Source organism: Balaenoptera physalus (genome assembly GCF_965194825.1).
Source record: "Balaenoptera physalus genome assembly, contig: HAP1_SCAFFOLD_1563, whole genome shotgun sequence".
Lineage (NCBI taxonomy): Eukaryota > Metazoa > Chordata > Mammalia > Artiodactyla > Balaenopteridae > Balaenoptera > Balaenoptera physalus.
Window position 1 is genome coordinate 95,655 of NW_028125233.1, and position 68,610 is coordinate 164,264.

The 68,610-nt window shown below is 45.9% G+C and overlaps 1 long non-coding RNA gene and 1 pseudogene across 2 annotated transcripts; one reads left to right on the forward strand and one right to left on the reverse strand.

The window, feature by feature from the left end:
• Window positions 1–36,633: 36,633 nt before the first annotated feature.
• On the reverse strand, window positions 36,634–60,594 carry LOC309653973 (heterogeneous nuclear ribonucleoprotein A3-like; annotated as a pseudogene). Its single transcript has 4 exons — window positions 60,586–60,594; window positions 57,569–58,222; window positions 44,223–45,412; window positions 36,634–36,643 (listed from the first exon to the last, which is right to left on the reverse strand). The product of its transcript is annotated as a heterogeneous nuclear ribonucleoprotein A3-like (transcript).
• A 3,363-nt stretch (window positions 60,595–63,957) lies between these two features.
• LOC309653972 lies at window positions 63,958–67,274 on the forward strand. The gene is made up of 2 exons (XR_014259690.1): window positions 63,958–64,456; window positions 64,787–67,274. It is a non-coding gene; the product is annotated as an uncharacterized lncRNA (long non-coding RNA).
• Window positions 67,275–68,610: the final 1,336 nt, after the last annotated feature.

The following is a 68,610-nucleotide window of genomic DNA, read 5'->3' on the forward strand; positions in this document are numbered from 1 at the left end:
AGGATACTAGTTAAATAAGATCTATATAGCTCTAAGTATATGATACATAAAATAGAATACTCTGTAGAATATAAGTAACTGTTAGTTAATTATATTAATGAACGTCTGTAAGAAATGTTGCAATGATTTCCCTAATGGAAGAGCCTGGGGGAGGTAAATCTGTCTTCTAGGATTTCCTCCCCAGAGCTCAGAAATTGAGGGGTTGTTTTAGCTCTCCTACGCTCTCTTCACCCAAGCCCGCCCTCCTGTTGGGGATCGGACCTCCCTATTGGCTAGCTCATACCTTTCAACTGCCTGCTTTGTGACATCACTCTCCTACCAAACCTACTACCACTTGGTAGAGGTCTTGGGGTTTCCGTGGAGCCGTTTGGACCAGTAACCAGTGACCTTTGTACTGGACACGTGCGCCGTTCAGCTGCAGCCACTCAGACATCCTCTAGTGTTGTCTCCTCATCCCTTGTACCTGCAGTTGATGTCTCCTCTTCTCTGACCATGTCAGGTAAGAAAAGAAACTTTGGAAAGTTTTGCGTTCGATTTCTTTTGCCCCTAAATTGAGGAGGAGATTCAAAATAGCGTGGAATAATGAGGGAAAGTATTGAACTACAAGTCTGGAGACCTAATTTCAGTTTTGACTTTGACGTTTACTGTCTGTGTGACTTTGGACAAATCACTGACTGCCTCACAAAGCCTGCTGCTTTCCTTATCTGTTACGTTAGGATACCACATTGGGTTGATCACTCTGATCCCCTTCTTTTCCAATATTGAGCCTTAAAGGGTACCCATGTAGAAAATGAAATCAGAGACTTCTCAAAAGAGTGTTTCAACAGAAACATAGAAAAGCCAGGTGACACAGAAAACTAGCGATATATACCAAGATGTTTCATCTCCAATGGTCTCCCTCCACTAGTATTTCGACTAGTTGAAAAGAGAGAATAGGGAGAGAGGATGGAGAGTACTGGGCTATATAGGGAGGCACAGAGTCAAACGTAAGCAAGTTTAGGATTGTTTTCATTAGCACAGGCCAACAGGAACCAAGAGATGGGAAAAAAATATAAGAATGAAGAGGGAAAGCATAGAGGAGCTCTCAAGAAAGAGGCAGTTTGCCATGGAATGTTGATGGGAGCCAAAGATTTTAAATTAAAGCAGAAACAGCACAGAGGGAAATCTGCTCAGAGCAGGGCAAAACAAAGCTGATGGTAGCAAATCCTTACATTAACAGACTAAGAAGGAAAGTAAGGCCAGAACAGGGGATCACCAGGAAGGGCAGCCTATCAGAAAAGTCATACTCCGTTTTCTTTCTTTTATTGCCTCTCTGAATACAGCTGGCACTTGACAGTTTGGAATAGAAACATTTTAGAAGTATGTTTTAGAAATGATGCTTCCTAGAAACCAGAAACCAAAGTGGTTATCTAGGGGGCTGCTTTTCAGTGTTCTATTCTTTCTAATTTTTAAACTAGGTAGACATTTGACCAATTAAACATTTTAAATGATATCTTCTACATTGAATCAGAAGGACTATTTCCTTTGTGTGATATGTAGCTTCTAAGGCAAGGTTGCTTTTCAATTTTTACAGTTATTTCCTTCCTAACACAGAGAGCACATTGATCAACAGCCATCGTTCGCTTGTAGATCTTAGCTACCGGAGAAGAAAAAGAAAAAGTCAAGCCCCCACATCTCTAATTCCCCATTTAGGGAATTCCCTGGCGGTCCAGCGCTTAGGACTCGGTGCTTTCACGGCCAGGGCCACGCGGCGCGGCAAAAGAAAAAAAGAAAACACAAACATCCACGTTTATCTAAAACAATGTTGTGGAGTCCTTTGGATTTTCTTACATTTGAAAATCTTTTTTAATTGGATTCTAGGGATGATGGTTTTTTGAGGTCTTGGGATGTCATCTTCTTGGATGTGGAAGATGATTCTAAGTTCTAGGATAAATACAAAAACCTTCTTGATACTTTTTAAGCTTCCTTTCTGCTTATTATATGAGTTATATTCATGGAAAGATATATTTCTCCTAGGCTTAATACCTGTTACTTGCTGGGTAAAAATATGAATGAGCACAATAATGAAACTCTTTTACACTTACTATTTTGCTGTCTGCTTTGTACCGGTTTTCATTGAAATACTTGTCTATATATGTTGTGGCTACCTATACATTCACATTTGTTGCATTCTGTTGCTTGTTGTGCATTTTTTACTGATTTATCGTCTCTGTCTGTATGCATTGGCTAGGAATTCATTCACCTCTATCACCTCCATCGTGTTTTTTGGTTAATAGTATTCACTAAAATAGAGTGGGCAAAATTCACTTTCATAATATTGCATGTATGGTACAGAATGTCATTTGTTAGTAAATTCATTAGGCTTTGATACTTGCCCACATACCCCAGTTTTCATTAATATCTATGGATTTCTTTTTCGTTACGTAACATGTTTTTCATGATTTTTCTTTGTCTTTCTAGAACTTATTGTATCTTCCTCCATATAAATCATACGCAATAGATCAGCTTATTCATCTATTAATTATTACTGCTATTATTATTGGTGGTGGTGTTATAACCACTTTATAGATGAGTAATCTGAAGTAATCAGATAACTTTTCTCTTTCCAAAAGCACTTAAGAAATCCACTTTCGGGTAATCATTTTGAGGTAGGATGAGAAACCAGGCTTGAAGAGGGCAAACATGACTCTTTCAGTTCACCAGTTGGACTGAGCTATACGTCAACTCTAGGTAATAGCGTGGGAACTGCACAAGCAAAGGGAGACACTGAAGATGACAATGGTAATGGCCGTACTGTTTTCTAATGGACAAAAAAAATGCTTATATTATAAGTTCTATTTCTCCTGCTTTCTGGCACTATCATGCTCAGAGTGGAGTCCTGGCAAGGAAGTCAGGATACTTAGGTTCTGAAACCTGGTAATGACACTAACATAATGAGAGAACCTGAACAAGTCAACCCGACCTCTCTGAGCCTCAGTTTCCTTACTCGTGAAATGAGACTGAAAAAAGAGAAAGTTCTCTAAGGGCCTCCTAGTTCTAAAATGCTTCCAGTCTAGGAAATAGCATAGAAGTCAATACGAGTGCAGGCTGAAGGGAAAGACAGGGCAGGGAGAAGGTTGCTTCCAGCCTAGAGAACAATGTCTGAACCATACCACTTGGCTCTTCTGCCCATCTGTGCCCAAGATGGGAGCACAGGCAGTTAATACAGAAGAGTGGAAAACTGCTCAGTCCTTACAGCCATCATTAACTGTCTGATTTTGGGTTTCTCAGGAAGGGTCGATAGTAGAGGTGTCCTGAGAGCAAGAACCTTAAGATAATGCTGTTCCTCAAACGTAGTGAGAATTTCTCAACCTCCCTGAGTTTTTCATGACCCTCTTGTTCTTACAGAAAATTTCCAAAATCCATCTCTACTTGGAACTCTAAATTCTCTGCAGCATTCTCTTCCTGTGGTGAGCAATGCAACTTCCCTAACACGAAGTGTCTGCAACTTCTCCAGAGTCTCTGCCCCTGCCGTCAATTCGGCATCGGCTACCGGTACCTCTTTCCAGACACTCATGGGTAGTGCCTACCTTTACCAACATTCCAGCACGACTATGTTATCTGGAGTTACTGACCACAGCCAGATCTCCACTTCAGCTCCTTCCTATCCAAGTGTTCTTGAGTGGGACATCACAGGAAGCACTGAAAAGAATTCCTCTTCACTCGGAGACTTTACTCTGGCACTCACTGACCGGCACCCAGCTGCTTCCTCCATGTTTATGGCAGCCCAGTATGATAAAACTTCAGACGCCAATAACATGGTCCCTCTATATCCATCACTTTCTGCCAGGCTTGCTCAGGGAGCACCATCTCAGATTCCAAATCAGGGGCATAGCCGCCTGTCACTTCCCTACCAGGAAGGAAGCCAGGTATATTACTATAACCAAGGCACACTGGGGTCTTCACTGTATGGAGAACTTGGCTCCTGCCCGCAATCCTATGGCTCCGCGTCATACACAGGAAGTAGGGCCTCTGCGCAACCAGAAATGGGAATGGGACTGAAGGAGATTCAGCCCACAAATATCCGACCACCAGCTTCCACCTCTGCAATCTGCCACCCTGTGTCTGCTCAACGCATCACAGAAACAAGTTTTCAAGGTGAGTATACAAACGGCAGAGAAAGCTGAAGAATGAGGTCGGCATTCACAAATGGGGTCAAATCGACAGCTGGGAAGGGGTGTAGAGACAGGTAGAATTTAGATCCTGAGCCTTTAGTAACCACTACCTTCGCTCAGTGCCCTCTGTTTTTAGACTCTATGTAAGAACACCTAGGGCTTCCCTGGTGGCGCCGTGGTTAAGAATCCACCTGCCAATGCAATGCGGGGGACACGGGTTCGAGCCCTGGTCTGGGAAGATCCCACATGCCGTGGAGCAACTAAGCCCATGTGCCACAACGACTGAGCCTGCATTCTAGAGCCCGTGAGCCGCAACTACCGAAGCCCACGCGCCTAGAGCGCATGCTCCGCAACAAGAGAAGCCCGCACAGCGCAACCAAGAGTAGACCCCGCTAGCCGCAACTAGAGAAAGCCCGTGCACAGCAATGAAGACCCTGTGCAGCCAAAAAAATAAATACGTAGAATAAATAAGTTCAAACAATCAATCAATAAATAAACGTAAATTAAAAAAAAACAAAAAAACAAAAAAACAAAAAGAACACCTAATGCAGGTGGGAAGGTGGCAGGGACACTGTAAAGGTCATCTATGCTACATGTACAAGAACCCCGAGAGCACACCAATAGGTACCACATTTTTCACTGCTGTAGCCGAGCATTCCCCCTGTACTACCACACTGTAGCACTCCCTTCCCTCGTCTACTGCTACAGTCTCTTTGGAAGGTGTCTCAGAACTCTTGTTATGAGAGTGCCAGTTGAACTGTCCTCACTTCCGTCATTTATACCAGGATTTAAGACCTTGTGGTCCGAGATCCTGTCCAGAGAGCAAGCAGGCTAAGACTCTGTCTTTGTTTCTGTATTTCATCAGAAAGGGCTCTACCCCCTCTCCTAGTTCATGGTGTGAAGTGTTCTTAGCCTCTCGGGAAAGTGGGGAGAATTGAAAGGACTCTATATGAGAATGCTAGGCTTTGTAAAACATTTCAGTTGTTTAAAAAGAAGACTCATTTTGTATTGGACTTACAACAGTCCTATGAGATACAAAGAGAGCCAAGGATCAGTGACATGAAATGATCACCAGTTAAGCATTACAACAGTCACCGCTTACCTCGTAGCATAGGGCACTGTCCATGATCCTTAAGAAGAGTTAGTAGAAATGCCTTGCCCATCTTGCCCCTGAACCCCTTGAAAGGTACATGACTGCTGTGTTGGTGTTTAGGGGGAGCATCTCATTTACCAGGGACTGACTTCTCCCTTGATCCCTTTGTAGTGATGGAGCCTTCCCTGGTGATGAAAAATTCCCTGGGATTGCAACCTCCAAGCCAGACGTTTTGTGTGACACAAACTCAAGAACTCCCCAAGTCCTGCAGTAGCAGAAACAGTCACATACTTGAGAGTAACCCACCATCTGAACTTGGGGACATTTCAGTGACAGCTCCAGTCCAGAGTGCCAGGCGTCTCCTGGCCCTGCCTCCAGCTCCAAGCCAGGGACAAACAGAGAGTAAGAACGTGGAGGATATCAAAACCAAGCTGTCAAAGCCTCTGGAGGCCTACCAGATCCCAATAGAAAACCAAGATCCTCCACTACTCCCTTTGGGAATCCCTGATATTCCCCAGCCGCTGGCCTGCACCGATCCCCTCAGCCAAGAGGAGCAGCCTGGTTCTGAAAATGCTGATCTGGGAGAGAACAGCCTGAGTCGTCAGGACCTAGGGACACTTGAAAATGGGACTGAACCTAGCAGTGGTCTTGCAGACATTACTACACTGGCGGAGGATATTCACCTTCCCCAGCTCTTTAATTCTTGGAAAGATCTTGATCGATCCCAAGGTCCCAACGTGATCAAAGCTGAAGACACCAGAGCCATTAAGGTGAATCAGGTGCAGGAAAAGCCAAGTGTCGTAAAGGTTCCCTCTGATCAACCCAGGAAGAACAAACAGAAAGCCTCTGAGCCTATCGGTGGTGCTCCCAAGGCCAAAATCCAGCCAAAGGATCCAGAGTGCCTGTTAGGGGGAGAAGCGGTTATATGCACTGCTGCAGTCAGTGACAGGGCTCCTGCGAACACGGCCAAGCACTCTCAAGGCAAACCTCAGAAAGCTGCATCCGGAAAGATCAGCAAAACTGAGAGCCATGGGCAGGAAAAGACCAAAAGGACCAGAGGAAGAAACAAGGCTGAAGAGAACAAGCAGTCAGGGAACAAAGTCAAGGCAGAAGACAAGCCAGCAATCCCCAACACGAAGCGAAAGGAACACCAAACTGAGCTTCGCCAAGAGAGCTTTCAAAAGCCTCGAACCTCCCTTGGCGTGCGCATGCTGGAGTCTGTGAAGGTTCTTCATGCGCTGGGGAAGAAGAATGAGACGAAAACTGGGCTCTCTTCCTGTCGGCTCTTGGGAAATTCAAGCAACCCCAAAGACCCCCAGCCACCCCCAGCGATCCAGCCACGGCGGCATACCCCACGTGAGGGTAAGAGGCCTGAGAAAACGCAAGTCCAAGCCCAGAAACCAGACAGCAGTGCTGAAACAGAGTGTCCATCTCCATCCCAGTGTGAGCGGCCTCCTCCTGGGAAGGTCAAGTTGATACCTCTGCCTTTTTCTGCCTGGGACAAGCCTCAAGCTCGACCCGCTCCTCGGAGGCCACAGTCTCTGGCCTCACATCGGCCTGCTGTGGCTTACCGTGCCCAGCCTGGTTCTACTGACTCAGCTCAACCTGCTGCAGTCAATTCATCCCAGCCAGCTCCTGCCTCTTTGCCAGGTCCCGCCAAACCAGCTCAGCCAACTGTGGCCAACCCAACCCAACCGGCTTGGACCAACCATACCCAGCCTCGTGTCCCTCAGCCTGCTGCTCCTAGGCCTGCACCCTACAAAACTTCATCTGGCGCTTCTCTCCAGCGCGAGCCTGTTCCCCCTGCTGTGACTAAGCGCCAGTCCCCACCCAAGCTCCAAACCCAACTTCTACTCCAAGACTTCAGCAAGCAACGAGTTCCATGGAGGGAACCCAACGTGCCTGAGCCAGTCATGTCAAAGCCCATCGAACAAGAGCAGAGGCCAGAGCGAGAGGCCATGAAGAGGCGGGCTCAACAACAACGGGAGAATGCTGCCAGATACACCTCTTCGGGGAAGCTGCAATTTTTCACCCAGAGGGACAAAGAAATGGAAATTGCTGACTACTACGGATACGTCAGGTGACAGCTGCTAGGATTCTTGCTGCCACCTTGGCTACCAGCGGTTCTTCCATACATAGGTAAGATAGGTATAGAACCGAATAAGTAAATGGAATAGAATTAATAGATGAGTAATAAACCTTTCCAATTTTGAGATGCTGCTAACTGGGGCGTGAGAAAGGAAGGACTGAAAGTTGGATGGGAGAATGAAGGAAAGGGGTAAAAACTGAGGAAAGAGGAAGGAACTTGGCCCAGGGCTAGGAAGGCCAAAAGAGACGTATGGATTTAGGAAAGGAAGCAGGAGTGAGGATGAAATGGCAGAAGTAAAAAGCAGGGTCAGGGGTCTGGGTTGAAAGAACACAATTGGAGTAGAGTTGAAGGTGACAGGAGATGAGTCTAGGTTTACTAGGAGAAATAGAAACAAAGTCTCTCGGGGAGGTTGGCCTTAAGTCTCACAACCACCAGATAGGTATTTCAGAAAACAAGAGGTTCACGACACATCTCTGAAAGGTTTGAGTTGCCTTATTCAGGTGTGATTATAGTGGGGGAATAGGCAAATCTACCAGAGAAGTGGCTAGGGCTCAGAGTCCTCCTAGGGGCAGCTGACGACAGGGCCAGAGCCAAGGGAACTGCTGTATCAGGAGGCCCACGAACAAATCAGGGGCATAGCCGCCTGTCACTTCCCTACCAGGAAGGAAGCCAGGTATATTACTATAACCAAGGCACACTGGGGTCTTCACTGTATGGAGAACTTGGCTCCTGCCCGCAATCCTATGGCTCCGCGTCATACACAGGAAGTAGGGCCTCTGCGCAACCAGAAATGGGAATGGGACTGAAGGAGATTCAGCCCGCAAATATCCGACCACCAGCTTCCACCTCTGCAATCTGCCACCCTGTGTCTGCTCAACGCATCACAGAAACAAGTTTTCAAGGTGAGTATACAAACGGCAGAGAAAGTTGAAGAATGAGGTCGGCATTCACAAACGGGGTCAAATCGACAGCTGGGAAGGGGTGTAGAGACAGGTAGAATTTAGATCCTGAGCCTTTAATAACCACTACCTTCTCTCAGTGCTCTCTGTTTTTAGACTCTATATAAGAACAGCTAGGGCTTCCCTGGTGGCGCCTGCCAATGCAGGGGACACGGCTTCCAGCCCCGGTCTGCGAAGATCCCACATGCCGTGCAGCAACTAAGCGCATGTGCCACAACGACTGAGCCTGCATTCCAGAGCCCGTGAGCCGCAACTACCGAAGCCCACGCGCCTACAGCCCATGCTCCGCAACAAGAGAGGCCACCGCGATGAGAAGCCCGCACACCGCAACCAAGAGTAGACCCCGCTAGCCGCAACTAGAGAAAGCCCGTGCACACCAATGAGGACCCAGTGCAGCCAAAAAAATAAATACGTAGAATAAATAAGTTCAATCAATCAATCAATCAATAAACGTAAATTAAAAAAAAAAAACAAACAAAAAAACAGAACACCTAATGCAGGTGGGAAGGTGGGAGGGACACTGTAAAGGTCATCTATGCTACATGTACAAGAACCCCAAGAGCACACCAATAGGTACCACATTTTTCACTGCTGTAGCCGAGCATTCCCCCTGTACTACCACACTGTAGCACTCCCTTCCCTCGTCTACTGCTACAGTCTCTTTGGAAGGTGTTTCAGAACTCTTGTTATGAGAGTGCCAGTTGAACTGTCCTCACTTCCGTCATTTATACCAGGATTTAAGACCTTGTGGTCCGAGATCCTGTCCAGAGAGCAAGCAGGCTAAGACTCTGTCTTTGTTTCTGTATTTCATCAGAAAGGGCTCTACCCCCTCTCCTAGTTCATGGTGTGAAGTGTTCTTAGCCTCTCGGGAAAGTGGGGAGAATTCAAAGGACTCTCTATGAGAATGCTAGGCTTTGTAAAACATTTCAGTTGTTTAAAAAGAAGACTCATTTTGTATTGGACTTACAACAGTCCTATGAGATACAAAGAGAGCCAAGGATCAGTGACATGAAATGATCACCAGTAAGAATTACAACAGTCACCGCTTACCTCGTAGCATAGGGCACTGTCCATGATCCTTAAGAAGAGTTAGTAGAAATGCCTTGCCCATCTTGCCCCTGAACCCCTTGAAAGGTACACGACTGCTGTGTTGGTGTTTAGGGGGAGCATCTCACTTACCCGGGACTGACTTCAACCTTGATTCCTCTGTAGTGATGGAGACTTCCCCGCTGATGAAAAATTCCCTGGGATTGCAACCTCCAAGCCAGACCGCTTTCCTATGGAATGACAGAGAACTTCAGAGAACTTGTCAAGATGAAACACCAGTCAGTCTGCGGGAGAAAGGGAAGAAGAGAACGATGGAAATCGTTTCTGGGAAACTATTTTTACATTATGTTTTGTTTGTTCCTGGTAAATAAACTGAAATCTTCTTAACATTCAAACAAAATCTAAACCACTAAATTCAACAACACAGGAGTATAACTTTTGAAAAAAATTTCTTTGGCTGCGCAGCATGTGGGATCTTAGCTCCCCAACCAGGGATTGAACCCACGCCTGCTGCATTGGAAGCGCAGAGTCTTCACCACTGGACCACCAGGGAAGTCCCAGGAATAGAACTTTTAAAGGAGAAGGTATAAACCCCTGGGTTATATGAACTGGAGATTTTTAGTAAGAAGTCAATAGATCTTTTGTTAGGCACATTTTATGTTAGGCTGTCTCCCTGCACAGGACGCAGGCGCCTTGAAAATGGAAATCATATCCCTCTATAGTACGTACCTCTTCTTTCTGCTTTGCAGTTTGCTGCTCCACTTGTTCAACCCCACCTAGTAATAACCTATACTTCCCTTGTTCCTGTTTTCCCATCTGGAAAACAGACAAAAGGCAACCAAACAACGCAAAGGTCTCAACAAATAAGGGATACCCAAAACCAGAGATGGCCAGAACTTCTGTATCCCTCATGAAACCTAGCCCGGTGTTCAATACTTAGGTATCATTAATACATGCGTGTTGACTGAAACAGTTGAAACGCAATTCTTCCACTTCCCAGTTTAGTTTTAGTCCTCATACAAAACCTGATCATCAAATTCCTTAATGCTAGGAATCACAGTGAAAAATAATTTCTCAACTGACTTCTGTCAGATGAGTGAGAACTAAGGTTAATTCAGTGTATCTGAAGCATAGAAAGTGAGGGCAAACGTGGCACAAGATGGGGCTAGAGAAGCAGAGAGGATTCTAGAGCACGCAGAGTCTTAAAGGCCACCAGTGTGTTTTCTATTCTCAAAACAATGTTTGTGAGCGATGTTTATGAGCAATGTTCCAACTTGCTTTGAAGCTTTCTTGTGTGAAGAATGGATTGGAGGGAAACAAGATATATGGACACTAGTTAGGACCTAATCGCAACAGACAGGCAAGTTCAGTATTAGGATGTTGAGGGAGAGCTGACAGATTCCAAAGAAATTCAGGAGATAAACTGAAGCGGGCTTAATGGGGTATGAGATGGAGGAAAGGAAGGTCTTAGGGAATTAAAGGGTTTACTGCACACATGAGCAGAGTCTCAAAATTAATCATTTGAACGTACAGAGGTGGATCTCCCAAATGACACCGGTTAGGAAGCAACGGTACGCCCTGTAGAATTCCTAGAGACAGCACAAATCAACTGTTTCGATGGAAAATTCGGCGGGACCCTTGATTTCCATGGGAATATAGAGAAAAGAGACACTGATCTGGCTTGCAGGTATTTAGGAAGTTGTTAGCCTGACATCACATACTAGTCTCATGTAAGTAGGCCGTCTGAAGTATGAAGCTTAGGGGAAAAACCTTGAAGAAAACTTAAAAGCTTAAGCCACACCTCTATACTACACCACCTTTCACAGTTTCTTCTCAGATAAGCAGCATCCCCATCAGTGAAGAAACTCACATCTCATAATAGGAACAACAGGCCTAAAAATTAAATGTGTGTCTTTGGAGGTCCCATCTATGCGATATCTTCCTGGTACCAGAAAAGTCCCCAGGAAGATCGATCTTTGCACCCCTGAAAGCTTACCACCAAGGAAAATGACTAGGTCCATAGATTTCCTCCCTCAAACCAGCCTACCTCACACATAAATCACTAGCAACTCAGCCCTTAACTCACATTATCACAGTCACAAGAGTGGTTAGGGAGAAAAGCACTAACCAGGGGAACTAACACAGAGGCAATCCAGGCCAAGCTGGGCTGGTGGCAGATATCTGCTCCTTACGCTCGGGTGCATAATGCGACTCACCACAATGCCTTTTTCACAGACCCTTTTTAAAGTTTCTCCACAAAATCCAACAGCTCAAGTTAGTTCATGACGCTTCAAGGTAAACAATCGTCAAGAGAAAAACATGCAATATGTCTTACAATGTTGGATTCCTTACAAATAGGACAAGGAAATAACCATGTAGACAAAACCAGAGCATTTGAAAACATCTGCGTTCTACAAACATACCAGTGAATGCTATAAATAAGGTAATATGACATAAAACAAAATGAAAACTAGATGTGAGACTGTTCTCTTCAGTGTACAGACTTCATGGCAGTTGCTGCACGATCTAGCTACTTATATCTACAACTCTCTGTTCTGTTAATACAAAATGAGGCCCAAGTGTGTCAACTTGTTTCCCACAGAAACCAAAAAACCTACATGCATCTCTTTTCTCCGGTGCCCTTTCACCTTACCTGCTCCCAGTTCTCCACCAATGTCCTCCTCTTTCTCTAATTATTCTCCTCTTCATTGTGCTTGGCCTTGCACCCAAGCATGCAAGACAGAGAGTCCTAGAGGTCCGAGATTCTAGAGGGGCTGTTTGCAAGGGGGAGGAGATTACGGTAACTGCCACACTGTATATACTTCTGTGCAAAGAAAGAGGGACAGTGTTCAGAATGTCTCTCACATATAAAAAGAGCTGGATGGCAGGATACCTGTGTGGCCCAAGGAACTAGAGCTAGCAAATCATGGGCAAAACAATTGCAACCAAAGGCTGGAAGAGGAAAGGTCTGCAACCAGCTCTGTCTCCTAGCTCTCTGGTATTTGCTGCCAATGGGCAGAGTCTATTTCGTGAAGCATCAAGCACTGAAAAGAAGACTCCTGCTGCTGGAAGTTGACAGGAAGGAACATCCAATGCAAGATCAAGGCTTGTCCTAGAAGCAATGCCCATAATGGAAGAAAAAAAAAAAAAAAAAAGAAAGCGGAAGAGAAATGTTAAGTCGCAAGTCCAACCTGGCCCCCAGCCTAGCCCAGCCCAAGGAAGGTAGGAGTCAAGGAGAAGAAACTAAAAGAGAAGAGCCTTGGACCACAACATTCTCCACAGGGTACACTCAACAAACTTCACCCTGCTCTTTAACCAAGTTACAACTGTAATAGTTCAAACTACATGGCTCTTTCCTTCCTAAGGATACTAGTTAAATAAGATCTATATAGCTCTAAGTATATGATACATAAAATAGAATACTCTGTAGAATATAAGTAACTGTTAGTTAATTATATTAATGAACGTCTGTAAGAAATGTTGCAATGATTTCCCTAATGGAAGAGCCTGGGGGAGGTAAATCTGTCTTCTAGGATTTCCTCCCCAGAGCTCAGAAATTGAGGGGTTGTTTTAGCTCTCCTACGCTCTCTTCACCCAAGCCCGCCCTCCTGTTGGGGATCGGACCTCCCTATTGGCTAGCTCATACCTTTCAACTGCCTGCTTTGTGACATCACTCTCCTACCAAACCTACTACCACTTGGTAGAGGTCTTGGGGTTTCCGTGGAGCCGTTTGGACCAGTAACCAGTGACCTTTGTACTGGACACGTGCGCCGTTCAGCTGCAGCCACTCAGACATCCTCTAGTGTTGTCTCCTCATCCCTTGTACCTGCAGTTGATGTCTCCTCTTCTCTGACCATGTCAGGTAAGAAAAGAAACTTTGGAAAGTTTTGCGTTCGATTTCTTTTGCCCCTAAATTGAGGAGGAGATTCAAAATAGCGTGGAATAATGAGGGAAAGTATTGAACTACAAGTCTGGAGACCTAATTTCAGTTTTGACTTTGACGTTTACTGTCTGTGTGACTTTGGACAAATCACTGACTGCCTCACAAAGCCTGCTGCTTTCCTTATCTGTTACGTTAGGATACCACATTGGGTTGATCACTCTGATCCCCTTCTTTTCCAATATTGAGCCTTAAAGGGTACCCATGTAGAAAATGAAATCAGAGACTTCTCAAAAGAGTGTTTCAACAGAAACATAGAAAAGCCAGGTGACACAGAAAACTAGCGATATGTACCAAGATGTTTCATCTCCAATGGTCTCCCTCCACTAGTATTTCGACTAGTTGAAAAGAGAGAATAGGGAGAGAGGATGGAGAGTACTGGGCTATATAGGGAGGCACAGAGTCAAACGTAAGCAAGTTTAGGATTGTTTTCATTAGCACAGGCCAACAGGAACCAAGAGATGGGAAAAAAATATAAGAATGAAGAGGGAAAGCATAGAGGAGCTCTCAAGAAAGAGGCAGTTTGCCATGGAATGTTGATGGGAGCCAAAGATTTTAAATTAAAGCAGAAACAGCACAGAGGGAAATCTGCTCAGAGCAGGGCAAAACAAAGCTGATGGTAGCAAATCCTTACATTAACAGACTAAGAAGGAAAGTAAGGCCAGAACAGGGGATCACCAGGAAGGGCAGCCTATCAGAAAAGTCATACTCCGTTTTCTTTCTTTTATTGCCTCTCTGAATACAGCTGGCACTTGACAGTTTGGAATAGAAACATTTTAGAAGTATGTTTTAGAAATGATGCTTCCTAGAAACCAGAAACCAAAGTGGTTATCTAGGGGGCTGCTTTTCAGTGTTCTATTCTTTCTAATTTTTAAACTAGGTAGACATTTGACCAATTAAACATTTTAAATGATATCTTCTACATTGAATCAGAAGGACTATTTCCTTTGTGTGATATGTAGCTTCTAAGGCAAGGTTGCTTTTCAATTTTTACAGTTATTTCCTTCCTAACACAGAGAGCACATTGATCAACAGCCATCGTTCGCTTGTAGATCTTAGCTACCGGAGAAGAAAAAGAAAAAGTCAAGCCCCCACATCTCTAATTCCCCATTTAGGGAATTCCCTGGCGGTCCAGCGCTTAGGACTCGGTGCTTTCACGGCCAGGGCCACGCGGCGCGGCAAAAGAAAAAAAGAAAACACAAACATCCACGTTTATCTAAAACAATGTTGTGGAGTCCTTTGGATTTTCTTACATTTGAAAATCTTTTTTAATTGGATTCTAGGGATGATGGTTTTTTGAGGTCTTGGGATGTCATCTTCTTGGATGTGGAAGATGATTCTAAGTTCTAGGATAAATACAAAAACCTTCTTGATACTTTTTAAGCTTCCTTTCTGCTTATTATATGAGTTATATTCATGGAAAGATATATTTCTCCTAGGCTTAATACCTGTTACTTGCTGGGTAAAAATATGAATGAGCACAATAATGAAACTCTTTTACACTTACTATTTTGCTGTCTGCTTTGTACCGGTTTTCATTGAAATACTTGTCTATATATGTTGTGGCTACCTATACATTCACATTTGTTGCATTCTGTTGCTTGTTGTGCATTTTTTACTGATTTATCGTCTCTGTCTGTATGCATTGGCTAGGAATTCATTCACCTCTATCACCTCCATCGTGTTTTTTGGTTAATAGTATTCACTAAAATAGAGTGGGCAAAATTCACTTTCATAATATTGCATGTATGGTACAGAATGTCATTTGTTAGTAAATTCATTAGGCTTTGATACTTGCCCACATACCCCAGTTTTCATTAATATCTATGGATTTCTTTTTCGTTACGTAACATGTTTTTCATGATTTTTCTTTGTCTTTCTAGAACTTATTGTATCTTCCTCCATATAAATCATACGCAATAGATCAGCTTATTCATCTATTAATTATTACTGCTATTATTATTGGTGGTGGTGTTATAACCACTTTATAGATGAGTAATCTGAAGTAATCAGATAACTTTTCTCTTTCCAAAAGCACTTAAGAAATCCACTTTCGGGTAATCATTTTGAGGTAGGATGAGAAACCAGGCTTGAAGAGGGCAAACATGACTCTTTCAGTTCACCAGTTGGACTGAGCTATACGTCAACTCTAGGTAATAGCGTGGGAACTGCACAAGCAAAGGGAGACACTGAAGATGACAATGGTAATGGCCGTACTGTTTTCTAATGGACAAAAAAAATGCTTATATTATAAGTTCTATTTCTCCTGCTTTCTGGCAGTATCATGCTCAGAGTGGAGTCCTGGCAAGGAAGTCAGGATACTTAGGTTCTGAAACCTGGTAATGACACTAACATAATGAGAGAACCTGAACAAGTCAACCCGACCTCTCTGAGCCTCAGTTTCCTTACTCGTGAAATGAGACTGAAAAAAGAGAAAGTTCTCTAAGGGCCTCCTAGTTCTAAAATGCTTCCAGTCTAGGAAATAGCATAGAAGTCAATACGAGTGCAGGCTGAAGGGAAAGACAGGGCAGGGAGAAGGTTGCTTCCAGCCTAGAGAACAATGTCTGAACCATACCACTTGGCTCTTCTGCCCATCTGTGCCCAAGATGGGAGCACAGGCAGTTAATACAGAAGAGTGGAAAACTGCTCAGTCCTTACAGCCATCATTAACTGTCTGATTTTGGGTTTCTCAGGAAGGGTCGATAGTAGAGGTGTCCTGAGAGCAAGAACCTTAAGATAATGCTGTTCCTCAAACGTAGTGAGAATTTCTCAACCTCCCTGAGTTTTTCATGACCCTCTTGTTCTTACAGAAAATTTCCAAAATCCATCTCTACTTGGAACTCTAAATTCTCTGCAGCATTCTCTTCCTGTGGTGAGCAATGCAACTTCCCTAACACGAAGTGTCTGCAACTTCTCCAGAGTCTCTGCCCCTGCCGTCAGTTCGGCATCGGCTACCGGTACCTCTTTCCAGACACTCATGGGTAGTGCCTACCTTTACCAACATTCCAGCACGACTATGTTATCTGGAGTTACTGACCACAGCCAGATCTCCACTTCAGCTCCTTCCTATCCAGGTGTTCTTGAGTGGGACATCACAGGAAGCACTGAAAAGAATTCCTCTTCACTCGGAGACTTTACTCTGGCACTCACTGACCGGCACCCAGCTGCTTCCTCCATGTTTATGGCAGCCCAGTATGATAAAACTTCAGACGCCAATAACATGGTCCCTCTATATCCATCACTTTCTGCCAGGCTTGCTCAGGGAGCACCATCTCAGATTCCAAATCAGGGGCATAGCCGCCTGTCACTTCCCTACCAGGAAGGAAGCCAGGTATATTACTATAACCAAGGCACACTGGGGTCTTCACTGTATGGAGAACTTGGCTCCTGCCCGCAATCCTATGGCTCCGCGTCATACACAGGAAGTAGGGCCTCTGCGCAACCAGAAATGGGAATGGGACTGAAGGAGATTCAGCCCACAAATATCCGACCACCAGCTTCCACCTCTGCAATCTGCCACCCTGTGTCTGCTCAACGCATCACAGAAACAAGTTTTCAAGGTGAGTATACAAACGGCAGAGAAAGCTGAAGAATGAGGTCGGCATTCACAAATGGGGTCAAATCGACAGCTGGGAAGGGGTGTAGAGACAGGTAGAATTTAGATCCTGAGCCTTTAGTAACCACTACCTTCGCTCAGTGCCCTCTGTTTTTAGACTCTATGTAAGAACACCTAGGGCTTCCCTGGTGGCGCCGTGGTTAAGAATCCGCCTGCCAATGCAATGCGGGGGACACGGGTTCGAGCCCTGGTCTGGGAAGATCCCACATGCCGTGGAGCAACTAAGCCCATGTGCCACAACGACTGAGCCTGCATTCTAGAGCCCGTGAGCCGCAACTACCGAAGCCCACGCGCCTAGAGCGCATGCTCCGCAACAAGAGAAGCCCGCACAGCGCAACCAAGAGTAGACCCCGCTAGCCGCAACTAGAGAAAGCCCGTGCACAGCAATGAAGACCCTGTGCAGCCAAAAAAATAAATACGTAGAATAAATAAGTTCAAACAATCAATCAATAAATAAACGTAAATTAAAAAAAAACAAAAAAACAAAAAAACAAAAAGAACACCTAATGCAGGTGGGAAGGTGGCAGGGACACTGTAAAGGTCATCTATGCTACATGTACAAGAACCCCGAGAGCACACCAATAGGTACCACATTTTTCACTGCTGTAGCCGAGCATTCCCCCTGTACTACCACACTGTAGCACTCCCTTCCCTCGTCTACTGCTACAGTCTCTTTGGAAGGTGTCTCAGAACTCTTGTTATGAGAGTGCCAGTTGAAGTGTCCTCACTTCCGTCATTTATACCAGGATTTAAGACCTTGTGGTCCGAGATCCTGTCCAGAGAGCAAGCAGGCTAAGACTCTGTCTTTGTTTCTGTATTTCATCAGAAAGGGCTCTACCCCCTCTCCTAGTTCATGGTGTGAAGTGTTCTTAGCCTCTCGGGAAAGTGGGGAGAATTGAAAGGACTCTATATGAGAATGCTAGGCTTTGTAAAACATTTCAGTTGTTTAAAAAGAAGACTCATTTTGTATTGGACTTACAACAGTCCTATGAGATACAAAGAGAGCCAAGGATCAGTGACATGAAATGATCACCAGTTAAGCATTACAACAGTCACCGCTTACCTCGTAGCATAGGGCACTGTCCATGATCCTTAAGAAGAGTTAGTAGAAATGCCTTGCCCATCTTGCCCCTGAACCCCTTGAAAGGTACATGACTGCTGTGTTGGTGTTTAGGGGGAGCATCTCATTTACCAGGGACTGACTTCTCCCTTGATCCCTTTGTAGTGATGGAGCCTTCCCTGGTGATGAAAAATTCCCTGGGATTGCAACCTCCAAGCCAGACGTTTTGTGTGACACAAACTCAAGAACTCCCCAAGTCCTGCAGTAGCAGAAACAGTCACATACTTGAGAGTAACCCACCATCTGAACTTGGGGACATTTCAGTGACAGCTCCAGTCCAGAGTGCCAGGCGTCTCCTGGCCCTGCCTCCAGCTCCAAGCCAGGGACAAACAGAGAGTAAGAACGTGGAGGATATCAAAACCAAGCTGTCAAAGCCTCTGGAGGCCTACCAGATCCCAATAGAAAACCAAGATCCTCCACTACTCCCTTTGGGAATCCCTGATATTCCCCAGCCGCTGGCCTGCACCGATCCCCTCAGCCAAGAGGAGCAGCCTGGTTCTGAAAATGCTGATCTGGGAGAGAACAGCCTGAGTCGTCAGGACCTAGGGACACTTGAAAATGGGACTGAACCTAGCAGTGGTCTTGCAGACATTACTACACTGGCGGAGGATATTCACCTTCCCCAGCTCTTTAATTCTTGGAAAGATCTTGATCGATCCCAAGGTCCCAACGTGATCAAAGCTGAAGACACCAGAGCCATTAAGGTGAATCAGGTGCAGGAAAAGCCAAGTGTCGTAAAGGTTCCCTCTGATCAACCCAGGAAGAACAAACAGAAAGCCTCTGAGCCTATCGGTGGTGCTCCCAAGGCCAAAATCCAGCCAAAGGATCCAGAGTGCCTGTTAGGGGGAGAAGCGGTTATATGCACTGCTGCAGTCAGTGACAGGGCTCCTGCGAACACGGCCAAGCACTCTCAAGGCAAACCTCAGAAAGCTGCATCCGGAAAGATCAGCAAAACTGAGAGCCATGGGCAGGAAAAGACCAAAAGGACCAGAGGAAGAAACAAGGCTGAAGAGAACAAGCAGTCAGGGAACAAAGTCAAGGCAGAAGACAAGCCAGCAATCCCCAACACGAAGCGAAAGGAACACCAAACTGAGCTTCGCCAAGAGAGCTTTCAAAAGCCTCGAACCTCCCTTGGCGTGCGCATGCTGGAGTCTGTGAAGGTTCTTCATGCGCTGGGGAAGAAGAATGAGACGAAAACTGGGCTCTCTTCCTGTCGGCTCTTGGGAAATTCAAGCAACCCCAAAGACCCCCAGCCACCCCCAGCGATCCAGCCACGGCGGCATACCCCACGTGAGGGTAAGAGGCCTGAGAAAACGCAAGTCCAAGCCCAGAAACCAGACAGCAGTGCTGAAACAGAGTGTCCATCTCCATCCCAGTGTGAGCGGCCTCCTCCTGGGAAGGTCAAGTTGATACCTCTGCCTTTTTCTGCCTGGGACAAGCCTCAAGCTCGACCCGCTCCTCGGAGGCCACAGTCTCTGGCCTCACATCGGCCTGCTGTGGCTTACCGTGCCCAGCCTGGTTCTACTGACTCAGCTCAACCTGCTGCAGTCAATTCATCCCAGCCAGCTCCTGCCTCTTTGCCAGGTCCCGCCAAACCAGCTCAGCCAACTGTGGCCAACCCAACCCAACCGGCTTGGACCAACCATACCCAGCCTCGTGTCCCTCAGCCTGCTGCTCCTAGGCCTGCACCCTACAAAACTTCATCTGGCGCTTCTCTCCAGCGCGAGCCTGTTCCCCCTGCTGTGACTAAGCGCCAGTCCCCACCCAAGCTCCAAACCCAACTTCTACTCCAAGACTTCAGCAAGCAACGAGTTCCATGGAGGGAACCCAACGTGCCTGAGCCAGTCATGTCAAAGCCCATCGAACAAGAGCAGAGGCCAGAGCGAGAGGCCATGAAGAGGCGGGCTCAACAACAACGGGAGAATGCTGCCAGATACACCTCTTCGGGGAAGCTGCAATTTTTCACCCAGAGGGACAAAGAAATGGAAATTGCTGACTACTACGGATACGTCAGGTGACAGCTGCTAGGATTCTTGCTGCCACCTTGGCTACCAGCGGTTCTTCCATACATAGGTAAGATAGGTATAGAACCGAATAAGTAAATGGAATAGAATTAATAGATGAGTAATAAACCTTTCCAATTTTGAGATGCTGCTAACTGGGGCGTGAGAAAGGAAGGACTGAAAGTTGGATGGGAGAATGAAGGAAAGGGGTAAAAACTGAGGAAAGAGGAAGGAACTTGGCCCAGGGCTAGGAAGGCCAAAAGAGACGTATGGATTTAGGAAAGGAAGCAGGAGTGAGGATGAAATGGCAGAAGTAAAAAGCAGGGTCAGGGGTCTGGGTTGAAAGAACACAATTGGAGTAGAGTTGAAGGTGACAGGAGATGAGTCTAGGTTTACTAGGAGAAATAGAAACAAAGTCTCTCGGGGAGGTTGGCCTTAAGTCTCACAACCACCAGATAGGTATTTCAGAAAACAAGAGGTTCACGACACATCTCTGAAAGGTTTGAGTTGCCTTATTCAGGTGTGATTATAGTGGGGGAATAGGCAAATCTACCAGAGAAGTGGCTAGGGCTCAGAGTCCTCCTAGGGGCAGCTGACGACAGGGCCAGAGCCAAGGGAACTGCTGTATCAGGAGGCCCACGAACAAATCAGGGGCATAGCCGCCTGTCACTTCCCTACCAGGAAGGAAGCCAGGTATATTACTATAACCAAGGCACACTGGGGTCTTCACTGTATGGAGAACTTGGCTCCTGCCCGCAATCCTATGGCTCCGCGTCATACACAGGAAGTAGGGCCTCTGCGCAACCAGAAATGGGAATGGGACTGAAGGAGATTCAGCCCGCAAATATCCGACCACCAGCTTCCACCTCTGCAATCTGCCACCCTGTGTCTGCTCAACGCATCACAGAAACAAGTTTTCAAGGTGAGTATACAAACGGCAGAGAAAGTTGAAGAATGAGGTCGGCATTCACAAACGGGGTCAAATCGACAGCTGGGAAGGGGTGTAGAGACAGGTAGAATTTAGATCCTGAGCCTTTAATAACCACTACCTTCTCTCAGTGCTCTCTGTTTTTAGACTCTATATAAGAACAGCTAGGGCTTCCCTGGTGGCGCCTGCCAATGCAGGGGACACGGCTTCGAGCCCCGGTCTGCGAAGATCCCACATGCCGTGCAGCAACTAAGCGCATGTGCCACAACGACTGAGCCTGCATTCCAGAGCCCGTGAGCCGCAACTACCGAAGCCCACGCGCCTACAGCCCATGCTCCGCAACAAGAGAGGCCACCGCGATGAGAAGCCCGCACACCGCAACCAAGAGTAGACCCCGCTAGCCGCAACTAGAGAAAGCCCGTGCACACCAATGAGGACCCAGTGCAGCCAAAAAAATAAATACGTAGAATAAATAAGTTCAATCAATCAATCAATCAATAAACGTAAATTAAAAAAAAAAAACAAACAAAAAAACAGAACACCTAATGCAGGTGGGAAGGTGGGAGGGACACTGTAAAGGTCATCTATGCTACATGTACAAGAACCCCAAGAGCACACCAATAGGTACCACATTTTTCACTGCTGTAGCCGAGCATTCCCCCTGTACTACCACACTGTAGCACTCCCTTCCCTCGTCTACTGCTACAGTCTCTTTGGAAGGTGTTTCAGAACTCTTGTTATGAGAGTGCCAGTTGAACTGTCCTCACTTCCGTCATTTATACCAGGATTTAAGACCTTGTGGTCCGAGATCCTGTCCAGAGAGCAAGCAGGCTAAGACTCTGTCTTTGTTTCTGTATTTCATCAGAAAGGGCTCTACCCCCTCTCCTAGTTCATGGTGTGAAGTGTTCTTAGCCTCTCGGGAAAGTGGGGAGAATTCAAAGGACTCTCTATGAGAATGCTAGGCTTTGTAAAACATTTCAGTTGTTTAAAAAGAAGACTCATTTTGTATTGGACTTACAACAGTCCTATGAGATACAAAGAGAGCCAAGGATCAGTGACATGAAATGATCACCAGTAAGAATTACAACAGTCACCGCTTACCTCGTAGCATAGGGCACTGTCCATGATCCTTAAGAAGAGTTAGTAGAAATGCCTTGCCCATCTTGCCCCTGAACCCCTTGAAAGGTACACGACTGCTGTGTTGGTGTTTAGGGGGAGCATCTCACTTACCCGGGACTGACTTCAACCTTGATTCCTCTGTAGTGATGGAGACTTCCCCGCTGATGAAAAATTCCCTGGGATTGCAACCTCCAAGCCAGACCGCTTTCCTATGGAATGACAGAGAACTTCAGAGAACTTGTCAAGATGAAACACCAGTCAGTCTGCGGGAGAAAGGGAAGAAGAGAACGATGGAAATCGTTTCTGGGAAACTATTTTTACATTATGTTTTGTTTGTTCCTGGTAAATAAACTGAAATCTTCTTAACATTCAAACAAAATCTAAACCACTAAATTCAACAACACAGGAGTATAACTTTTGAAAAAAATTTCTTTGGCTGCGCAGCATGTGGGATCTTAGCTCCCCAACCAGGGATTGAACCCACGCCTGCTGCATTGGAAGCGCAGAGTCTTCACCACTGGACCACCAGGGAAGTCCCAGGAATAGAACTTTTAAAGGAGAAGGTATAAACCCCTGGGTTATATGAACTGGAGATTTTTAGTAAGAAGTCAATAGATCTTTTGTTAGGCACATTTTATGTTAGGCTGTCTCCCTGCACAGGACGCAGGCGCCTTGAAAATGGAAATCACATCCCTCTATAGTACGTACCTCTTCTTTCTGCTTTGCAGTTTGCTGCTCCACTTGTTCAACCCCACCTAGTAATAACCTATACTTCCCTTGTTCCTGTTTTCCCATCTGGAAAACAGACAAAAGGCAACCAAACAACGCAAAGGTCTCAACAAATAAGGGATACCCAAAACCAGAGATGGCCAGAACTTCTGTATCCCTCATGAAACCTAGCCCGGTGTTCAATACTTAGGTATCATTAATACATGCGTGTTGACTGAAACAGTTGAAACGCAATTCTTCCACTTCCCAGTTTAGTTTTAGTCCTCATACAAAACCTGATCATCAAATTCCTTAATGCTAGGAATCACAGTGAAAAATAATTTCTCAACTGACTTCTGTCAGATGAGTGAGAACTAAGGTTAATTCAGTGTATCTGAAGCATAGAAAGTGAGGGCAAACGTGGCACAAGATGGGGCTAGAGAAGCAGAGAGGATTCTAGAGCACGCAGAGTCTTAAAGGCCACCAGTGTGTTTTCTATTCTCAAAACAATGTTTGTGAGCGATGTTTATGAGCAATGTTCCAACTTGCTTTGAAGCTTTCTTGTGTGAAGAATGGATTGGAGGGAAACAAGATATATGGACACTAGTTAGGACCTAATCGCAACAGACAGGCAAGTTCAGTATTAGGATGTTGAGGGAGAGCTGACAGATTCCAAAGAAATTCAGGAGATAAACTGAAGCGGGCTTCATGGGGTATGAGATGGAGGAAAGGAAGGTCTTAGGGAATTAAAGGGTTTACTGCACACATGAGCAGAGTCTCAAAATTAATCATTTGAACGTACAGAGGTGGATCTCCCAAATGACACCGGTTAGGAAGCAACGGTACGCCCTGTAGAATTCCTAGAGACAGCACAAATCAACTGTTTCGATGGAAAATTCGGCGGGACCCTTGATTTCCATGGGAATATAGAGAAAAGAGACACTGATCTGGCTTGCAGGTATTTAGGAAGTTGTTAGCCTGACATCACATACTAGTCTCATGTAAGTAGGCCGTCTGAAGTATGAAGCTTAGGGGAAAAACCTTGAAGAAAACTTAAAAGCTTAAGCCACACCTCTATACTACACCACCTTTCACAGTTTCTTCTCAGATAAGCAGCATCCCCATCAGTGAAGAAACTCACATCCCATAATAGGAACAACAGGCCTAAAAATTAAATGTGTGTCTTTGGAGGTCCCATCTATGCGATATCTTCCTGGTACCAGAAAAGTCCCCAGGAAGATCGATCTTTGCACCCCTGAAAGCTTACCACCAAGGAAAATGACTAGGTCCATAGATTTCCTCCCTCAAACCAGCCTACCTCACACATAAATCACTAGCAACTCAGCCCTTAACTCACATTATCACAGTCACAAGAGTGGTTAGGGAGAAAAGCACTAACCAGGGGAACTAACACAGAGGCAATCCAGGCCAAGCTGGGCTGGTGGCAGATATCTGCTCCTTACGCTCGGGTGCATAATGCGACTCACCACAATGCCTTTTTCACAGACCCTTTTTAAAGTTTCTCCACAAAATCCAACAGCTCAAGTTAGTTCATGACGCTTCAAGGTAAACAATCGTCAAGAGAAAAACATGCAATATGTCTTACAATGTTGGATTCCTTACAAATAGGACAAGGAAATAACCATGTAGACAAAACCAGAGCATTTGAAAACATCTGCGTTCTACAAACATACCAGTGAATGCTATAAATAAGGTAATATGACATAAAACAAAATGAAAACTAGATGTGAGACTGTTCTCTTCAGTGTACAGACTTCATGGCAGTTGCTGCACGATCTAGCTACTTATATCTACAACTCTCTGTTCTGTTAATACAAAATGAGGCCCAAGTGTGTCAACTTGTTTCCCACAGAAACCAAAAAACCTACATGCATCTCTTTTCTCCGGTGCCCTTTCACCTTACCTGCTCCCAGTTCTCCACCAATGTCCTCCTCTTTCTCTAATTATTCTCCTCTTCATTGTGCTTGGCCTTGCACCCAAGCATGCAAGACAGAGAGTCCTAGAGGTCCGAGATTCTAGAGGGGCTGTTTGCAAGGGGGAGGAGATTACGGTAACTGCCACACTGTATATACTTCTGTGCAAAGAAAGAGGGACAGTGTTCAGAATGTCTCTCACATATAAAAAGAGCTGGATGGCAGGATACCTGTGTGGCCCAAGGAACTAGAGCTAGCAAATCATGGGCAAAACAATTGCAACCAAAGGCTGGAAGAGGAAAGGTCTGCAACCAGCTCTGTCTCCTAGCTCTCTGGTATTTGCTGCCAATGGGCAGAGTCTATTTCGTGAAGCATCAAGCACTGAAAAGAAGACTCCTGCTGCTGGAAGTTGACAGGAAGGAACATCCAATGCAAGATCAAGGCTTGTCCTAGAAGCAATGCCCATAATGGAAGAAAAAAAAAAAAAAAAAAGAAAGCGGAAGAGAAATGTTAAGTCGCAAGTCCAACCTGGCCCCCAGCCTAGCCCAGCCCAAGGAAGGTAGGAGTCAAGGAGAAGAAACTAAAAGAGAAGAGCCTTGGACCACAACATTCTCCACAGGGTACACTCAACAAACTTCACCCTGCTCTTTAACCAAGTTACAACTGTAATAGTTCAAACTACATGGCTCTTTCCTTCCTAAGGATACTAGTTAAATAAGATCTATATAGCTCTAAGTATATGATACATAAAATAGAATACTCTGTAGAATATAAGTAACTGTTAGTTAATTATATTAATGAACGTCTGTAAGAAATGTTGCAATGATTTCCCTAATGGAAGAGCCTGGGGGAGGTAAATCTGTCTTCTAGGATTTCCTCCCCAGAGCTCAGAAATTGAGGGGTTGTTTTAGCTCTCCTACGCTCTCTTCACCCAAGCCCGCCCTCCTGTTGGGGATCGGACCTCCCTATTGGCTAGCTCATACCTTTCAACTGCCTGCTTTGTGACATCACTCTCCTACCAAACCTACTACCACTTGGTAGAGGTCTTGGGGTTTCCGTGGAGCCGTTTGGACCAGTAACCAGTGACCTTTGTACTGGACACGTGCGCCGTTCAGCTGCAGCCACTCAGACATCCTCTAGTGTTGTCTCCTCATCCCTTGTACCTGCAGTTGATGTCTCCTCTTCTCTGACCATGTCAGGTAAGAAAAGAAACTTTGGAAAGTTTTGCGTTCGATTTCTTTTGCCCCTAAATTGAGGAGGAGATTCAAAATAGCGTGGAATAATGAGGGAAAGTATTGAACTACAAGTCTGGAGACCTAATTTCAGTTTTGACTTTGACGTTTACTGTCTGTGTGACTTTGGACAAATCACTGACTGCCTCACAAAGCCTGCTGCTTTCCTTATCTGTTACGTTAGGATACCACATTGGGTTGATCACTCTGATCCCCTTCTTTTCCAATATTGAGCCTTAAAGGGTACCCATGTAGAAAATGAAATCAGAGACTTCTCAAAAGAGTGTTTCAACAGAAACATAGAAAAGCCAGGTGACACAGAAAACTAGCGATATGTACCAAGATGTTTCATCTCCAATGGTCTCCCTCCACTAGTATTTCGACTAGTTGAAAAGAGAGAATAGGGAGAGAGGATGGAGAGTACTGGGCTATATAGGGAGGCACAGAGTCAAACGTAAGCAAGTTTAGGATTGTTTTCATTAGCACAGGCCAACAGGAACCAAGAGATGGGAAAAAAATATAAGAATGAAGAGGGAAAGCATAGAGGAGCTCTCAAGAAAGAGGCAGTTTGCCATGGAATGTTGATGGGAGCCAAAGATTTTAAATTAAAGCAGAAACAGCACAGAGGGAAATCTGCTCAGAGCAGGGCAAAACAAAGCTGATGGTAGCAAATCCTTACATTAACAGACTAAGAAGGAAAGTAAGGCCAGAACAGGGGATCACCAGGAAGGGCAGCCTATCAGAAAAGTCATACTCCGTTTTCCTTCTTTTATTGCCTCTCTGAATACAGCTGGCACTTGACAGTTTGGAATAGAAACATTTTAGAAGTATGTTTTAGAAATGATGCTTCCTAGAAACCAGAAACCAAAGTGGTTATCTAGGGGGCTGCTTTTCAGTGTTCTATTCTTTCTAATTTTTAAACTAGGTAGACATTTGACCAATTAAACATTTTAAATGATATCTTCTACATTGAATCAGAAGGACTATTTCCTTTGTGTGATATGTAGCTTCTAAGGCAAGGTTGCTTTTCAATTTTTACAGTTATTTCCTTCCTAACACAGAGAGCACATTGATCAACAGCCATCGTTCGCTTGTAGATCTTAGCTACCGGAGAAGAAAAAGAAAAAGTCAAGCCCCCACATCTCTAATTCCCCATTTAGGGAATTCCCTGGCGGTCCAGCGCTTAGGACTCGGTGCTTTCACGGCCAGGGCCACGCGGCGCGGCAAAAGAAAAAAAGAAAACACAAACATCCACGTTTATCTAAAACAATGTTGTGGAGTCCTTTGGATTTTCTTACATTTGAAAATCTTTTTTAATTGGATTCTAGGGATGATGGTTTTTTGAGGTCTTGGGATGTCATCTTCTTGGATGTGGAAGATGATTCTAAGTTCTAGGATAAATACAAAAACCTTCTTGATACTTTTTAAGCTTCCTTTCTGCTTATTATATGAGTTATATTCATGGAAAGATATATTTCTCCTAGGCTTAATACCTGTTACTTGCTGGGTAAAAATATGAATGAGCACAATAATGAAACTCTTTTACACTTACTATTTTGCTGTCTGCTTTGTACCGGTTTTCATTGAAATACTTGTCTATATATGTTGTGGCTACCTATACATTCACATTTGTTGCATTCTGTTGCTTGTTATGCATTTTTTACTGATTTATCGTCTCTGTCTGTATGCATTGGCTAGGAATTCATTCACCTCTATCACCTCCATCGTGTTTTTTGGTTAATAGTATTCACTAAAATAGAGTGGGCAAAATTCACTTTCATAATATTGCATGTATGGTACAGAATGTCATTTGTTAGTAAATTCATTAGGCTTTGATACTTGCCCACATACCCCAGTTTTCATTAATATCTATGGATTTCTTTTTCGTTACGTAACATGTTTTTCATGATTTTTCTTTGTCTTTCTAGAACTTATTGTATCTTCCTCCATATAAATCATACGCAATAGATCAGCTTATTCATCTATTAATTATTACTGCTATTATTATTGGTGGTGGTGTTATAACCACTTTATAGATGAGTAATCTGAAGTAATCAGATAACTTTTCTCTTTCCAAAAGCACTTAAGAAATCCACTTTCGGGTAATCATTTTGAGGTAGGATGAGAAACCAGGCTTGAAGAGGGCAAAAATGACTCTTTCAGTTCACCAGTTGGACTGAGCTATACGTCAACTCTAGGTAATAGCGTGGGAACTGCACAAGCAAAGGGAGACACTGAAGATGACAATGGTAATGGCCGTACTGTTTTCTAATGGACAAAAAAAATGCTTATATTATAAGTTCTATTTCTCCTGCTTTCTGGCACTATCATGCTCAGAGTGGAGTCCTGGCAAGGAAGTCAGGATACTTAGGTTCTGAAACCTGGTAATGACACTAACATAATGAGAGAACCTGAACAAGTCAACCCGACCTCTCTGAGCCTCAGTTTCCTTACTCGTGAAATGAGACTGAAAAAAGAGAAAGTTCTCTAAGGGCCTCCTAGTTCTAAAATGCTTCCAGTCTAGGAAATAGCATAGAAGTCAATACGAGTGCAGGCTGAAGGGAAAGACAGGGCAGGGAGAAGGTTGCTTCCAGCCTAGAGAACAATGTCTGAACCATACCACTTGGCTCTTCTGCCCATCTGTGCCCAAGATGGGAGCACAGGCAGTTAATACAGAAGAGTGGAAAACTGCTCAGTCCTTACAGCCATCATTAACTGTCTGATTTTGGGTTTCTCAGGAAGGGTCGATAGTAGAGGTGTCCTGAGAGCAAGAACCTTAAGATAATGCTGTTCCTCAAACGTAGTGAGAATTTCTCAACCTCCCTGAGTTTTTCATGACCCTCTTGTTCTTACAGAAAATTTCCAAAATCCATCTCTACTTGGAACTCTAAATTCTCTGCAGCATTCTCTTCCTGTGGTGAGCAATGCAACTTCCCTAACACGAAGTGTCTGCAACTTCTCCAGAGTCTCTGCCCCTGCCGTCAGTTCGGCATCGGCTACCGGTACCTCTTTCCAGACACTCATGGGTAGTGCCTACCTTTACCAACATTCCAGCACGACTATGTTATCTGGAGTTACTGACCACAGCCAGATCTCCACTTCAGCTCCTTCCTATCCAGGTGTTCTTGAGTGGGACATCACAGGAAGCACTGAAAAGAATTCCTCTTCACTCGGAGACTTTACTCTGGCACTCACTGACCGGCACCCAGCTGCTTCCTCCATGTTTATGGCAGCCCAGTATGATAAAACTTCAGACGCCAATAACATGGTCCCTCTATATCCATCACTTTCTGCCAGGCTTGCTCAGGGAGCACCATCTCAGATTCCAAATCAGGGGCATAGCCGCCTGTCACTTCCCTACCAGGAAGGAAGCCAGGTATATTACTATAACCAAGGCACACTGGGGTCTTCACTGTATGGAGAACTTGGCTCCTGCCCGCAATCCTATGGCTCCGCGTCATACACAGGAAGTAGGGCCTCTGCGCAACCAGAAATGGGAATGGGACTGAAGGAGATTCAGCCCACAAATATCCGACCACCAGCTTCCACCTCTGCAATCTGCCACCCTGTGTCTGCTCAACGCATCACAGAAACAAGTTTTCAAGGTGAGTATACAAACGGCAGAGAAAGCTGAAGAATGAGGTCGGCATTCACAAATGGGGTCAAATCGACAGCTGGGAAGGGGTGTAGAGACAGGTAGAATTTAGATCCTGAGCCTTTAGTAACCACTACCTTCGCTCAGTGCCCTCTGTTTTTAGACTCTATGTAAGAACACCTAGGGCTTCCCTGGTGGCGCCGTGGTTAAGAATCCACCTGCCAATGCAATGCGGGGGACACGGGTTCGAGCCCTGGTCTGGGAAGATCCCACATGCCGTGGAGCAACTAAGCCCATGTGCCACAACGACTGAGCCTGCATTCTAGAGCCCGTGAGCCGCAACTACCGAAGCCCACGCGCCTAGAGCGCATGCTCCGCAACAAGAGAAGCCCGCACAGCGCAACCAAGAGTAGACCCCGCTAGCCGCAACTAGAGAAAGCCCGTGCACAGCAATGAAGACCCTGTGCAGCCAAAAAAATAAATACGTAGAATAAATAAGTTCAAACAATCAATCAATAAATAAACGTAAATTAAAAAAAAACAAAAAAACAAAAAAACAAAAAGAACACCTAATGCAGGTGGGAAGGTGGCAGGGACACTGTAAAGGTCATCTATGCTACATGTACAAGAACCCCGAGAGCACACCAATAGGTACCACATTTTTCACTGCTGTAGCCGAGCATTCCCCCTGTACTACCACACTGTAGCACTCCCTTCCCTCGTCTACTGCTACAGTCTCTTTGGAAGGTGTCTCAGAACTCTTGTTATGAGAGTGCCAGTTGAAGTGTCCTCACTTCCGTCATTTATACCAGGATTTAAGACCTTGTGGTCCGAGATCCTGTCCAGAGAGCAAGCAGGCTAAGACTCTGTCTTTGTTTCTGTATTTCATCAGAAAGGGCTCTACCCCCTCTCCTAGTTCATGGTGTGAAGTGTTCTTAGCCTCTCGGGAAAGTGGGGAGAATTGAAAGGACTCTATATGAGAATGCTAGGCTTTGTAAAACATTTCAGTTGTTTAAAAAGAAGACTCATTTTGTATTGGACTTACAACAGTCCTATGAGATACAAAGAGAGCCAAGGATCAGTGACATGAAATGATCACCAGTTAAGCATTACAACAGTCACCGCTTACCTCGTAGCATAGGGCACTGTCCATGATCCTTAAGAAGAGTTAGTAGAAATGCCTTGCCCATCTTGCCCCTGAACCCCTTGAAAGGTACACGACTGCTGTGTTGGTGTTTAGGGGGAGCATCTCATTTACCAGGGACTGACTTCTCCCTTGATCCCTTTGTAGTGATGGAGCCTTCCCTGGTGATGAAAAATTCCCTGGGATTGCAACCTCCAAGCCAGACGTTTTGTGTGACACAAACTCAAGAACTCCCCAAGTCCTGCAGTAGCAGAAACAGTCACATACTTGAGAGTAACCCACCATCTGAACTTGGGGACATTTCAGTGACAGCTCCAGTCCAGAGTGCCAGGCGTCTCCTGGCCCTGCCTCCAGCTCCAAGCCAGGGACAAACAGAGAGTAAGAACGTGGAGGATATCAAAACCAAGCTGTCAAAGCCTCTGGAGGCCTACCAGATCCCAATAGAAAACCAAGATCCTCCACTACTCCCTTTGGGAATCCCTGATATTCCCCAGCCGCTGGCCTGCACCGATCCCCTCAGCCAAGAGGAGCAGCCTGGTTCTGAAAATGCTGATCTGGGAGAGAACAGCCTGAGTCGTCAGGACCTAGGGACACTTGAAAATGGGACTGAACCTAGCAGTGGTCTTGCAGACATTACTACACTGGCGGAGGATATTCACCTTCCCCAGCTCTTTAATTCTTGGAAAGATCTTGATCGATCCCAAGGTCCCAACGTGATCAAAGCTGAAGACACCAGAGCCATTAAGGTGAATCAGGTGCAGGAAAAGCCAAGTGTCGTAAAGGTTCCCTCTGATCAACCCAGGAAGAACAAACAGAAAGCCTCTGAGCCTATCGGTGGTGCTCCCAAGGCCAAAATCCAGCCAAAGGATCCAGAGTGCCTGTTAGGGGGAGAAGCGGTTATATGCACTGCTGCAGTCAGTGACAGGGCTCCTGCGAACACGGCCAAGCACTCTCAAGGCAAACCTCAGAAAGCTGCATCCGGAAAGATCAGCAAAACTGAGAGCCATGGGCAGGAAAAGACCAAAAGGACCAGAGGAAGAAACAAGGCTGAAGAGAACAAGCAGTCAGGGAACAAAGTCAAGGCAGAAGACAAGCCAGCAATCCCCAACACGAAGCGAAAGGAACACCAAACTGAGCTTCGCCAAGAGAGCTTTCAAAAGCCTCGAACCTCCCTTGGCGTGCGCATGCTGGAGTCTGTGAAGGTTCTTCATGCGCTGGGGAAGAAGAATGAGACGAAAACTGGGCTCTCTTCCTGTCGGCTCTTGGGAAATTCAAGCAACCCCAAAGACCCCCAGCCACCCCCAGCGATCCAGCCACGGCGGCATACCCCACGTGAGGGTAAGAGGCCTGAGAAAACGCAAGTCCAAGCCCAGAAACCAGACAGCAGTGCTGAAACAGAGTGTCCATCTCCATCCCAGTGTGAGCGGCCTCCTCCTGGGAAGGTCAAGTTGATACCTCTGCCTTTTTCTGCCTGGGACAAGCCTCAAGCTCGACCCGCTCCTCGGAGGCCACAGTCTCTGGCCTCACATCGGCCTGCTGTGGCTTACCGTGCCCAGCCTGGTTCTACTGACTCAGCTCAACCTGCTGCAGTCAATTCATCCCAGCCAGCTCCTGCCTCTTTGCCAGGTCCCGCCAAACCAGCTCAGCCAACTGTGGCCAACCCAACCCAACCGGCTTGGACCAACCATACCCAGCCTCGTGTCCCTCAGCCTGCTGCTCCTAGGCCTGCACCCTACAAAACTTCATCTGGCGCTTCTCTCCAGCGCGAGCCTGTTCCCCCTGCTGTGACTAAGCGCCAGTCCCCACCCAAGCTCCAAACCCAACTTCTACTCCAAGACTTCAGCAAGCAACGAGTTCCATGGAGGGAACCCAACGTGCCTGAGCCAGTCATGTCAAAGCCCATCGAACAAGAGCAGAGGCCAGAGCGAGAGGCCATGAAGAGGCGGGCTCAACAACAACGGGAGAATGCTGCCAGATACACCTCTTCGGGGAAGCTGCAATTTTTCACCCAGAGGGACAAAGAAATGGAAATTGCTGACTACTACGGATACGTCAGGTGACAGCTGCTAGGATTCTTGCTGCCACCTTGGCTACCAGCGGTTCTTCCATACATAGGTAAGATAGGTATAGAACCGAATAAGTAAATGGAATAGAATTAATAGATGAGTAATAAACCTTTCCAATTTTGAGATGCTGCTAACTGGGGCGTGAGAAAGGAAGGACTGAAAGTTGGATGGGAGAATGAAGGAAAGGGGTAAAAACTGAGGAAAGAGGAAGGAACTTGGCCCAGGGCTAGGAAGGCCAAAAGAGACGTATGGATTTAGGAAAGGAAGCAGGAGTGAGGATGAAATGGCAGAAGTAAAAAGCAGGGTCAGGGGTCTGGGTTGAAAGAACACAATTGGAGTAGAGTTGAAGGTGACAGGAGATGAGTCTAGGTTTACTAGGAGAAATAGAAACAAAGTCTCTCGGGGAGGTTGGCCTTAAGTCTCACAACCACCAGATAGGTATTTCAGAAAACAAGAGGTTCACGACACATCTCTGAAAGGTTTGAGTTGCCTTATTCAGGTGTGATTATAGTGGGGGAATAGGCAAATCTACCAGAGAAGTGGCTAGGGCTCAGAGTCCTCCTAGGGGCAGCTGACGACAGGGCCAGAGCCAAGGGAACTGCTGTATCAGGAGGCCCACGAACAAATCAGGGGCATAGCCGCCTGTCACTTCCCTACCAGGAAGGAAGCCAGGTATATTACTATAACCAAGGCACACTGGGGTCTTCACTGTATGGAGAACTTGGCTCCTGCCCGCAATCCTATGGCTCCGCGTCATACACAGGAAGTAGGGCCTCTGCGCAACCAGAAATGGGAATGGGACTGAAGGAGATTCAGCCCGCAAATATCCGACCACCAGCTTCCACCTCTGCAATCTGCCACCCTGTGTCTGCTCAACGCATCACAGAAACAAGTTTTCAAGGTGAGTATACAAACGGCAGAGCAAGTTGAAGAATGAGGTCGGCATTCACAAACGGGGTCAAATCGACAGCTGGGAAGGGGTGTAGAGACAGGTAGAATTTAGATCCTGAGCCTTTAATAACCACTACCTTCTCTCAGTGCTCTCTGTTTTTAGACTCTATGTAAGAACAGCTAGGGCTTCCCTGGTGGCGCCTGCCAATGCAGGGGACACGGCTTCGAGCCCCGGTCTGCGAAGATCCCACATGCCGTGCAGCAACTAAGCGCATGTGCCACAACGACTGAGCCTGCATTCCAGAGCCCGTGAGCCGCAACTACCGAAGCCCACGCGCCTACAGCCCATGCTCCGCAACAAGAGAGGCCACCGCGATGAGAAGCCCGCACACCGCAACCAAGAGTAGACCCCGCTAGCCGCAACTAGAGAAAGCCCGTGCACACCAATGAGGACCCAGTGCAGCCAAAAAAATAAATACGTAGAATAAATAAGTTCAATCAATCAATCAATCAATAAACGTAAATTAAAAAAAAAAAAACAAACAAAAAAACAGAACACCTAATGCAGGTGGGAAGGTGGGAGGGACACTGTAAAGGTCATCTATGCTACATGTACAAGAACCCCGAGAGCACACCAATAGGTACCACATTTTTCACTGCTGTAGCCGAGCATTCCCCCTGTACTACCACACTGTAGCACTCCCTTCCCTCGTCTACTGCTACAGTCTCTTTGGAAGGTGTTTCAGAACTCTTGTTATGAGAGTGCCAGTTGAACTGTCCTCACTTCCGTCATTTATACCAGGATTTAAGACCTTGTGGTCCGAGATCCTGTCCAGAGAGCAAGCAGGCTAAGACTCTGTCTTTGTTTCTATATTTCATCAGAAAGGGCTCTACCCCCTCTCCTAGTTCATGGTGTGAAGTGTTCTTAGCCTCTCGGGAAAGTGGGGAGAATTCAAAGGACTCTCTATGAGAATGCTAGGCTTTGTAAAACATTTCAGTTTTTTAAAAAGAAGACTCATTTTGTATTGGACTTAACAACAGTCCTATGAGATACAAAGAGAGCCAAGGATCAGTGACATGAAATGATCACCAGTAAGAATTACAACAGTCACCGCTTACCTCGTAGCATAGGGCACACTGTCCATGATCCTTAAGAAGAGTTAGTAGAAATGCCTTGCCCATCTTGCCCCTGAACCCCTTGAAAGGTACACGACTGCTGTGTTGGTGTTTAGGGGGAGCATCTCACTTACCCGGGACTGACTTCTCCCTTGATTCCTCTGTAGTGATGGAGACCTCCCCGCTGATGAAAAATTCCCTGGGATTGCAACCTCCAAGCCAGACCGCTTTCCTATGGAATGACAGAGAACTTCAGAGACCTTGTCAAGATGAAACACCAGTCAGTCTGCGGGAGAAAGGGAAGAAGAGAACGATGGAAATCGTTTCTGGGAAACTATTTTTACATTATGTTTTGTTTGTTCCTGGTAAATAAACTGAAATCTTCTTAACATTCAAACAAAATCTAAACCACTAAATTCAACAACACAGGAGTATAACTTTTGAAAAAAATTTCTTTGGCTGCGCAGCATGTGGGATCTTAGCTCCCCAACCAGGGATTGAACCCACGCCTGCTGCATTGGAAGCGCAGAGTCTTCACCACTGGACCACCAGGGAAGTCCCAGGAATAGAACTTTTAAAGGAGAAGGTATAAACCCCTGGGTTATATGAACTGGAGATTTTTAGTAAGAAGTCAATAGATCTTTTGTTAGGCACATTTTATGTTAGGCTGTCTCCCTGCACAGGACGCAGGCGCCTTGAAAATGGAAATCACATCCCTCTATAGTACGTCCCTCTTCTTTCTGCTTTGCAGTTTGCTGCTCCACTTGTTCAACCCCACCTAGTAATAACCTATACTTCCCTTGTTCCTGTTTTCCCATCTGGAAAACAGACAAAAGGCAACCAAACAACGCAAAGGTCTCAACAAATAAGGGATACCCAAAACCAGAGATGGCCAGAACTTCTGTATCCCTCATGAAACCTAGCCCGGTGTTCAATACTTAGGTATCATTAATACATGCGTGTTGACTGAAACAGTTGAAACGCAATTCTTCCACTTCCCAGTTTAGTTTTAGTCCTCATACAAAACCTGATCATCAAATTCCTTAATGCTAGGAATCACAGTGAAAAATAATTTCTCAACTGACTTCTGTCAGATGAGTGAGAACTAAGGTTAATTCAGTGTATCTGAAGCATAGAAAGTGAGGGCAAACGTGGCACAAGATGGGGCTAGAGAAGCAGAGAGGATTCTAGAGCACGCAGAGTCTTAAAGGCCACCAGTGTGTGTTTTCTATTCTCAAAACAATGTTTGTGAGCGATGTTTATGAGCAATGTTCCAACTTGCTTTGAAGGTTTCTTGTGTGAAGAATGGATTGGAGGGAAACAAGATATATGGACACTAGTTAGGACCTAATCGCAACAGACAGGCAAGTTCAGTATTAGGATGTTGAGGAAGAGCTGACAGATTCCAGAGAAATTCAGGAGATAAACTGAAGCGGGCTTAATGGGGTATGAGATGGAGGAAAGGAAGGTCTTAGGGAATTAAAGGGTTTACTGCACACATGAGCAGAGTCTCAACATTAATCATTTGAACGTACAGAGGTAGATCTCCCACATGACACCGGTTAGGAAGCAACGGTACGCCCTTTAGAATTCCTAGAGACAACACAAATCAACTGTTTCGATGGAAAATTCGGCGGGACCGGTGCGTTTTTTCACTCCAACTTAGTTCCAAATTCCTATTACTCACATTTTCTGTGCCAAAACAACACAGCTGGAGGAACTGAAGGGGATTCCGTTTTGGTAATTGAGGAGTGTCCCCAACACTGACAGTCCCATCTTAAAAAGCACTCCCTCTGCATTTTACCCGAGGAGCAATGGCCAGAGCCTCCCTTTGAAAACGATGGGGAGAAATCAGAACATAACACACTGTCCCTTTCAGCTACTGTGAACTGAGCCGCGAGACGACCAATACGCCCTGACACAGCGCGGACGGGCCAGCGCGCGGCGGCAACAGGGACAGGAGACAGCACAAGAGACGAAGTCCAGGCCCAGGGGCCAAGGCCTATTACCTTTCCGGCATGTGCAAAACATAAAACAGAAGCAATATTGTAACAAATTCATTAAAGACTTAAGAAGAAAAAAAAATCAGATGCTAAAGTGCATACTCTAACCACTATACTATATTGCTTCTAGAAAACAAGCACTAAACCTCAGGTACAGGAAAAAACCCTTTTCGTGTCCTCACACCTAGGTCAAAATTACAAAGAGTTATTAATTCAGGAGACAGAAAGAGAAGGAGTAAATCTGAATGAATCTGAGTCAGAACACAGTGTTATAACCTTAGGTAAATTCCACAATACCCATGCCTAAACATGGCAAATTCCACAATACCCATGCCTCAACCTCCCTATCTATAAAGGAGTTAACCACACCAGCGCTAACCATTACTTGCCTCCTGGTAGCTTGTGAGTGTTAATATTACTTGTAAAAAAAAAAAAAAAAATTATTTTGTAATAAATACACAGATCATCAGTTGAAAGAAACAAGGAAAACTACAGCGTTATTATTATTGCCTTGTTACTAGAGCTAAACACCAGAAATCAACATAAAGAAGTTATGTACACCAAGAATGTAGGGTTTGAATATGTACTTTGAGAGGCAATCTTATAATTAGTTGTTGTACCTCTAATTGCTTCTTTTTTTTTTTTTTTTAATTTAAAAAAGCAATACAGGGACTTCCCTGGTGGTTCAGTGGTAAAGAATCCGCCCTGCAATGCAGGGGACGCGGGTTCGATTCCCGGTCGGGGAACTAAGATCCCACACGCCGCGGGGCAACTAAGCCCTCGCGCCAAACTACTGAGCTCGCACACCTCAATGAGGTAGCCCACGTGCAGCAAACTACAGAGCCCACGCGCTCTGGAGACTGCACGCCACAACTAGAGAGAGAAAACCCGCACGCCACAACTAGAGAGAAGCTCTCATGCTGCAACGAAGAGCCCGTGCGCCGCAATGACAAAAAAGATCCCACATGCCTTAACGAAGGTCCCGCGTGCCGCAACTAAGACCCAATACAGCCAATCAACCAATCAATCAATCAATCAATCAAGTGGGGCAGGGGGAGCAATACAGGAATTTCCCTGGCAGTCCAGTGGTTAAGACTCCAAGCTCCCAATGCAGGGGGCACGGGCTCGATCCCTGATTGGGGAACCAAGATCCCACATGTGGCACAGCGTAGCCAAAAAAAAAAAAAAAAAAAAAGCAACACATACCATACGGCATTTACCCCAGAGAACGCATGTTCGCACAAAAAAAGGTACACAAATGTCCACAGCATCTCTCTCAGTAATAGTCAAGAAATGGGAAAAAACTCAGATGTTCTTCAATGGGCAAGTGATTAAACAAACTGAAGTATAGCCAAACCATGGAATACCACTCAGCAATTAAAAAGAAAGCGGCACTGGGACCTCTCTGGTGTTCCAGCGGTTAAGACTTTGCACTCTCAATGCAGGGGGCCCAGGTTCCATCCCTGGTCAGGGAACTAGATCCCGCATGCTGCAACTAAATACCCGCACAGCCAAATAAATAAATAAATAAATATATATATATATTTTTTTTAAAAAAAAGGAGCACTATTGATTCATGCAATTTGGATGACTCTCCAGGGAATTACATTGATTGAAAAAGGCCAATCCAAAAGGTTACATACTGGGAATTCCCTGGCGGGCCAGTGTTTAGCACTCAGCACTTTCACTACCTGGGCTGGGTTCAATCCTTGGTCGGGGAACTAAGATCGCATAACCGGCAGCGCAGCCAAAAACAAACTTTTTTTTAATTAAGAAAAAAAAAAAAGGTTACACACTATATGATTTTATTCACATAGCATTCTTTTTTTTAGTTAATTAGTTAATTTATTTTATTTTTGGCTGCGTTGGGTCTTCGTTGCTGCGTGTGGGCTTTCTCTAGTTGCGGCGAGCGGGGGCTACTCTTTGTTGCAGTGCGCGGGCTTCTCGCTGCGGTGGCTTCTCTTGTTGCAGAGCACGGGCTCTAGGCACGCGCGCTTCAGTAGTTGTGGCACGTGGGCTCAGTAGTTGTGGCTCCCGGGCTCTAGAGCGCAGGCTCAGTCATTGTGGCGCATGGGCTTAGTTGCTCCGCGGCATGTGGGATCTTCCCGGACAAGGGATCAAACCCATGTCCCCTGCAATGGCAGGCAGATTCTTAACCGCTGCGCCACCAGGGAAGTCCCACATAACATTCTTGAAATGACAGGTTGCCAGGGACAGATAGGGCCGGGGGACTGGGAGATGGGCCATCTTCCCCAGGGGCTATTTTCCCTTGATCATCTGCACAAAAACTTTAGTGCAACTTTATCCACTGCACTATCAGATCATTATGATTTGGTGGGGAGTGGGGGAGCAGCAGTGGCTATAAAATGGCATCAGGAGAGATCCTGTGGGATGGAAATGTTCTGTATCTTGACTGTGTCAATGGCAATACCCAGGTTGTGACAGTATACTATGGTTCTGTAAGATGTTACCATTGGGGAAAACTGGGTAAAGGACACACAGGACCTATCTCACTATTATTTCTTACAACTGCATGTAAACCTACAATAATCTGTAAACAAAAAGCTTAATCAGAAATGAAGGCAACACATGCCTCTTGTAACAAGTAAAACAATAGCCTGTGGTCAATCTCTTTCTCTACACGTCCCATTCCCTCCCTCTTGAGATAACCATGCAAACTCACTGCCCATACAAACAGGCATGCATTTAATACTTTCTGTTTACTGTATCAAAATGGGATCATACATACTACATTATTACCCTGCAGCCTACCTTCTTCACCCATCATCCCTATATCATAGAGACCTTAAAAAAAAAAAACTATTTTAAGTGCCAAGCAGGATGGCAGGTATAGAAAATTTTCTGACTAGGGCAAATCTGACAAATGTTTACCGTGCTAATGTGCCATAGCTCAGCCAGGTGCACTCAGTGAGAGCATAATATACAAGTAGCATTCTAAAGAGATCTGCAAAAAATGCAAGGTCTTCAGCAGCTCTTCGAGGATCCCATCCCCCTCTCTGCCTCCTCCATGGAACCATCCCATGGAGGTTTAACAGTTTAACTCCATTTGCCCCCTCCTGCTGTTTGTGCTTTTGTTGTATACTTCTGTTCTACATCTCCACAAGACATTATTATTGTCATTTATTTACAAAACAACATATAAATATAAAGGTGTATGTACCTGGGTATATGTACATATATATATTAAACACACACACAGACTTTAAGTGCTCTTTGCTCTTTCCTGCAGTTCTGTTCTTTTTTTTTGGGGGGGGGGGGGGGGCAAGTTTTTATATTGGTAAAGTTCTGTACTACTAGAAATATAAGATTTGAAAAGAAAAATGAGACTTGAGGATTATCTGTGGAGCTTATCCTCATTCTCCTGCTGACGCATTATGTGTTTATAATTTGAGAACTGCAGATAAATACAAACTGGTCTTCTCCATACTTGCTCACTAAGGAATTCCTCATTTCTAGGAAACGTCTATTTCAAGGAAAGGAAACAAACAAAAACACCTAGTGCACTAGATGATTAAAAGGTACACATTTTATAGCCTGAGTTCGAGAAAAAAATTACCCAAGAAACGGCCTTTTTCCCTAGGAGCCAGCTTCTACTAGGGGAGTCTAGGGTTCTCTAGGCAAAGAAAAAAAACTTGCCAGTTTAAACAGAATAACAGAAACGTTCAGCCAATCAAATATACAGAACTCATCACTTGCAGTGAGGAATGAAAGGCCTGTATCAACAGAAAAAATAAATGGCACAGGCAACGTCTGGAACAGAAAACAAACAGGAGGTACTTTAAAAAGCCAAAATTGCAAAGACAGATTAACAGGGTATGAAATTACACGCCGGGCAATGCACCTGTTAAAGGAAAAGAGGCGCACACCAAGTCTGAAGTCTTAAGAATTCGGTGTTTAACATTACTTCTGCATGCTGCCCAGCAGGAAACTCGGGTCCTGGCTTAATCCACAACGCACACTTCATTTAAGGAGGTGAACTGCTTGGTCTGACTCAGTTTCTTATTCTGTAAAATGAATGCAACACAGCTGTCGTGAGTCGCCAAAGAATTCTGCACAAACGCTTTGTAACTCCAAAGTGCTGTGCAAATCAGAGCAGCCCTTCTCTCCTTCACATTCGTTTGACTTGGAATTTCAGAAGTTTAGCTGAAAATATAGACGACTCGGAAGCAAGGGACTGAGAGTGACCCACACAGGTGGACAGAAATGCAAAAACTGGAGCACCTCATACAAACCACAAGAGAACACGTTCACGTGCACACGTTATCAGTAACAGAAAACGCCACCGGTAGCAACCGTAAACCACTGAGAGGACCAGCAACGACATGTGTCCAAATCCAGCCGGCAGCACAGCCTCGTCGGCGGCAGTGCCTTAAACACAGCTCCCCGCACTCCGCGGCCTAACAAGATCCACTTTTTCCAAAAAGTTTAGCAACTTGCCAAGTACACTGGCATAGTTCACCTTTTTTAATTGCTAAGCAAACATGCAGGAGAGTTGAGACAATCAAGGGAATGTTCAGCCTTCCTCAAAAATAAGATCCAGGAAATTCACGTTTTGCTTGAACAGTTTCATGTCTAAAACTGATCACAAACCTCTGTTTGATGTTGTTTTCTCGCTGCTGGCCAATGAGCCCGGGAAAGACAACGAATTCTTTCAAACAGGGAGGGCTCTCTGCACTCTTCAGCTAAACCAGCGAGGCTTTACCACCGTCACGTTTAAAATAATGAGGAGGACGCCTCGATGGAGTTTACCGGGCTGCGCTAATCACGAGGGGCCTCGGGCGCCCAGGGCGGGCCCCAGCGCCGGTGGCCGCGGGACCGGACGCCCTCCCCGGGACCCCCCCAGGACCCCCTCCCCGGGACGCGGCCGCGGGACAGGACGCCCCCCAGAACCCCTGACCGGGACGCAGCTGCGGGACAGGACGCCCCCCAGAACCCCTGCCCGGGACGCGGCTGCGAGACAGGACGCCCCCCAGGACCCCTGCCCGGGACGCGGCCGCGGGACACGAAGCTCCCCCCTCCCCAGGAACCCCTCCCCAGAGCGCGGGCCTCGCCGCCGTCACGCGGCACCCGCCGCGCTCACCGCGGGCCGGGAAACCCCTCAGGCCGACTGAACCCCGCCCGCCGCCCAGCCTCCCTCCGGCCCGCGCCGCCCGCCGCGCCTACCGCGTTCTTCTGCATCATCTTGTCCATCTTCTGGGCAATGCGGACCACCTCGTCCTCCATGGCCCCGGCAGGCCTGCCCCGCGCCGGGCCGCGGGGGACGGGAAACGAGCGGAGCTGGCGGGGCGGCGGGTAAGCCCAGGCGTCGGCGAGGGCCCTCAGCAGGCCTGACCGAGGCGCTTCCTCACTCACGGCGACGGCGACGGCGGCGACGGCGGCGGCGGCGGCGGCGCTCCTCCCCCGCAGGCAGCGCCAATCGAGCTCCCAGCTCGCGGCGGCGGCGCTCCACCCCGCAGGCAGCGCCAATCGAGCTCCCAGCTCGCGGCGGCGGCGGCGGCGGCGCTCCTCCCCAGCAGGCAGCGCCAACTGAGCTCCCAGCTCGCGGCGGCGGCGGCGCTCCTCCCCCGCAGGCAGCGCCAATCGAGCTCCCAGCTCGCGGCGGCGGCGCTCCACCCCGCAGGCAGCGCCAATCGAGCTCCCAGCTCGCGGCGGCGGCGGCGGCGGCGCTCCTCCCCAGCAGGCAGCGCCAACTGAGCTCCCAGCTCGCGGCGGCGGCGGTGCTCCTCCCCCGCAGGCAGCGCCAATCCAGCTCCCAGCTCGCGGCGGCGGCGGCGGCGGCGCTCCTCCCCGCAGGCAGCGCCAATCGAGCTCCCAGCTCGCGGCGGCGGCGGCGGCGCTCCTCCCCCGCAGGCAGCGCCAATCGAGCTCCCAGCTCGCGGCGGCGGCGGCGGCGGCGCTCCTCCCCAGCAGGCAGCGCCAACTGAGCTCCCAGCTCGCGGCGGCGGCGGCGGCGGCGCTCCTACCCCGCAGGCAGCGCCAATCGAGCTCCCAGCTCGCGGCGGCGGCGGCGGCGGCGCTCCTCACCCGCAGGCAGCGCCAATCCAGCTCCCAGCTCGCGGGGGCGGCGCTCCTCCACCGCAGGCAGCGCCAATCCAGCTCCCAGCTCGCGGCGGCGGCGGCGGCGGCGCTCCTCCCCCGCAGGCAGCGCCAATCGAGCTCCCAGCTCGCGGCGGCGGCGCTCCACCCCGCAGGCAGCGCCAATCGAGCTCCCAGCTCGCGGCGGCGGCGGCGGCGCTCCTCCCCAGCAGGCAGCGCCAACTGAGCTCCCAGCTCGCGGCGGCGGCGGCGCTCCTCCCCCGCAGGCAGCGCCAATCAAGCTCCCAGCTGGCGGCGGCGGCGGCGGCGCTCCTCCCCCGCAGGCAGCGCAAATCCAGCTCCCAGCTCGCGGCGGCGGCGGCGGCGGCGGCGGCGCTCCTCCCCCGCAGGCAGCGCCAATCAAGCTCCCAGCTCGCGGCGGCGGCGGCGGCGCTCCTCCCCCGCAGGCAGCGCCAATCGAGCTCCCAGCTCGCGGCGGCGGCGGCGGCAGCGGCGGCGGCGACGCTCCTCCCCCGCAGGCAGCGCCAATCGAGCTCCCAGCTCGCGGCGGCGCTCCTCCCCCGCAGGCAGCGCCAATCGAGCTCCCAGCTCTCGGCGGCGGCGGCGGCGCTCCTCCCCCACAGGCAACTCCAATCGAGCTCCCAGCTCTGTTCTTTTTTTTTTTTTTTTTTGGAATTTTGAGATTTTTCATTTGAAGTAAGTCTTAATGCTATTAAATTCACAAATATGCTAATTTAAATACCCAAGTCTATTATCTAAGACACACATTGCAAACACAAATATCTATTCTCTCCACATGTCAGAGCCCATTCATTTCATGGTTTGGAAATGGGGAGAATAGATCCCCTTAAACTGCAAGTCAGCAGGTGTTTCTTTACAGTTAACTTCAGCAAAATTCATACAAAATATTAATTAACAATGATCTTCTTGTTAACTCACAAGGAAACACCTTCAAAGCTGCATTTTGTTAAAGTTTCTGTACTAAAATGTAGAAAAACTGAACTACACAAATATTGAAAAGTTAAAAATTCCTTAATTTTTTATTCCTGGTACCACTACCACAATTTACAGGGCAATATACCTGATGTAATGAAAAGAAAAAGAAAAAGACAAAGCTACAACAGATAAAAGACCTCAGGAATGTACATCTAATTGACACTCCATTGCATTAATCAATAGCTGCACTTTTTGCAAACTGTGGCTAGGACAGTCCTGAGCAAGAAGGGTTTCCTGTTTAAGCTGCAGTAACTTTTCTGACTATGGATCATCGTTCCTTCTGTGGCAGATTTTTACAGTTCCTCTAATGCATTCGGGACGACTGTCTCAAAGTAACCTGCAGCTTTCCTGACACCTCCTCGCTCTCTCTCCTGCCAAGAACTGTAGCCCTTTTCTTGTGAGTTTTGAGAACCTTCTGCTACCATATCCACCACTTCCACCACCAGATCCATAACCACCACCATAGGGACTTCCCGAGCTTCTTCCACCAAAACTGCCTCCCTTCATGGGTCCATCATTTGATTGCTGTTGTCCACTATAATTTCCAAAATCATTATAGCTCCCACCACCACCATAGTTACCTCCAAAATTTCCTCCTTCATTGTAACCATCATATCCTCCACCACCGCCACCATATCCCCCATCTTGGTTTCCATATCCTGGTCCACCACCACCATAGCCTCCTCTACTACTGTAACCAGGACCACCGCCATAGTTACCACCGTCGCCTCCAAATCCGTTCTATCCACCATCACCTCCTCCATAACTACCTCTGCTGCCACCACCTCCACCACCACAGCCTCCTCTTCCACCAAGTTTCCACCACGGCCAAAGTTACCTCCACCACCTCCAAAGTTTCCTCCACGACCCATAAAGTTGCCAGATCCACCTCCACGACCTCTTTGTGATCCAGCAGATTGCGTTTCTTCTTTAGGAAGGGCCTTTTTCACTTCACAATTATGCCCATTAATAGTGTGGTATTTCTGAACAACAATTTTATCAACTGTATCATGATCATCAAAAGTTACAAAAGCAAATCCTCTCTTTTTTCCACTCTGCCTGTCTTCCATAACTTCTATGGTTTCAATCTCGCCATGCTTTTCAAAGTAGTCTCTCAAATTACATTCTTCTGTATCTTCTTTAATACCACCAACAAAAATTTTCTTCACTGTTAGATGGGCACCAGGCTTTACAGATCCTCTCTAGAACCAGCTCTCTTTGGTTCCACTACACGCCCATCAACCTTGTGTGGTCGAGCACACATTGCTGCATCCACCTCTTCAACCCAAGAGTAAGTCACAAAACCAAAGCCCCTGGAACGTTTTGTTTGGGGGTCTCTTATCACCACACAATCTGTAAGTGTGCCCCATTCCTCAAAATGTTCTCTTAAGCTATCGTCTGTAGTTTCAAAGCTCAGACCACCAATAAACAGTTTTCTCAACTGTTCTGGTTCCTTTGGATCATGGCCCTCCTCCCCACCCCACCCCCGGCGGCGGCGGCGGCGGCGACGGCGGCGGCGGCGACGGCGACGGCCGGAGTCGGGCTGGGGGCGACCGGGCGGCGGTTTTACCTCCGTTTTGAGACCGGACTCGCCTCTTCCAACTCGAGTTCAATATGGGACGGAGAGGCCAGCTCTGTTCTATGTTGGGCCATTTTACTTCAGCCTAAAAAAATTTCTTCTAGTATTCCCTAAGGTCTGCTGGGGATCAGTTTTCTTATTTTTCATTTATCTGTATTTGATTTTTTAAAATTGATTCCAATTTTCTGTTGAGATTCTCCATATTTTAATCTATTAATCCCCATCTTTTACTCTCAATATAGTCATTTTAAAGTTCTGTGCTAACTCCAGAATCTGAATTCCCTCTAAATCAATTTTTCTTGTTTTGTTTTGTTTTTTTTTTGTCTTAATTTTTAGTCACTTTTTCCTGCTTCAGGAATTTCATAATTTTTGATTGTGTGCTGGACATGGTGAATAAAAAATTCATAGAGACTGAAGATGCTATTACTTTGAACCAGAGAAGATTTACCCCTTTCTCTGTTAATCAGAGTGGCTGATCATTTCAGTCATTTCAGGAATTTTACTAGGTCAGAACTGGGTTGGAGCTTTACTTGTCTCATCCTACCTATGATTTTTCCTGATTTGTGGCCTCCCTGGATTTTTGCTGTGAGCCTGACAGGTCTTTGATTCTTCAATAAATACAGTCAGTTATTGACTTCAGTCTTTCAGATGTTTGAATTCAGCTCTTTAGGCTCTCAGTTCTCACAGCTTCAGAGTATGGCAAATGTAAGGAGAGACCAGCTATGTATTTGTTACCGTTACACTTTCTCAATGAAAATTTGTCTCATAAACACTGAAACATTGCAGATGATTTCACTTTTTCTGACTCAGCCCCCTTCTTGGGGATGGCACTTCTGGGTTTTTACTGTGAGTCTGGTAGGTCTCTGATTCCTCACTTTGGAAAGTTCTCTCCCTCAGGCATTAGGTATTTAAGCTTCCTGCTTTCTATAGGTTCAAAAACTGGCAAATGTCTTGAAGAGGAGACCTAATGATTGTCACAGGCCCCTTTATCTAGCGGGATTTGGTTTGTTCGTGCCATGACTGTGCAGGAAATTTCACTCTGCTTTCTTGGCTCAGTCCCCCATCATCCTGTACCACCCTGACACTAAGGAAATGTCCTGTGGGGGAAATCGGCTTGACATTCTGCTAGATTTCACTCCATCATGCCAGCAAATGAGTTCATCAAAAGGTATGGTGATTTCTCTTTTCCAGTGGAGTATGTCCACTACATAAGGAAATACAAAAGACAGTATAAATGTATTTTTGTTTGTAATTCAGTTTTTCTCCTATATGACTTAAAAGACAAATGCAGTATAAGCAAGTCCCAAATACATAAAGAAAAACTAACAGAATTAAAATGATAAAGCCTGACACTATTTTTTAAATAAATAAATAAATTTATTTATTTATTTATTTGTATTTTTATTTTTGGCTGCGTTGGGTCTTCGTTGCTGCGCGCGGGTTTTCTCTAGCTGTGGCGAGCAGGGGCTACTCTTTGTTGTGGTGCGTGGCCTTCTCGTTGCGGTGGCTTCTCTTGTTGAGGAGCACGGGCTCTAAGTGCATGGGCTTCAGTAGTTGTGGCTCTTGGGCTCTAGAGCGCAGGCTCAGTAGTTTTGGCGTGCGGGCTTAGTTGCTCCGCGGCATGTGGGATCTTCCCAGACCAGGGCTCGAGCCCGTGTCCCCTGCATTGGCAGGCGGATTCTTAACCACTGTACCACCAGGGAAGTCCGAAAAACTGACACTATTAAAGGGAGAAATATTTCAAGCCAATAGCAAAAGGTCATATATTGTATAATTCCATGTCTATGAAATGTCCAGGATGAGCAAATCCATATAGACAGAAAGTAGATTAGTGGATGCCAGGGGATGTTGGGGAGGGGAAAATAGGGAGTAACAGCTAACATATACAAGATTTCTTTGTGGGGGGCGTGACAAAAATGTTCTGGAATTAGATAGCAATATTGGTTGTGAAAATACTAAGAACTAGTGAATTGTACACTTACTTTAATCGGTGAATTTTTTTTTTTTAATCTTGTAGAAGTTTTTATTTCAGTGATTACAAGAACGCAGTAAATGGAAACTATGCTGGTTTACATTAGGCATGCACCTCTACCTGAAACTGCTGTTAGTTTTTGACTGGCCTAAATCTTTATAACTTATTTTTGCATTAGGCACATCTTTAAATTTTTTTGGACCCTGACATACAGGGTAAGTTAACTTCTTCCTTGTGGCAGTTTAGTATGAGAATTATGTTCGCTGGCTAGATTCCTTTAACTAAAGGCCTCTAAGACTCTCAGGCTACCTGTACTAGCTCAAGACTGTACTTTATATATAGATATAAAGATGATAAAATAAAATAAAATAAAGCTTTTGGGAGGTCTGACGTCTTCTGCCAGCGTTCAGTGGGTGTTCTGTAGGAGCAGTTCCACGTGTAGATGTATTTCTACTGTATCTGTGGGAAGGAAGGTGATCTCCACGTCTTACTCTTCTGCCATCTTGCCCCTCCCTCCCCCCAGGAATATCACTTTTAAAGGAGAAGGTATAAACCCCTTGGTTATATGAACTGGAGATTTTAGTAAGAAGTCAATATATTTTTTGTTAGGCACATGTTATGTTAGGCTGTCTCCCTGCACAGGACGCAGGCGCCTTGAAAATGGAAATCATATCCCTCTATAGTACGTCCCTCTTCTTTCTGCTTTGCAGTTTGCTGCTCCACTTGTTCAACCCCACTTAGTAATAACCTATACTTCCCTTGTTCCTGTTTTCCCATCTGGAAAACAGACAAAAGGCAACCAAACAACGCAAAGGTCTCAACAAATAAGGGATATCCAAAACCAGAGATGGCCAGAACTTCTGTATCCCTCATGAAACCTAGTCCCGTGTTCAATACTTAGGTATCATTAATACATGCGTGTTGACTGACACAGTTTAAACTCAATTCTTCCACTTCCCAGTTTAGTTTTAGTCCTCATACAAAACCTGATCATCAAATTCCTTAATGCTAGGAATCACAGTGAAAAATAATTTCTCAACTGACTTCTGTCAGATGAGTGAGAACTAAGGTTAATTCAGTGTATCTGAAGCATAGACAGTGAGGGCACAAGTGGCACAAGATGGGGCTAGAGAAGCAGAGAGGATTCTAGACCACGCAGAGTCTTAAAGGCCAACACTGTGTTTTCTATTCTCAAAACAATGTTTGTGAGCGATGTTTATGAGCAATGTTCCAACTTGCTTTGAAGGTTTCTTGTGTGAAGAATGGATTGGAAGGAAACAAGATATATGGACACTAGTTAGGACCTAATCGCAACAGACAGGCAAGTTCAGTATTAGAATGTTGAGGGAGAGCTGACAGATTCCAAAGAAATTCAGGAGATAAACTGAAGCGGGCTTAATGGGGTATGAGATGGAGGAAAGGAAGGTCTTAGGGAATTAAAGGGTTTACTGCACACATGAGCAAAGTCTCAAAATTAATCATTTGAACGTACAGAGGTAGATCTCCCAAATGACACCGGTTAGGAAGCAACGGTACGCCCTTTAGAATTCCTAGAGACAACACAAATCAACTGTTTCGATGGAAAATTCGGCGGGACCGGTGCGTTTTTTCACTCCAACTTAGTTCCAAATTCCTATTACTCACATTTTCTGTGCCAAAACAACACAGCTGGAGGAACTGAAGGGGATTCCGTTTTGGTAATTAAGGAGTGGCCCTAACACTGACAGTCCCATCTTAAAAAGCACTCCCTCTGCATTTTACCAGAGGAGCAATGGCCAGAGCCTCCCTTTGAAAACGATGGGCAGAAATCAGAACATTACACACTGTCCCTTTCAGCTACTGTGAACTGAGCCGGGAGACGACCAATATCCCCTGGCACAGCACGGACGGGCCAGCGCGCGGGGGCAACAGGGACAGGAGACAGCACAAGAGACGAAGCCCAGGCCCAGGGGCCAAGGCCTATTACCTTTCCGGCATGTGCAAAACATAAAACAGAAGCAATATTGTAACAAATTCATTAAAGACTTAAGAAGAAAAAAAAATCAGATGCTAAAGTGCATACTCTAACCACTATACTATATTGCTTCTATAAAACAAGCACTAAACCTCAGGTACAGGAAAAAACCCTTTTCGTGTCCTCACACCTAGGTCAAAATTACAAAGAGTTATTAATTCAGGAGACAGAAAGAGAAGGAGTAAATCTGAATGAATCTGAGTCAGAACACAGTGTTATAACCTTAGGTAAATTCCACAATACCCATGCCTCAACATGGCAAATTCCACAATATCCATGCCTCAACCTCCCTATCTATAAAGGAGTTAACCACACCAGCACTAACCATTACTTGCCTCCTGGTAGCTTGTGAGTGTTAATTATTATTTGTAAGAAATACACAGATCATCAGTTGAAAGAAACAAGGAAAACTACAGCGTTATTATTATTGTCTTGTTACTAGAGCTAAACACCAGAAATCAACATAAAGAAGTTATGTACACCAACAATGTAGGGTTTGAATATGTACTTTGAAAGGCAATCATATAATTAGTTGTTTTACCTCTGATTGCTTTTCCTTTTTTTTTTTTTTTTTTTAATTTAAAAAAGCAATACAGGGACTTCCCTGGTGGTTCAGTGGTAAAGAATCCGCCCTGCAATGCAGGGGACGTGGGTTCGATTCCCGGTCGGGGAACTAAGATCCCACACGCCGCGGGGCAACTAAGCCCTCGCGCCAAACTACTGAGCTCGCACACCTCAATGAGGTAGCCCACGTGCAGCAAACTACAGAGCCCACGCGCTCTGGAGCCTGCACGCCACAACTACAGAGCCCACGTGCCACAACTAGAGAGAGAAAACCCGCACGCCACAACTAGAGAGAAGCTCTCATGCTGCAACGAAGAGCCCGTGCGCCGCAATGACAAAAAAGATCCCACATGCCTTAACGAAGGTCCCGCGTGCCGCAACTAAGACCCAATACAGCCAATCAACCAATCAATCAATCAATCAATCAAGTGGGGCAGGGGGAGCAATACAGGAATTTCCCTGGCAGTCCAGTGGTTAAGACTCCAAGCTCCCAATGCAGGGGGCACGGGCTCGATCCCTGATTGGGGAACCAAGATCCCACATGTGGCACAGCGTAGCCAAAAAAAAAAAAAAAAAAAAAAAAGCAACACTTACCATACGGCATTTACCCCAGAGAACGCATGTTCGCACAAAAAAAGGTACACAAATGTCCACAGCATCTCTCTCAGTAATAGTCAAGAAATGGGAAAAAACTCAGATGTTCTTCAATGGGCAAGTGATTAAACAAACTGAAGTATAGCCAAACCATGGAATACTACTCAGCAATTAAAAAGAAAGCGGCACTGGGACCTCTCTGGTGTTCCAGCGGTTAAGACTCTGCACTCTCAATGCAGGGGGCCCAGGTTCCATCCCTGGTCAGGGAACTAGATCCCGCATGCTGCAACTATATACCCGCACAGCCAAATAAATAAATAAATATATATATTTTTTTTTTTTTAAAAAAAGGAGCACTATTGATTCATGCAATTTGGATGACTCTCCAGGGAATTACATTGATTGAAAAAGGCCAATCCAAAAGGTTACATACTGGGAATTCCCTGGCGGGCCAGTGTTTAGCACTCAGCACTTTCACTACCTGGGCTGGGTTCAATCCTTGGTCGGGGAACTAAGATCGCATAACCGGCAGCGCAGCCAAAAACAAACTTTTTTTTAATTAAGAAAAAAAAAAAAGGTTACACACTATATGATTTTATTCACATAGCATTCTTTTTTTTTAATTAATTAGTTAATTTATTTTATTTTTGGCTGCGTTGGGTCTTCGTTGCTGCATGTGGGCTTTCTCTAGTTGCGGCGAGCGGGGGCTACTCTTTGTTGCAGTGCGCGGGCTTCTCGCTGCGGTGGCTTCTCTTGTTGCAGAGCACGGGCTCTAGGCACGCGGGCTTCAGTAGTTGTGGCACGTGGGCTCAGTAGTTGTGGCTCCCGGGCTCTAGAGCGCAGGCTCAGTCATTGTGGCGCATGGGCTTAGTTGCTCCGCGGCATGTGGGATCTTCCCGGACAAGGGATCAAACCCATGTCCCCTGCAATGGCAGGCAGATTCTTAACCGCTGCGCCACCAGGGAAGTCCCACATAACATTCTTGAAATGACAGGTTGCCAGGGACAGATAGGGCCGGGGGACTGGGAGATGGGCCATCTTCCCCAGGGGCTATTTTCCCTTGATCATCTGCACAAAAACTTTAGTGCAACTTTATCCACTGCACTATCAGATCATTATGATTTGGTGGGGAGTGGGGGAGCAGCAGTGGCTATAAAATGGCATCAGGAGAGATCCTGTGGGATGGAAATGTTCTGTATCTTGACTGTGTCAATGGCAATACCCAGGTTGTGACAGTATACTATGGTTCTGTAAGATGTTACCATTGGGGAAAACTGGGTAAAGGACACACAGGACCTATCTCACTATTATTTCTTACAACTGCATGTAAACCTACAATAATCTGTAAACAAAAAGCTTAATCAGAAATGAAGGCAACACATGCCTCTTGTAACAAGTAAAACAATAGCCTGTGGTCAATCTCTTTCTCTACCCGTCCCATTCCCTCCCTCTTGAGATAACCATGCAAACTCACTGCTCATACAAACAGGCATGCATTTAATACTTTCTGTTTACTGTATCAAAATGGGATCATACATACTACATTATTACCCTGCAGCCTACCTTCTTCACCCATCATCCCTATATCATAGAGACCTTAAAAAAAAAAAACTATTTTAAGTGCCAAGCAGGATGGCAGGTATAGAAAATTTTCTGACTAGGGCAAATCTGACAAATGTTTACCGTGCTAATGTGCCATAGCTCAGCCAGGTGCACTCAGTGAGAGCATAATATACAAGTAGCATTCTAAAGAGATCTGCAAAAAATGCAAGGTCTTCAGCAGCTCTTCGAGGATCCCATCCCCCTCTCTGCCTCCTCCATGGAACCATCCCATGGAGGTTTAACAGTTTAATTCCATTTGCCCCCTCCTGCTGTTTGTGCTTTTGTTGTATACTTCTGTTCTACATCTCCACAAGACATTATTATTGTCATTTATTTACAAAACAACATATAAATATAAAGGTGTATGTACCTGGGTATATGTACATATATATATTAAACACACACACAGACTTTAAGTGCTCTTTGCTCTTTCCTGCAGTTCTGTTCTTTTTTTTTGGGGGGGGGGGCAAGTTTTTATATTGGTAAAGTTCTGTACTACTAGAAATATAAGATTTGAAAAGAAAAATGAGACTTGAGGATTATCTGTGGAGCTTATCCTCATTCTCCTGCTGACGCATTATGTGTTTATAATTTGAGAACTGCAGATAAATACAAACTGGTCTTCTCCATACTTGCTCACTAAGGAATTCCTCATTTCTAGGAAACGTCTATTTCAAGGAAAGGAAACAAACAAAAACACCTAGTGCACTAGATGATTAAAAGGTACACATTTTATAGCCTGAGTTCGAGAAAAAAATTACCCAAGAAACGGCCTTTTTCCCTAGGAGCCAGCTTCTACTAGGGGAGTCTAGGGTTCTCTAGGCAAAGAAAAAAAACTTGCCAGTTTAAACAGAATAACAGAAACGTTCAGCCAATCAAATATACAGAACTCATCACTTGCAGTGAGGAATGAAAGGCCTGTATCAACAGAAAAAATAAATGGCACAGGCAACGTCTGGAACAGAAAACAAACAGGAGGTACTTTAAAAAGCCACAATTGCAAAGACAGATTAACAGGGTATGAAATTACACGCCGGGCAATGCACCTGTTAAAGGAAAAGAGGCGCACACCAAGTCTGAAGTCTTAAGAATTCGGTGTTTAACATTACTTCTGCATGCTGCCCAGCAGGAAACTCGGGTCCTGGCTTAATCCACAACGCACACTTCATTTAAGGAGGTGAACTGCTTGGTCTGACTCAGTTTCTTATTCTGTAAAATGAATGCAACACAGCTGTCGTGAGTCGCCAAAGAATTCTGCACAAACGCTTTGTAACTCCAAAGTGCTGTGCAAATCAGAGCAGCCCTTCTCTCCTTCACATTCGTTTGACTTGGAATTTCAGAAGTTTAGCTGAAAATATAGACGACTCGGAAGCAAGGGACTGAGAGTGACCCACACAGGTGGACAGAAATGCAAAAACTGGAGCACCTCATACAAACCACAAGAGAACACGTTCACGTGCACACGTTATCAGTAACAGAAAACGCCACCGGTAGCAACCGTAAACCACTGAGAGGACCAGCAACGACATGTGTCCAAATCCAGCCGGCAGCACAGCCTCGTCGGCGGCAGTGCCTTAAACACAGCTCCCCGCACTCCGCGGCCTAACAAGATCCACTTTTTCCAAAAAGTTTAGCAACTTGCCAAGTACACTGGCATAGTTCACCTTTTTTAATTGCTAAGCAAACATGCAGGAGAGTTGAGACAATCAAGGGAATGTTCAGCCTTCCTCAAAAATAAGATCCAGGAAATTCACGTTTTGCTTGAACAGTTTCATGTCTAAAACTGATCACAAACCTCTGTTTGATGTTGTTTTCTCGCTGCTGGCCAATGAGCCCGGGAAAGACAACGAATTCTTTTCAAACAGGGAGGGCTCTCTGCACTCTTCAGCTAAACCAGCGAGGCTTTACCACCGTCACGTTTAAAATAATGAGGAGGACGCCTCGATGGAGTTTACCGGGCTGCGCTAATCACGAGGGGCCTCGGGCGCCCAGGGCGGGCCCCAGCGCCGGTGGCCGCGGGACCGGACGCCCTCCCCGGGACCCCCCCAGGACCCCCTCCCCGGGACGCGGCCGCGGGACAGGACGCCCCCCAGAACCCCTGACCGGGACGCAGCTGCGGGACAGGACGCCCCCCAGAACCCCTGCCCGGGACGCGGCTGCGAGACAGGACGCCCCCCAGGACCCCTGCCCGGGACGCGGCCGCGGGACACGAAGCTCCCCCCTCCCCAGGAACCCCTCCCCAGAGCGCGGGCCTCGCCGCCGTCACGCGGCACCCGCCGCGCTCACCGCGGGCCGGGAAACCCCTCAGGCCGACTGACCCCCGCCCGCCGCCCAGCCTCCCTCCGGCCCGCGCCGCCCGCCGCGCTTACCGCGTTCTTCTGCATCATCTTGTCCATCTTCTGGGCAATGCGGACCACCTCGTCCTCCATGGCCCCGGCAGGCCTGCCCCGCGCCGGGCCGCGGGGGACGGGAAACGAGCGGAGCTGGCGGGGCGGCGGGTAAGCCCAGGCGTCGGCGAGGGCCCTCAGCAGGCCTGACCGAGGCGCTTCCTCACTCACGGCGACGGCGACGGCGCCGGCGGCGGCGGCGGCGGCGGCGGCGCTCCTCACCCGCAGGCAGCGCCAATCCAGCTCACAGCTCGCGGGGGCGGCGCTCCTCCCCCGCAGGCAGCGCCAATCCAGCTCCCAGCTCGCGGCGGCGGCGGCGGCGCTCCTCCCCCGCAGGCAGCGCCAATCGAGCTCCCAGCTCGCGGCGGCGGCGGCGGCGCTCCTCCCCCGCAGGCAGCGCCAATCGAGCTCCCAGCTCGCGGCGGCGGCGGCGGCGGCGCTCCTCCCCCGCAGGCAGCGCCAACTGAGCTCCCAGCTCGCGGCGGCGGCGGCGGCGGCGGCGCTCCTACCCCGCAGGCAGCGCCAATCGAGCTCCCAGCTCGCGGCGGCGGCGGCGGCCCTCCTCACCCGCAGGCAGCGCCAATCCAGCTCCCAGCTCGCGGGGGCGGCGCTCCTCCACCGCAGGCAGCGCCAATCCAGCTCCCAGCTCGCGGCGGCGGCGGCGGCGGCGCTCCTCCCCCGCAGGCAGCGCCAATCGAGCTCCCAGCTCGCGGCGGCGGCGCTCCACCCCGCAGGCAGCGCCAATCGAGCTCCCAGCTCGCGGCGGCGGCGGCGGCGGCGCTCCTCCCCAGCAGGCAGCGCCAACTGAGCTCCCAGCTCGCGGCGGCGGCGGCGCTCCTCCCCCGCAGGCAGCGCCAATCCAGCTCCCAGCTCGCGGCGGCGGCGGCGGCGGCGCTCCTCCCCCGCAGGCAGCGCCAATCGAGCTCCCAGCTCGCGGCGGCGGCGGCGGCGCTCCTCCCCCGCAGGCAGCGCCAATCGAGCTCCCAGCTCGCGGCGGCGGCGGCGGCGGCGCTCCTCCCCCGCAGGCAGCGCCAACTGAGCTCCCAGCTCGCGGCGGCGGCGGCGGCGGCGCTCCTCCCCCGCAGGCAGCGCCAACTGAGCTCCCAGCTCGCGGCGGCGGCGGCGCTCCTCCCCCGCAGGCAGCGCCAATCCAGCTCCCAGCTCGCGGCGGCGGCGGCGGCGCTCCTCCCCCGCAGGCAGCGCCAATCGAGCTCCCAGCTCGCGGCGGCGGCGGCGGCGGCGCTCCTCCCCCGCAGGCAGCGCCAACTGAGCTCCCAGCTCGCGGCGGCGGCGGCGGCGGCGCTCCTACCCCGCAGGCAGCGCCAATCGAGCTCCCAGCTCGCGGCGGCGGCGGCGGCGCTCCTCACCCGCAGGCAGCGCCAATCCAGCTCCCAGCTCGCGGGGGCGGCGCTCCTCCACCGCAGGCAGCGCCAATCCAGCTCCCAGCTCGCGGCGGCGGCGGCGGCGGCGCTCCTCCCCCGCAGGCAGCGCCAATCGAGCTCCCAGCTCGCGGCGGCGGCGCTCCACCCCGCAGGCAGCGCCAATCGAGCTCCCAGCTCGCGGCGGCGGCGGCGGCGGCGCTCCTCCCCAGCAGGCAGCGCCAACTGAGCTCCCAGCTCGCGGCGGCGGCGGCGGCGGCGGCGGGAGCGGCGGCGGCGGCGGCGACGCTCCTCCCCCGCAGGCAGCGCCAATCGAGCTCCCAGCTCGCGGCGACGCTCCTCCCCCGCAGGCAGCGCCAATCGAGCTCCCAGCTCTCGGCGGCGGCGGCGGCGCTCCTCCCCCACAGGCAGCTCCAATCGAGCTCCCAGCTCTGTTCTTTTTTTTTTTTTTTTTGAATTTTGAGATTTTTCATTTGAAGTAAGTCTTAATGCTATTAAATTCACAAATATGCTAATTTAAATACCCAAGTCTATTATCTAAGACACACATTGCAAACACAAATATCTATTCTCTCCACATGTCAGAGCCCATTCATTTCATGGTTTGGAAATGGGGAGAATAGATCCCCTTAAACTGCAAGTCAGCAGGTGTTTCTTTACAGTTAACTTCAGCAAAATTCATACAAAATATTAATTAACAATGATCTTCTTGTTAACTCACAAGGAAACACCTTCAAAGCTGCATTTTGTTAAAGTTTCTGTACTAAAATGTAGAAAAACTGAACTACACAAATATTGAAAAGTTAAAAATTCCTTAATTTTTTATTCCTGGTACCACTACCACAATTTACAGGGCAATATACCTGATGTAATGAAAAGAAAAAGAAAAAGACAAAGCTACAACAGATAAAAGACCTCAGGAATGTACATCTAATTGACACTCCATTGCATTAATCAATAGCTGCACTTTTTGCAAACTGTGGCTAGGACAGTCCTGAGCAAGAAGGGTTTCCTGTTTAAGCTGCAGTAACTTTTCTGACTATGGATCATCGTTCCTTCTGTGGCAGATTTTTACAGTTCCTCTAATGCATTCGGGACGACTGTCTCAAAGTAACCTGCAGCTTTCCTGACACCTCCTCGCTCTCTCTCCTGCCAAGAACTGTAGCCCTTTTCTTGTGAGTTTTGAGAACCTTCTGCTACCATATCCACCACTTCCACCACCAGATCCATAACCACCACCATAGGGACTTCCCGAGCTTCTTCCACCAAAACTGCCTCCCTTCATGGGTCCATCATTTGATTGCTGTTGTCCACTATAATTTCCAAAATCATTATAGCTCCCACCACCACCATAGTTACCTCCAAAATTTCCTCCTTCATTGTAACCATCATATCCTCCACCACCGCCACCATATCCCCCATCTTGGTTTCCATATCCTGGTCCACCACCACCATAGCCTCCTCTACTACTGTAACCAGGACCACCGCCATAGTTACCACCGTCGCCTCCAAATCCGTTCTATCCACCATCACCTCCTCCATAACTACCTCTGCTGCCACCACCTCCACCACCATAGCCTCCTCTTCCACCAAGTTTCCACCACGGCCAAAGTTACCTCCACCACCTCCAAAGTTTCCTCCACGACCCATAAAGTTGCCAGATCCACCTCCACGACCTCTTTGTGATCCAGCAGATTGCGTTTCTTCTTTAGGAAGGGCCTTTTTCACTTCACAATTATGCCCATTAATAGTGTGGTATTTCTGAACAACAATTTTATCAACTGTATCATGATCATCAAAAGTTACAAAAGCAAATCCTCTCTTTTTTCCACTCTGCCTGTCTTCCATAACTTCTATGGTTTCAATCTCGCCATGCTTTTCAAAGTAGTCTCTCAAATTACATTCTTCTGTATCTTCTTTAATACCACCAACAAAAATTTTCTTCACTGTTAGATGGGCACCAGGCTTTACAGATCCTCTCTAGAACCAGCTCTCTTTGGTTCCACTACACACCCATCAACCTTGTGTGGTCGAGCACACATTGCTGCATCCACCTCTTCAACCCAAGAGTAAGTCACAAAACCAAAGCCCCTGGAACGTTTTGTTTGGGGGTCTCTTATCACCACACAATCTGTAAGTGTGCCCCATTCCTCAAAATGTTCTCTTAAGCTATCGTCTGTAGTTTCAAAGCTCAGACCACCAATAAACAGTTTTCTCAACTGTTCTGGTTCCTTTGGATCATGGCCCTCCTCCCCACCCCACCCCCGGCGGCGGCGGTGGCGGCGGCGGCGGCGGCGGCGGCGGCGACGGCCGGAGTCGGGCTGGGGGCGACCGGGCGGCGGTTTTACCTCCGTTTTGAGACCGGACTCGCCTCTTCCAACTCGAGTTCAATATGGGACGGAGAGGCCAGCTCTGTTCTATGTTGGGCCATTTTACTTCAGCCTAAAAAAATTTCTTCTAGTATTCCCTAAGGTCTGCTGGGGATCAGTTTTCTTATTTTTCATTTATCTGTATTTGATTTTTTAAAATTGATTCCAATTTTCTGTTGAGATTCTCCATATTTTAATCTATTAATCCCCATCTTTTACTCTCAATATAGTCATTTTAAAGTTCTGTGCTAACTCCAGAATCTGAATTCCCTCTAAATCAATTTTTCTTGTTTTGTTTTTTTTTTTTTTTTTTTGTCTTAATTTTTAGTCACTTTTTCCTGCTTCAGGAATTTCATAATTTTTGATTGTGTGCTGGACATGGTGAATAAAAAATTCATAGAGACTGAAGATGCTATTACTTTGAACCAGAGAAGATTTACCCCTTTCTCTGTTAATCAGAGTGGCTGATCATTTCAGTCATTTCAGGAATTTTACTAGGTCAGAACTGGGTTGGAGCTTTACTTGTCTCATCCTACCTATGATTTTTCCTGATTTGTGGCCTCCCTGGATTTTTGCTGTGAGCCTGACAGGTCTTTGATTCTTCAATAAATACAGTCAGTTATTGACTTCAGTCTTTCAGATGTTTGAATTCAGCTCTTTAGGCTCTCAGTTCTCACAGCTTCAGAGTATGGCAAATGTAAGGAGAGACCAGCTATGTATTTGTTACCGTTACACTTTCTCAATGAAAATTTGTCTCATAAACACTGAAACATTGCAGATGATTTCACTTTTTCTGACTCAGCCCCCTTCTTGGGGATGGCACTTCTGGGTTTTTACTGTGAGTCTGGTAGGTCTCTGATTCCTCACTTTGGAAAGTTCTCTCCCTCAGGCATTAGGTATTTAAGCTTCCTGCTTTCTATAGGTTCAAAAACTGGCAAATGTCTTGAAGAGGAGACCTAATGATTGTCACAGGCCCCTTTATCTAGCGGGATTTGGTTTGTTCGTGCCATGACTGTGCAGGAAATTTCACTCTGCTTTCTTGGCTCAGTCCCCCATCATCCTGTACCACCCTGACACTAAGGAAATGTCCTGTGGGGGAAATCGGCTTGACATTCTGCTAGATTTCACTCCATCATGCCAGCAAATGAGTTCATCAAAAGGTATGGTGATTTCTCTTTTCCAGTGGAGTATGTCTCCCTACACCAAACCCCTGCTCCAAATCTCTAAATGTCCCTCTCTAGCATACTAGTTGATATTGTTTCTTGATTGCTTCCTTAGCTCGATGATCCTTTATTCAAGTTTGTTTGCTCGTTGCAGCAGGAGTGATGGCCTGTGCCTACCTAGTGCAGGCATATTATTATGGAGATATGGCTTTGGTCCCAGACACCACAATAAGGAGAATATCATAAGAAAGCAAGTCACACGAGTTGTTTGGTTTCCCAGTGCATGTAAAAGTTATGTTTATGCTATACTGTAGTCTATTAAGTGTGCAATAGCATTATGTCTAAAAAAAGTACATATCTTAATTTGAAAGCAGACTTTAAGAATGCTACCCATCATCTGAGCCTTCAGCAAGCTGTAATCTTTTTGCAATAGTAACATCAAAGATCACTGATCACAGATCATGTAACAAGTATAATAGTGAAAAAGTTTGAAATATTGTGAGACTTACCAAAACATGACATAGAGACACGAAGTGAGCAAATGCTGTTGGAAAAAATGGCACCACCAGTAGAGCTGCTTGACACAGGGTTGCCACAAACCTTCAATTTGTTACAAAAAAAAAAAAAAAAAAAAAAAAGCATTATCTGCAAGGTACAATAAAGTGAAGTGCAATAAAGTGAGGTATGCCTATATATCCTGCCTCAAAGTAGAAATCCTATTTAGATCACCTTTAATTTCTCTCTATGATATATTAATAGTTTTCTGTTCAGGGTTCTTACATTTTTTATTACACTTATTATTAGGTATATGATGTTTTGATGATAATGTAGATGGCATATTTTTTAGTTTTTAATTTTATAACTTTTCAGACACAGAAAAATGTTAGTGGAATTTTTTAATGTTTGGTCTCTTATCTGGCAACTCTTCTAAAAACTAACTGATATTCTAATAAGTTATCTGTAGATGGTTTTGGATTTTCTGTATCCTTAATTATATCAAATATGGAAAGTGACAGTATTATTTCTTCCTTTCTTAGCCTTATATTTCTGATTTCTTTTTCCTGCCTTACTGCTAATGCCATTTAATACTTTTACTAACAGGTTGAATAGAAAAGGTAAGAGTTGGCATTCTTATTTTGTTCCTAATCTTACAGTGGACATTCTCCACATTTCACTATAAATAGGATGGTGGCTCTAAAGTTTTTTGTAGTTTCCCTTTGCTATGAGTTTTTAATCATACATAATTATTGAATTTTATCAAATGCTTTATCTGACTATACTGATATGATCATATACATTTTCTCCTTTATTTTATTCATGTGGTGCATGACATTTATTGATATTTGAATGTTAACTCACCTTGCATTTCTGGAGTAAAACAACTTGGTAGGAATTCACACACACACACACACATTCACTCACTCACACACTCTACATTTGATTGTCTAACATTTTGTGTATGATTTTTGCTTCTGTATACATAAAGGAGATGGGCCTATTTTCTTTTCTCATAATTGTCCTTTTAATTAGTGAATAGTATATAGAGGGTAGAGATTTAAAAGACCTTTTAAAAGGTCTTCTTCTTCTGTGATATAATACAATACAGTATTACTCCATTTTTTAAAAATGACCTTTTTTATTTTCAAATAGTTTCAAATCTGCAGAAAAGATACAAACAGAGTTCCCTTTACCTCTCTCCCAGTTTTTCCTATTGCTAACATCTTATACTACCATACTATATTTTTCAAAATTAAAAAGCCAACATTTATACATTACTATTAACTAAACTTAAGACTTTTTTTGGATTTCACCAGTTTTCCTGTTAATGACCTTTTTCTGTTCTAGGACCCAATCCAGTATATCACATTCCACTTAGTTAGTTGTCATGTCTCCTTAGTCTTCTCTGGTCTATGACAGTTCCTCATTCCTTCCTTGTTTTTTATGATTTTGACAGTCTTGAGGAATATTTGTCTGATATTTTGTAGAATTGTCCTCAGTCTGGGTTTGGCTGATGTTTTTCTCATGATTAGACTGGAGTTATAGGTTTTGACAAAGAATACCACAGAAGCGAAGTAACCGTCTCATCACATCATAACAGAGAGTATGTAGTGTCTCCGTGACATCACTGGTGATGTGAAACATCATCACTTGCATAACATGGTGTTTGCTTGGTTTCTCCACTGTAAAGTTACTTTTTCTCCCATTTTATACTCTCTTTGGAATTCAATCATTAAGGCCAGCCCAGGACTGGACTTAAGGGGAAGATTAAGCTTCACCTCCACCTCCTTGGGGAGGAGATGGATGCCGGCGGGGGGGGGGGGGGGTGGCGGGGGGGAGGTTACCTACATATGGAATTCTTCTGTTGGCAAGATTTGTCTTCTCCCTCCCTCCTATTATTTATTTATTTATACACTCATTTATTTACTCCATTATGTTTTAATATGGATTCTTTATCATCTATATACATAATTACAACCTTAAAAACCTCTGGTTCCCCCACTGACATATAAACTCTTTGAGGAAAGGCTCTGTTTCTTTTTTATTTTTGTACACTCTATGCGTTTAGCATAGTCCCCTAATTTATAGTGGACTTCCAGTAATTATTTTGTAATGGATATCTTTCCACTTCAACTGAAAAGTACCCTTTCCTTATATAATAGCATTCTAAATCCAAAATAAAAGTAGATTTTAAAATAAGTAAAAGTAAACTCATGCATGATCACCCTGTAATAAGTATGTAAAAAAGCAAAGGGTACTGCAGAAATAACTTAACCATTGGAGTTGGATGTGTCTCCAAAAAATATTGAAGCCACATTTGGAAAGAAATTACAGTATTTGATAAGCCAAGGATATGACCTGCTGTGTGCTTTCCCTTTTTTGTTCAGATCACCAAAGGAGATTAAGACCCCGTTTTCTCCCGTCTCTGGAAAATTATCATCTGATGCAGTCACTCAGATAACAACAGAGAGTCCAGGAAAAGCCATGTTTTCATCTGAGATTTTTGGTAATGCTGAAGATCGTGGACATGATATTCCAGAGCTCAGTACACAGAAGTTGGGCAAAGTTCCTGTCAAGTTTGCTTCATCATCTTCAGTCCAACAGATTACTGTTCTTCATGGCACAGATGGTAAGAGAATTTTAGGTCACATTACCAACTTTTGTGTGTCATTAACCAATAAATTTCTTGATTGGGTCTTTCTAGTTAGAAAACCTAATTTTAATTTTAAGCATTAGGTTGTACATGATGATAACATCTTTTATTTACATAGCTATGAAGAGAATATAATTTATTATGTTTTTACTTCAATTTCTAGTGAAGTTAACAACCTATGTGAAACTCATGCTACTTGTGGCTGACGTATTTTCAACTCATAATACTTGTCATAAGAATGCAAGTAGTTCATGAAAACATAAAAACTATAGAGGTTCAATTTTAGGGAGGTAGATAATTATTTGGCATTGTTTCTTTTACTATTGTTTTGCATGAGACAGTGAACAGATAGCAAACACAATACCAGTCTATTTCTTGCTCAAGAAACGTTGAGCAGGGACCCAGGTTGACTGTGACTCTGCTTTCTTTAAAACATGGAACCTTGGATTCATCATCATAGTCAACTGGAAGGGACGAAAAGCATGGAGGAGCACATGTTGGGAGGCTTTTATGGTCTAGGCCTAGGTGTGGCCCACATCACTTTCCACTGACTAGGAATAGTTTAGCTGTGCTTTCCAGGATGAAAAAGAAATGAGTTTTGGTGAACAGCTAGCAATTTCTACCATAAGGTCTACAACATTTAGAGTGTTCCTATGCTATCATGACAGTGATATTTTTATAGTGCTTACACTATATAACATTCAAAATTATAGCAAGTTATTTTCTTTTTCAGACCAGTAACTGGAAAGTTAAGTTCCCATTCTACCTCCAAATGAGGGTGGGAACTTTCAATTACTAATTTTAAAGTATTCAACAGTTTGTACAAATCTATTCAAAATAGATTTTAAGTGTTCCTACTTGTGCAAAAAGTTTATCTGTCTGTAGGTATAAATGGAATATGCCTAAATGTATAAAGAAAATTGCTTAGTTCCACATTTAAATTGCACTGAATTTAATTTGAATAAATACATTTATATGTTGAAATGGTTATATTTCTTTTCTTTTTTTTTTATTTTATTTATTTTATTTTGGCTGTGTCGGGTCTTCATCGCTGCGTGCAGCCTTTCTCTAGTTGCGGCGAGCGGGGGCTACTCTTCATTGCGGTGCACGGGCTTCTCATTGCGGTGGCTTCTCTTGTGGTGGAGCACGGGCTCTAGGCACGTGGGCTTCGGTAGTTGTGGTGCATGGGCTCAGTAGTTGTGGCTCGCGGGCTCTAGAGCGCAGGCTCAGTAGTTGTGGCACATGGGCTTAGTTGCTCCGCGGCATGTGGGATCTTCCCGGACCAGGGCTGGCACCCGTGTCCCCTGCATTGGCAGGCGGATTCTTAACCACTGAGCTATCAGGGCAGCCCGAGATGGTTATATTTCTTATACACTTTTATTGTGAAATAAAATTATGCCCCCCAAATGTATAGTCTAATCAATATCACACAGAACACCTTTAATGTGTCAGTTACCTATTGCCACCGTGATACTGTATAAGAACCTCGAAAATCTCAGTGCTTTATAACAACAGACATTTGCTTTCCTCACTCATGGGCTTATGAGTCCGTTGGAGTTTGGCATCAGGATGCAAAAACGGTTTGGGTCTGTTCCACATGCCTTGTACTGAAACCCAGGCTACTCTGGGCTATGCTGTTTTCATGTTGGTGGAAGAGCACAGGAGAGGAAATCCAACTGTGAAAGTGTATTTTATACCTCTTCTGACATCAAATGGATCAGTCTATAGAGAGCCCACAGTTCATGGTCTTACCTTTACATACAGGTACTTGGTAGAAAGGACTCCTTTAAAAGAGAAATATTATTTGGTTTAATAATAAAATATTTTTAACTCTGTGGATTCAGAAGTAAAATTTTAAAAAATATTTTAAAAGTATACAGAATAGGGCTTCCCTGGTGGCGCAGTGCTTGAGAATCCGCCTGCCAATGCAGGGGACACGGGTTCGAGCCCTGGTCTGGGAAGATCCCACATGCCGCAGAGCAACTAGGCCCGTGAGCCACAAATACTGAGCCTGCGTGTCTGGAGCTTGTGCTCTGCAACAGGAGAGGCCGCGATAGCGAGAGGCCCGCGCACCGCGATGAAGAGTGGCCCCCGCTTGCCGCAACTAGAGAAAGCCCTTGCACAGAAACGAAGACCCAACACAGCCAAAAATAAATAAATAAATAATAAAAATAAAGGAATTGCTTTAAAAAAAAAAAAAAGTATACAGAATAGCATGTTGAATTTATGACTATGTGTCCACTGCTCTGAATTAACAAATTAAGAGTAATATGCTATATGTTTATATTTAGTTCCATTTGCAAGTTTTTTGAAGAAATAAATTTTATGGTTGGACTTTCTTCTTTACCCTTCTCCAGTCCTTTCTTTCTCTCCCAGGAACAACCATTATTTGCTGAATAGTCGCTTCTTCCCCCAGAGATAGGCAGTCCAAAGTAACTTTAAGACTTCTGCATCCAAACATAAAGTTGTTGAGAATTTCAAAAAGCCACTTATCTTGCCTCTGAATTCTCCATCTCCACATGGTAACCATTCTTGCTCTGGGTCCATTGTAATTCTGCCCAATTGTTGTTGTCCATTTTCTGCAAACTTTGAACTAAATGGTAAATTTAACCATCACCACCAAGCTTTATATACACTGGTGGAGGAAGAAAACTACTAAGTCAATATCCTAACAATAATGACTACAGCAACGTCCAAAGAGAAGTAGAGGCTACAACCTATTTTTCCTGTTATTTAAATTCTTCCAGCCTCTATACATTTCTTCATTCTCCTTGAATTCAGCCAGGTTCTCATTGGCTGGGGTTTTGCCTGATAGGTTGGTACAAGTGTTCCTAAGTAGTCTAAGGCTTTGCTAGCCCTGCATAGGTTTAAGGTAATTTTTTGTTAATTTCTATGACCAGGCTTGGTAAAGTGGTCCCCTAGGTGTAAGCCATACTCCTACTGACTTTCTTCTTTTAAGGTAACCTTATTTCTCCCTGATAGTTAAGGTCAATTGTAGTTTTAGTCAACACTATGGCATCCTATTCCCTGTATTGTTTCAGTGACATAAAGAATGTAAAATGACTAGATGGCTCCTGTCTCCCGGTAGAAGTGCCCCTCCCTTATTTCTAAGATCTTCCATCAAACAAAGCAGAGTCACAGAGATAGAAAGCAAAAGATTTTAAAGGCTTCTGCCTTTGTTCCTAAATACATGCATTCTGTCTGTGGGATAGGCAAGTGCCACATGTGGTTCTGAGCACATGCCGTATTCAGTAAGCTAGCATTCCAGCCTCAGAAAGTGATGCCTCCCAGCTTGTGCCATGACAGTTATCAGTAAATTGTTCACTCGCTTTTTTGTTCTTGAGTTTACCATAGCTGTGGGTGATCAGGCTTGTGAGGAGAACAGTGACTCCCTTTAGGCGTCAGCCTTTTGTCTCATTTCCTTCACTATGAAGTCAGTTCCTTGGTTGGAAGCAGGGTACTAGTAATATGGATTCCATGTCAAATCATCAGAATCATGGAGTGGCCAAGGATGGTAACACAATTCTAAGTAGTTTATAAGTTGTTATTGCATCCAGAATGAAGGAGATCTCATTCTACTCTGGGACTATCAGACTCTGTCTAGAGTATTTTGATTTTTATAAACTAGACATGGGCAACTAGGAGTCCATCTAGAGGTGATTACAGGATGCAAGAGAAGACCATGGTCCATAAGGATAAACTGAAGAAGCTGTTGTGTTTAATCAGGAGAAGTGGTAGCTATCTACAAAATTCTATTTGAATGAGCAGTACAACCCCATGAATACTGAGGAGTAACCTAAACAAGAATTTTATAGGGCTCATGTGATGGCAATACTAATCCTTTGTGTAGGCATAGAAAAGGACAGTAGACTAAAAGGAGGGATGGGATATTTCTGAATGGGAAAATTGAATATTTAAAGATGTCATTTATTCCCAAATGAATTTAAACTCTAATGTAATTCTACTCAAAATTCTAATGGAATTGTTCTTTTGAACTTGTTTAATTGATCTTAAGTTTTTTCAGGAAGAATAATAAAGAAAATACTGGAAAAGAAGAGTAATGGGGAGGATAAATTTTAGCAGCAGCCAGTGGAGTGTTTTCATGGGATGCCTGGAAGTTGCAGACATTATTCTCACCCTTGACCTATGGGCCCAGACTCAGTCATATGTCCATACATGTCTGCAAGGGAGATTGGGAAATACAGTGTACAGATGAGCAGTATGTACCCAGCTAAATATCAAAATGCTGTTACAGAGACAGAGTTTCTACCACATCATGAAAGAAAAACAAGTGTATAGAAAAAGATTTCAGGGACTGCCCTGGTGGCGCAGTGGTTAAGAATCCACCTGCCAGTGCAGGGGACACGGGTTCGAGCCCTGGTCCGGGAAGATCCCACATGCCGCAGAGCAACTAAGCCCGTGCTCCACAACTACTGAGCCTGTGCTCTAGAGCCCGCGAGCCACAACTACTGAGCCCATGCTCCACAACTACTGAAGCCTGCATGCCTAGAGCCTGTGCTCCACAACAAGAGAAGCCACTGCAGTGAGAAGAGTGAGAAGCTCGCGCACCACAACGAAGAGTAGCCCCCCACACCGCAACTAGAGAAAGCCCGCGTGCAGCAATGAAGACCCAATGAAGCAAAAAAATAAGAAGAAGAAAAAGATTTCATCTTCTATAATAATCAAATTACTACCATGTCACAGACATTTTAGAAAGAATTTTAGCAGTTAGTATTTAAAAAAACGAAACTTTATAAATGACATAATTTTTCACTCTGAAATCAGGAAACTTATGTGAAATGGGGCAGCAGGGGAGAATGGGTATGCTATGAACAGGAAGTCTTTATTACAGAATTCTTTATTATTGAAAATTTAATCCAGCCTAAATTTTTAACATTATGAGAAGGGTTAAAAACACTTAATGTGTAGTAGAATGATAAAAAATGTGAAGATAGGAAATAAAATGAATATTTTATTATCAATGTAAAGTAGAAAAACTGAATTCCACATTATACATACTATACACAACTATGTAAACAAATAAGCAATACAGAGGAAAGACCTGTAGAAATACATTAAAATATTAATAATAGTTATCTTTGAGTGGTAAGACTTTGTCTTTTTTATTTCTGTGTATTTTTTTAATATTGAGAATTTATACTTTTATAATGGAAAACTTATTTTGAAAATCTGCCACATAGAAGAGAATTAGATTTACTTTCTATGACTCTGGAGGGAGAATCTTCAAAGATCAGTAGTAGGGGTTAACAACGACCAGGTTTGGGTTCAATAGAAGATAAAGTGTTTCTTAGTTAGAGCCATCTAAATATGGAATAGATTGCTAAGAAGTCGTCTTCTCAATGAATCCTACCCTTACCACTCTATTTAAACTGCATCCTGCTGCAATTTCCCAAATACTTCTAATCTTCCTCAGCATTTTCTAATTTTTTTGGGGGGGGAGTGGCTGTTTTGGGTCTTTGTTGCTGCACACGGGCTTTCCCTAGCTGTGGTGAGTAGGGGCTACTCTTCGTTGTGCTGCATGGGTTTCTTATTGTGGTGGCTTCTCCTGTTGCAGAGCGCGGGCTCTAGGCGCACAGGTTTCAGTAGTTGCAGCACGAGGGCTCAGTACTCGCAGCACAAGGGCCCTAGAGCACGTGGGCTTCAGTAGTTGTGGCACATGGGCTCAGTAGTTGTGGCGCTCGGGCTCTAGGGCGGGCGGGCTTTGGTAGTTGTGGCACGCAGGCTCAGTAGTTGTGGTGCACAGGCTTAGTTGCTCCACAGCATGTGAGATCTTCCCAGACCAGGTATCGAACCCCTGTCCCCTGCATTGGCAGGCAGATTCTTAACCCACTGCACCACCAGGGAAGTCCCAGTATTTTCTAATTTTTTATGTCACTAATAATTTATAAAAACACTAGATGATTTACTTATTTAGTATGCTAATTGTTTACTGTCTATCTCCCTCTTCTAGAATGCTAGTTTACTGATACATTCCAAGAATCTTGACCACTGCTTGGCACATTAAA